The following is a 72,089-nucleotide window of genomic DNA, read 5'->3' as shown; positions in this document are numbered from 1 at the left end:
TATTGAAACACTTTATATTTCTAGCATTTAAAATTTAGTGATTACATAGAGTTTAATTGTTTTTAATGATGGCAAAACAATTTTGTATCAATAAAATTGTTGACAAAATTAAGAATTCATTCAATAAAATTTTTTTAATTGTGACGGAATACTTTTTTCTATATTCATATTTTCTGTTTCCAGTAAAGTTAAAATATCTCTAACGTCCTTTAAACTCTGAAATAGTGATAATAGCATTGCTATAACAAAAATACTGTAGTAAGTAGAGTTAAATTATAACACGAATATTAACTTTGTTATATATGTAAAATATTGGAGTATTTTAAATACAATTTTACACAAAAAAATTGCTTATGTACCAAAAAATAAAATAGGGAAATTTATGTATCCATATGTTTGTATAAGGTGTATTCCTTTTAAACATTATAAGATAACTTGAAGTGTTTTGTGATTGTGAATCTATCTATGGGAATTATAATAAAACTTGCAACTTTGTTAGTTTTTTCCCCTTATCAAAGTGACACACACACACACTTGACGTTTGACAGTAAAACTATATTTCGTAAACAATAAATTAAAATGATTCTCTTTTTTACAGCAGACATTGACTATACCACTGCGGAATTTCTAGCTGAATCCATGAATGAATTCATCAATCGTTGCTATGCTGTAAAGATTAACCAAAATACAAATTTGTAAGGCTCTTACATAAAAAAAAGCAACCAGATGACACAATGTTGTTTACGATATAGGAATATTAAATTATATACTTATCATTAATTGGTTTTTGCGTTATGTGTAAAATGTGTTTAACTTATTTTGACGATGACTCAAGAAGTGATCCTATTGCTATTTTGCCAATGGCGGACCCGTGGGGTTGTAAAAATGCACCGAAACATAGTATGTAGCAAGTTTCAAACTATTATACTCATTGAGGATTCCCTGACGAGGTAGGGTATACTTAGCCATTATTTGTTACAAGAATATTAAGTATAAAATTTGTTTATGTATAAATAAGCATTCCCGTATGTTTTTTTCTTACTATAACGATAACACCATTTTGTACAAGTAATTTCTTTCAGATTGCATTAACATGGATTCAATAATGCCTTCAATAAAATTTGCCTTGTCGTAGAATATAATGTATAGAAGATTGTTAAGAGTTCATAATTGTATTATATTAGCCAAACTGGACGAATTAAGCAACAAAGTAATCATGCGAATTATTATTCTGAACAATTTTTTTAAAGTTCGATACTGTCCCTTGTTTTATTGTTTGTTGGACATAATGGCGGGCTTGGTTACAGAAACAGTTTACCCTAGTCATCTCACTACTTGCTGTGTCACCTTTCAGTTGTATCTCGCACTAATTACAATTCTCTCACACATTATAAAGGGACAAAAATATTTAGATAATGACATGTCTCAAAGCTTGAGAGAAATTAGACACAGTTCACCTGATTAGAAATACGTTAATTCAACACACATGGGCTTAAGACAAATGACACACTTATTAACAGGAACAGGAAGTAAGGGTTTACCTTTGTAATGTCTCAATCATCATTTGCGTTCTGCAATTTGGAAAGGATTAATAAAAATGTCTTAGAACCATGTGGTGGGTTCCTTAACGAAGTTCTCGCTTGGCACATGTTGTCTCGGGACCTATACTCGCCTTCATCGGAAGGTGCATAACCCGTTATAGTTTAATAGATATGTTTTACATTCAAATTTACAGCTGGGCTAAGACTCGTAACTTATTGTTGTGCACATTACAATCATTATACATCATAAGTTACACAACATTTTTGTGAGACATCTGACTTTATGTTCAGGGCTGAAAATATGAAGGTTAGAACACTCATTTTAGAAGAACACTCATAATAGAAATAAAAATGGCAAACACATTAATCGACACTTTTTACAAACCCACAATTCTAACTTAGTACTCTGAGCATCCGATCTATGCTTTACTTTTTCATGGGAAATGTTCAAAATAATCTTGGAATCTGCGTCATTTAAGGCCATGCATTAATTGCGCCAAAGAGTTCCTGAATTGCACCAAGCCCTCAAATTGCTCCAAAAAATGTTCTTTGGTTGCACCAAGCCCAAGCCAGGTAGGGGTGAGTGGCCTGCAGAGGGAATGTTCTTGTTTACGTGTCATCCTAATCTATCCTAACCAAACGTAACCAATTCTAACCTAACCTAACCTAACCTAACCTAACCAAACGTAACCAATTCTAACCTAACCTACTCAATTATATAGTCAAAGACGTCCGCCAGCCGATAACGAACGTATCGGGTGGTTCCCTGAAGTAGTTGGCGCAATTCAGGAATACCCGACTACAGGTCAGCTGGTGCAATTAATGCACAACCTTATTGAACATTACCAATAATGAACTTAATTATTACTGATAACAAAAATATATTAATTTTAAAGTTAAGTTGAGTTCATTCTCGGTAACCAGTCTGTTCTTAGTCTGACTCTACGCTTAATTAGCTAGGTAGATTGGTGGATATAGGGAGTTTGAAGGTTTTATGGATCGATTCTGAGAAGTCAGTAGCTTAAAATGAGGTGGTTTAAAACTGTACGCGAGTACTGAAAAAAATTGTCTTCGGTCAAAAATATAAGTTTACCTTAGTCAGTGACAAAGCTAAATATAAGATCAACCATTTAACCACCACCACTCATAAATACCGTATAAAATGTGCAAACTATAGGATAGGTTGTTAATTCATAATAAACCAACATCTAGGAGTACTACAAATCAACCAGCTTGCTTGACATCCACACTCCACAGTGTTCCTAATTTTTGCAGCACTCATAACATGATAGCATTTTGTTTGTTCTTACATGATTATAATGAAGGAAATACCCTATCTAGAGCAATGTTTTTATTTTTCCATAAGAAATTCAATTAACCAGGATTCAACTACACCTTGTCTCCTATAGAAGTTAGGGTGAAGTGTCAAGCCAAGACAGTTGCAGCGGACCGGAAAATGACCGCTGACCCATAAACAGTCTGAGACACGACGGAAATGAGCACAGTTTTATTTACTTCCGGTGACCACCTCCAGCTGACCTATCAGGCAACTGTTGAAGCGGTCGGGCATTGGGTCTATTAGGTGTTCCCAAGCCCAGCCTGTCTGGGCGCACGTGATGGGAAAATTAGCTAGAGAATTACACTATGATTAATTTAATTTAGTGTGGATGTAGGTGGAGGGACGACTATGCCACATATCTTGAGTAGGAGCTACGTTATCTTGTCTTGTGTAAACGGTGGACATAATGTGATGGCAAGTACAGTGTATCTCCACTGTTATCCTAACACCAGTACAGTAAAATATGTATTATACATGTAAATCACTACTACGATGTATCTTACAGACAATTATCTGAATATCCGAGAGGTGACAGTGCTATCCTTTAAGAAGGATGCTCGTTCGATCTTGAGAGATATAAATTCAAACCCCAAATGTAATTCCTCGTTAGTTCATCAATGATACAATTATACAATGTAACAATTTGATACAATGTACCAAACGTTTATTTTAGGACGTCTAATGAAAATTAGGTTAGAGTTAAACACAACTCCCTTACGAAAATATTTAGAAAAATTATAGAATTGAAATTTACAAACAAAACAACTTTTAGCAAAAACCTATGAAATCATTATGACCAACCGTTTAATCCACATTGCAAACCATAAATGCCTTTTGGTAGAAGGAGATATCTGATATAGAAACCGTTTTCATTGCAAGTACCAGCTGATATACTCTTCGGTTTTAGTAAACCAATATTTTACTGGCTCTGGTGGTGACTAGAATTCAAACCTCCAGGTGTAATACCACTACTAACATAGGATAACTTGATGGGGAAAAGTAATTTAAATCATTGTTGATGCAAACCTTTGGGCTACGCGACATAATCGCATAGCTAAATTCCATTTGAGATTGTTTCACGGTGGTTACCGTAGAGGCCATCAGCGTAGTGGCCCGAAACCCCAAACATACAGACATATCCAGCCCTTCTTCATCAATGTTGTGAACCAACTCATTATTCAAATTAGTTTAATAGCTATTTTAAAGAGATGTAACTTGAATATATAATATACACGTCTCTTCTCGTATATACGATTACCTATGCCATCATTCTCACAAGATTGTAAGACATTTTATGACACTAATAACCCCCAGCAACTCTCTCACCTCAACTCAAAGTCGAGAGTCAGTTTCTACTTGATCGATGTGAGTTAAAAAGTGCGGTTAGTAACAAAATGGCGGGAGTGGCGTGGCGGCGACCGGAAGCCACTCCCGAGAGCGTGCAGGTAATTGTTGTAATCGACGCGGTTGACGCGAGCGCCATATTGGTGAGTGAAAGTCCACTTCCGGCGTTTTCCACAAGATTTCCCTCGGCTGCGAAACAATGGACAATCAAACAGGGTGTGAACCAGAAGACAATCGAGGTCGTCCTGCTGTGAAATCCTTCCGCAACTACGACTGTTCAGAGTGACGTGACTGAGATCTGTGCGGAGTTCAGGATTGGCAAATGACGGAAATGTTTAAATTGTTTGGCGTGGTCTGAGACACCTCAGATCAGACTGAAGAGGACAAAAGCCCCGAAACATAAACTTTTCTCATCCAATGAAACTTCACAAGAAGAAGGGAGAGTTTGATCTTTCTTGAGTAACATCCAAAGCTAGTTCACGAGAAAATGGAAACATAAAAACGTGTTTTCCTCCTGCAACCCAACCAAGCTAGGACTAATACTGTAGTATTAGTATAAATCGATGCATTATTTAAATAAAGCCAAACTGTAATTTACTTTTCAATTTAAGATGCCCATGTCGTCTCTTAAATTAAGCTGCCATAGAGATTGCCTATCTTGAATATAAATTTTATATTCAGACACCTTAACCTAAAGCTACCCATGAATATAGCCTGTTAGATGTTCTAACTTGACGGTGAAATACAAACTAGAATCGTTCTGTCTATCTTCTACTCCAGTAAAATGTGCAGAATTAGAAAAAAACATTGAAAAAGGCTTATGTTAATATAGGCTTAGCATTAGTTTTTAGAAGAGTTTTTAAGAAACGCATCTGGCTATTCTCCTTCAAAGTCGAAGGGTCAAATACCTTGTAATAAGAGAGTTTCCGATTTTTTAAGTGGGTAATAATTTTGAACGGGTTAAAACTACTATATGAGATATTTAAATAAATAAAAATTGGGGTTCACAGTTGTTAAAAACTATAGTTAATCATAGGGGTTTAATCAGAAATACAATAAATGTTAATGATCAATTTAAATAGAGAGGGTTTAGCAAAAACGTAATTCGAATTTTAGTTTTCGCTTTGTTGTGTTCTGAGTTAATCACATGAAGAGGTTCCAACATAGAAACACACGCAAATGAAATAGTTAAACTATTTAAAAGTGGTTGGCAAATTACATCAGCTTCCCCTGTTCAGTTGTTTAATCATAATGAGCTCATATCGAAACACTATCAAATCCTTACCTACAGCTGCGGTCTTTATTAAATTGCGTACTCAATAGTAATAGAGAAATTATGAACCATGCGATAAACATACTCGTATAAGCGGCTTATATAGTTTTCAGAAATACACTACAAATTCCTATTTATTCTTTGTGATTAGCATAAGTCTTTTTGTATGACTGTACATTAGATAATAGTGCTCGAAAGATATTAAATCGAACAGTAAAAAAATATACCACTGAAAGATTCAAAACGTAACAAGGAGGTACATCTAACAAGGAGTGTATATCTAACACTCTTGATAGTTTTGCATCTTACATTCAACGATAATTGGAAGTGTACATTTTCTTCTATTTATATAAACTAATTGAAGATAAAGTACATATAACATATACATAAAACACGACTGTTGGCTGATGACACATTCTATTCACATATAAACGTTGTGACAGTCAACTGGCTACAATAACTAACTACCCTCACCGTACAAACAACTAGAGAATGCAGCGCTCACTGCTACAATGTTATATCAACCAGTTACACTGACGTCATACAACACGACTGTTGGCTGATGACACAGTCTATTCACATATAAACGTTGTGACAGTCAACTGGCTACAATAACTAACTACCCACACTGTACAATCAACCAGAGAATGCAACTGTCCCTGCTACATTGTTATATGACACAATAAGAGTTACACTGACGTCATACAACACGACTGTTGGCTGATGACACAGTCTATTCACATATAAACGTTGTGACAGTCAACTGGCTACAATAAATAACTACCCTCACTGTACAATCAACCAGAGAATGCGGCGCTCTCCGCTACAATGTTATATGACACAATAAAAGTTACACTGACGTCATACAACACGACTGTTGGCTGATGACACAGTCTATTCACATATAAACGTTGTGACAGTCAACTGGCTACAATAACTAACTACCCTCGCTGTACAATCAACCAGAGAATGCAGCGCTCACTGCTACAATGTTATATGACACAATAAGAGTTACACTGACGTCATACAACACGACTGTTGGCTGATGACACAGTCTATTCACATATAAACGTTGTGACAGTCAACTGTTTTCAATAACTAACTACCCTCACTGTACAAACAACAACTGAATGCAGCGCTCTTCGCTACAATGTTTAATGACACATTAAGAGTTACACTGACATCATACAACACTACTGTTGGCTGATAACACATTCTATTCACATATAAACGTTGTGACAGTCAACTGGCTACAATAACTAACTATCCTCACTGTACAATCAACAACTGAATGCAACTGTCACTGCTACATTGTTATAAGACACAATAAGAGTTACACTGGTGTCATACAACACGACTGTTGGCTGATGACACAGTCTATTTACAGATAAACGTGGTGACAGTCAACTGGCTACAATAACTAACTACCCTCACTGTACAATCAACAACTGAATGCAACTGTCAATGCTACATTGTTATATGACACAGTAAGAGTTACACTGACGTCATACAACACGACTGTTGGCTGATGACACAGTCTATTCACATATAAACGTTGTAACAGTCAACTGGCTACAATAACTAACTACCCTCACTGTACAATCAACAACGGAATGCAACTGTCACTGCTACATTGTTATATGACACAGTAAGAGTTACACTGGGGTCATACAACACGACTGTTGGCTGATGACACAGTCTATTCACATATAAACGTTGTGACAGTCAACTGGCTACAATAACTAACTACCCTCACTGTACAATCAACAACGGAATGCAACTGTCACTGCTACATTGTTATATGACACAGTAAGAGTTACACTGGGGTCATACAACACGACTGTTGGCTGATAACACAGTCTATTCACATATAAACGTTGTGACAGTCAACTGGCTACAATAACTAACTACCCTCACTGTACAATCAACAACGGAATGCAACTGTCACTGCTACATTGTTATATGACACAGTAAGAGTTACACTGGGGTCATACAACACGACTGTTGGCTGATGACACAGTCTATTCACATATAAACGTTGTAACAGTCAACTGGCTACAATAACTAACTACCCTCACTGTACAATCAACAACGGAATGCAACTGTCACTGCTACATTGTTATATGACACAGTAAGAGTTACACTGGGGTCATACAACACGACTGTTGGCTGATGACACAGTCTATTCACATATAAACGTTGTAACAGTCAACTGGCTACAATAACTAACTACCCTCACTGTACAATCAACAACGGAATGCAACTGTCACTGCTACATTGTTATATGACACAGTAAGAGTTACACTGGGGTCATACAACACGACTGTTGGCTGATGACACAGTCTATTCACATATAAACGTTGTGACAGTCAACTGGCTACAATAACTAACTACCCTCACCGTACAATCAACAACGGAATGCAACTGTCACTGCTACATTGTTATATGACAAAAAGTGAAGATTTATTTTTAAATTTTCAAATTTGAAATTTAAAAATGATGATAGATTTTATGACTTTGCAAAAATGCATAGTCATAAAAATGACTTTTGGTCTAAAACATTTTAATTTTTGTTTTACGATATGTCTGTTTAACCTCAAAAGAAAAAAAAATGCTTTTATGTGTTTTGGATTAAGATGCTGCTAGTATCATATTTTAATGATAACATTCTGGGTAAAAATTTCTATGATATTAAAATTTTATCATTACACCGTATAAGAAGGTTCCCGCATTTATTCTGTTATTGTTGAACAATGGTGGAACGGCTTGCCTCTAATTTACGGGTGGAAACATTGTCCAGTGGGGTGTGGGCTGGGCTGTCGATGTCCTTACAACGCAACATTACTTTTGTACGACCCCGGCTATATTTACTGTCTGCCTTTTTAACGAGTTTAATTCAATTTATCACACCTTTTTGTTATTTTTAACTTAGCTTTTACATATCCAATTAATTACAAATTACGTTAGTTGTAATTTACAGTATTCATACGCTGGGTACAAGCCAGCGAACGCAGATATGTTTGTTTCTTTGTTCTTAAGTGTAACATGTAATGTTTTTAGAGGACGAGGAAAATTTAAAAAGATTTTTTTATCATACCTGTACCTAAAACTGCAGAAATCCTTAAAAAAATTCTCTCTGACATACTACTCATGGTAATATTGACCTGTTTAAAGGTTTATACAGGGTGTGGAGGCTGGGGCAGATTCCCCCATTGATAAAGCCCCAACGACCGCCAGGGATTTCCGTGGATTGCCATCGATAAGCGATCTGCGTTTCCCTTGCGAATGGATTGAAATATTCCTATCTCTTTTAACAGTGGTCGTTTTACAGAATATTGTGCATTTTGTATTTAATTGTAAATACTTTAAAAGATAAAATAAAAACAACTAGCTATTACCCACGGGCTTCAACCCGTTTGACTTCATAAGTATAAAACTATTGATTGGTTGAGTTAAGCTGAAATAAACAAAACAGAATACAGTAATACAAAAAAATAATTACACCTGATTTTAATAAGGTAATATATGAAAAGAATAACATGCAAATAAGTATAGCTGAGGTATTTTTAACATTAGGTATATGGAAAGTTACCTCTAGAAAGGAATTACGACGTTTAAGGGCAATTTATGAAATAATGGATAGTTTTGTGCTAGGTTTCTCGTCTTGACGAACATTTTAAGTATATGGTTTATGGGGTGTGACTTGTAGTTTTCTCAAAAAGTGCATGGGTACTTTGGGATTTATATATGGATTTCACAAAGATTTAGTTTGAAATCCAATTGCTGGAACTTAATAGGTTTAAATCATAAACATATTACTTAAATGACTACATTTAAGTCAACATCAGTTATGACCTTTTACCTGACCGAACTTAATATACAAAAAATATCAAAATTTGAACATTTTAGTAAAACGTTTGAAAATGATAATGCTAATCACTTAATTTTATATATTTAAACTCAAATTTTCCCTTTGTAATCTTCACAACTAAGTACGGCGAGATGGACTGAGAGGATTACTGAGGTGAAGCTCACAACGTCGGCTCCTAGATTGGCCAACATTATTTTCTCTGACCCAATCGTTCTTTTTCTCTTACCAAACAATTAATAAGTGTTTTACAAAATAGTGTCTTATAGGAGATCGATTTTTTAAGAGAATTTCTATTAGGACATAGGGTTATGAGCTAGATTAAATTTAAAAAATGTTAATAGTAGGTATAAAAGTTTCAATATTTTTCTAACACGTTTCAGAAACAAAACTTATAATTTATGATCCCACAAAAATTAAAGCGTACGTGTAATTTCTCTTATAATATGAGAAACATCCTGGTTTATGATAAAAAAGCTTCGTACATTTGACAACGGTTTCCTTGCAGAGTTATGCATGGTATAACAAGTTTGATTTCAGTATATCACTTCTGGAGGCTTGGGGAACACAGAATACATCAATATACAGTATATCGATATAAATTATTTAAGATAGAAACTCAACTATGTGCGTATAACCCAAATATGAGTGAACGATGAGTGTAGGCACAGATAATAGAACCCTACTAGGTACTGTAGTAGGGTTCTATTATCTGTGGTGTGGGATGAGTGGCACGATCTTGTAGTCTTTTTAGTGTCTAAGGCCGACATTTTCCTTAGACACAGCTATTAATTAATAGCCCAAACAGCTAAAGGCAACTAAGGGACCTACAGTTTATAGTGGAATTCGAACCACATTCTTGCCTTGGTATTAACATATTGGTCTAATTATTAGTGTGTCACTAGGTATTTTTTTAATTAATGACAAATCAAATGACACTTAGTTATTACATTTTTAAACAATTAAAATTGGTTGTTTTGTATTCAATATTGGTTTTCCTGCAATAACATATCATTGTTAATTATTTAAAAATTTAATTACTCAACTGTTTGTTGTTTGATCTTTAAACACTAGGTGTCATTTAAATTGTCATTAAATTTACTACATTTTGTTATCCTTTTGTTTATGTTGTAACTCTGATGGTTGTCATATAATTTGAGGTCAAAAAGTCAAAAATTGGCCGATATTTTGAAACTGCTTTAGTCAACGAAATTAAATTTTACACAAATGTATAAAATTTAAAGTTTGTACCTCAATTCAAACCCATGTTTATAATGTAAAACATCCTTGTATTGACCCAAGTAACAATCCTGTGAAGTTTTTCAAGAGAGTTCACAAACAACCTGCATATTTGAGGTTGATATTAAAAGGAGGGTGTGTATTAAACACATCACCACGTCAGTCTTCCTGCACTAAGGAGGCGAACTAAGTTTGAAACATTATGCAACTTTAATACGAGTAGAGCAGAAGTTAGCATCGATCGGGCCAAGACAGCCGCGAATTATAATTAGATTATCGCCTAGACAACAAGAGTCGACGGGACCTCTCGACGTTGTACGGGATTGGATACTGTTGCTTCGCTAACTCGTGTACTCTAAAATTCACCACTTGGACTCGTCAGGCACACATTCAGTATTTTGTTGAAATTACGTAAAATCTGATGTTAGAGATATTGGTGGCGACAAAGAGTTGAATGTGTTACCTTAAAATTTTGTTTAGGAAACAAACAGCGCTGGTATTAACATTGTTATCTTAAGAGGGTTCCACACGCCCGGCTGGTTACCACATAAACATGGTCATGCAAAAAAGAACCTCGTGGCATTATTGAAGTGTTTATCGAGTTGAAATGAACTGTATAATATTCAATAAGATCCAACCAAACTATGTTCTGGATGAACTGGAACTTCGTAATTGTTTCTTTAAGTATTTACAAATATTTTTTTTTAATCCGTAAATTAGTATTTTTCACATACAATTTTAAATTCTAAATAATAGTTAAAAATTATTTTTGCTCCAACCACTGCAAGCTCTGATTTGTCGAGAGCACAACAAGCACAGAATCATTGGAAACAAATTAGTTTTAGAGTGTTTGAGAGCTAGTACCGTAGAGACATGTTTAGCCGCTATCTTGAATTGACCGGATAGGGAAACGTATGCTTAAGTTTGGCTAAATTATATGGTAAATAACTATTGTATTACTGTACTAACCATTAAATTTCATACAACCAGTAGTTGATTAGGTACCGGAATCTCACCTGTTAATTAAATTGCATACCTTTTTTCGCATAAAACGAATGATTTACTTTTAATGTATCCCTTACTGGTCTTATGAAAGCACCATGTTGAGTTTTGGTTTTATTCACAATAACACTAAGTAGTGTAGACAACAATGCCACAACAATCAGCTGATCAATAATAATATATGGGAAGCAGAGCTGCAAACTCATACTTATGGTGACTGTGTTCCTCAAAAACCCTGTAGTCTACACTACTACTTATACAAACCCCCATAACGCCACTGATAGAGCTGTAAGAAACGTGAGGGTAGCCTAAGTGGCCGGGGGGGTTGTGAAGGGTCCAGGTGCGCCTCTGAAGCCCGTAACGCGGGGTATTTACGCGGGGGATGAAAGCTGCCCATTGTCCCGTAATGGAATCAATTTCATGGGGCGGTCAAAACATCTCAGTAGCTGGCCGAGATGGTCGGACAATGGCCATCAGGGTGATTTGTGTGCGGGGGATGACGGGGCTGGAGTAGGGATACTGGGTGTCACAGGAACATGGAAACGCAGGAAAAGTGTTCCTTGACTACGAGTTCAAGAGTTGGTTGTTGACATAATTGTGATAAGTGCTTTAACCCTATAAGCATTTGATAATTCGTATACATAAAGTATAGATTTATCTAAACAGGGTTCTCGTAAGGTGACTCAAATTGATTTCAGACAAACCGTTGGTGCTACAATGATGGAAATAAAATTATTTCCTACTAAATCGAACTCAAGGAATAACTTAAAAATAGTTTTAATATTTTTTTTTATAAGTTACAGGGTATTAAATGTAGTGGAATTTTATTTATAGTGTCTTATTTCTTTGTGGTTGCAATTAAATTGATTAAAATATTATTAGAAATTTAGTTATATACACATTTGCAACATTAAAGCGTTGAATTTCTATGCTACACAAAAAAATCTCCCCACTTTCACACCCAAACCCGAATAAAACCCGAATACGACGGAAACCACTCATTACATGGTAATGTCCATTAAAAAACAGCTTAGCGTGCTTTTTAGCGGACCGATCGACAAAAACCGAACAATCCACTAATTAGGCAAAGTGTGCGTGTTTGAATAAAATATGTCGTTGCAGTGCAGTGTTATGTAGGCCGTGGTGGGGGGAGGGGGTGTTCGTCATTTCAATCACACAGTCGTGTGTCATTTGGTAATGGTGAGCTATGTACAGCGATTGTTGCGGGCTACCGGACCGGAAGCGCGCTCTATTGTGTGATGTTCTGGCGCGGAGAGATATTTTGCATCCAGCTAAAAACGCCATTGTCGCATTGTCGTTGCCGACAATGCCTGTGATTGCACGGGATACGCCCGACAGAGACCTCATCATAAAATGGACTGCTCTTAAATTATGGCATTGTCCGCCTGTCGATGAACTTTCACAGCGTGTTTACATTTTCCACTTTGTCGCCGTGTTTCCCTTTTTTCGGTTCGCCGTTGTTTTCTGTTTGACAGAAGCTCCTCGGGGTAATACCTGTAATGTGTTTCTTTGACGTTTCATGCTCGGCTTAAGTGGTGATGCGGTTAATTACTTTGTAAATAACTTCTTGATCAGCATTGTACGTGTTATTAAATTTACAGAATGTAAATGAAAGAAACGTATTGTAACACTTCAAATATTTTTTTAAGTGTTATAAGACGTTTCTTTTATTTACATTCCGTAATTATTTTGTTGGGAGAAAATTTATTAAATAAAATTGGGTTAATTCTAAATATGTGAGTCAAATAATGTTTAGATTCCTTTAAAAAATTTTAAATTGTATGACCAATTTATTTAAAGACCATTTAAATAAATTGAATAATATAAGATCGATCTCAAAATAAGATTTTGTTTACGCTACGAAACAAACACATAAAAAACAGTTCCTTAATATCTAACCACATACAACTCTTGAGCACTTAGCTTGGCTGCTGAATCGTTATATTAGTCGCATTGTAGCTAATGGTTGATTTGCACCTAATGAGTCAATTGCTTTAAAAGAAAAACTGGCTAAACTGCCCTTGATGATTCGGTTTAATATGAATGTTTTAGCCAAAAGAAGCATCTGATCTTAATCATTAACAATGGTACGTCAGCGTCTTATGCCATTCTCCACTCATAGTACATTCTTAACTAGATTGGTACGCACTTTCGCGTCCCAAAACATAATTTGTACCATATTGTTAAGTTGCAATTACGGGTTGACTGTTATTTGCCAAGAAATCACTTAAAAGTGATCACCTTACCAGAAAAAATATAATGGACACCAACCCATTACAATGCGTGGTCTTTTAACAAGCTTTTAAACGTCCCGAAGGCTGAGAACCAAACAGTAGCCGTGATACAAAGAACGTTTGTGGCCCATTAGGTCCCGAAAACCTCCAGAATGACTCAAAGCATTCTCAAAGGTTCCGCCAAGATACTTTGTACCCCTCTAGATCCGGTTACTTTGATACTTAACCCTGAGGTGTATTGTGGAGCCCTTGGTCTTCTTTTGTGTTTCTTAATCGTTTAATGTAATCGGATATACATGAGACTCTAGAGGTGTGTTGCTCGGTTTGTCGGGTTTGTAATGTCTATCGCGGAATCTTCGATGTAAAAAGTGTTCTAGCTGGTATTTATAAAACAATGCCAAAAATAACAAATTCAGGCATAAACGAGGTAAATTATTCAGGTTAAAAATATCAATTCCATGACGGTTTATTTTATCAAGAGTAGGTGTGCAATTTACTTAGCAAAAATTAGTTTTTTAAATGTTCACATTCGAAATGCTATAGTGAAGTAATATAAAGAGGAGTTGGGTTCTATAATAGTCGATTATTTGAATGGACTGGAACTTGATACAAGTAAATGTATTTGGTTAAATAAACCACGGATAAAAAATTTCAGATTTATTTAATTCAACTATTTATTTATAGGCTGTTAGCTAATTTTGAAATCAGCAATCACAAACCGTCATTGGAATGTGTTTATGTCGTCTTTAAATATTTCCATTCCCCTTGGATTATAAGGTTTTGTTATTTTGCAATGAGAGTTATTTTCAAATATATAATGTTTATCTAAAATGGTCCGTTAAGGGAGGTCTAGTAAGAATTATGTGTAAAGGTAGGGCACCTTGATTATATTTAAAATTGAGCTTGCTTCTTAGAATAATAATTTATACATATGTAGTGTACCTAAAAATATTCAAATAGTCTATTCTTGATGCAAGAGAAATCCCAAAAACACTTAAGCTCCAATAGACGTGAAAAATATTGTTAATAGTAGCCTACCAATTGGTCAGTAGCTGCAGTGTAAAAAAATTAATAGAGTTTCAGAATTTAACATTCATAAATCTACTCATAACCTTTAATGTTAAAATACGCACTAAAAGACATATGTGTTTGCATCGAAAATCTCTAGCTTTTGTCAAAATGTATTAGGGGTAATAGACTTATTCAAATTTTAGAATACCTTTTTTTCACGTTCAATGCAAAGAAATGTTGGTCAAATATCGCAAATATTAGTTTTAAAATAAATAACTATGAAAGACTATCTTAAATAGAACCCATAGATATATAGTAAAGGTTTTATATCTAGCGTTTTAACCCCTTTATTTCACACCTTTAAATCGTTTTTACAATTGACTACAGCAATTAATATCCATACCCCATTTATAACATTTAAACTGGTCGATTGGATATTATAAAAACACCTTATACTATATGTGGTTTGATTCTAACAAAGTAATTTGAAAGAATTTGTATCCAGGCTAGTTAATCAAATAAAACGTTAACATATTGGTCAATAAGGTTTTGTTGTCAGTCAATAAATTGACACTCGCCGTACGCAGCCTGAAGTGATTTGCAGTTTTGCAGTGGACGTTTTAATTTAACGCAATCAAACAATTCCGTTTGATTGTGGGCGAACGCCGATGTTCGCAATTTAAAATAGTCCTGTTAATAAATCGCGAACATGACAAATAACAAAGTTTATTACTGTGCGTGATCATTGGCGCTTGTGTGTTGAAGTGTATGTTATTAGCGTGGTTACATGTTTGATTATTAACTTTAATCAGTTACAACGAAAAAATGTATTTGATTATTGAATGTAACTTCCAATTGCAAATTCACAGGTACGGTTGTTAAATTTGATCAGTAACTGCAAATTGAAGATTTTTAGGATAAGTTGAACGTTTCATTCAGGAAGAATTATCAATTATCAATTATCAATCATTGAGATGGGGACGCCACCTAGGTGCGTATTTTAACCCAAATATGAGTGAAGGATGAGTGTAGAATAGAGTGTGATGATCTGTGTAGCTTTTGTTACTGACTAAGATCAGCGGTTTCATTAGTCAGGATCATTTATTTAAAGCCCAATACTAGAATATTGTAGCTGTGGAGTATACAATGCGTCTAAAGATATTTATAACCATCCTGAGGGTGCTTGCTTGCTCAATATAAAACAATTATCTGAACGAATCATAGGAAAAATCAATGGGTTTGACTCATTAAGGAGTGGCTGTATGAAAGTTTAAGGATATGTAAGGCAATAAAAAATACTAGTTGAAACATTTCGTTAAATTTATATGAGAAGTAATACCAAATCAATCATAATATGAGTAATTCTAAACCGGATAAGTTGAGTAATATTGAAGTATGCTAAATGAACTTTTTCAAGTAAAGGACCATCAGAACTTAGAAAATCAATTACAAATCTAAGGTAGCATCAATGTTTAGCGGAAACCCTATAGAGTGGCTATGGTAAAGTACTCTAGCAGCGAGGGAGGCCGTGAGTAATGATATCATTGCCGGGGATCCACACACATTTGTACCCCGGTCCCAACAAATCGGCGGCCGCTGCCCTTCGCAGCATCATCTATATAGCACGACGATGTGGGGCGATTGTGAGAGCACCGAGCCACCTGGCTCACATACATTAGTTCAACTTTTACTAGAGCCTTGGATGGTTCAGGTATTTACAGTAGTTGTATGTTTACCAAGATTGTTTGTAGTGATGATTAAACATGAATTATTTCAAAACTGTAGTGAACACTTTAAACATCGACTCTAAGAACCAAAATCTTGAAATCCCATTATGGTTGTAAATTATAGTTTAGTTCCAGTATTACTCGTATAATTCTTGACAAATGTAACGAAATTTTCAATTTTTAAGTACTTTTAATTTAGCTTATGATCTATGCTAATTAATCTAAAAAGGTTCCACACGAAGTCTATAAAAAAGGGTTTTTGTTATTTCCTTGCACAATTTTAGCTTAGTGGATTTTAAGCATATTTATGAGAATGGGTTAGGAAATGAGTGATCTAAAATGCTACAAGTGCACTAGTGTAGACAAAATCGATGTCAGAAATAAAAGCTTGTAAAAGAAATTCACGCGCTTTCCTGCAATATGAACATGCATATGCATGTGGGCTGTGTAGACTCACAATATGAAAAACACGGGGGGTTTAAGTCACAACAGACATTCTATTTGAATTTTTGTTTTTCAAACTCAATCGAATCTCGAATCTGCATCGCCGTCTTCAAATAAGAAATGGTTAATTTAACATCCACGTCGTCGTATATATGACGAAATTATCAATTGAGTATCTTTATATTTTATAATATCTCTAGATTAATTTTTTTACAATTCCGTAGAATATTCAATCTGGAAAAAGTAAAGTAAGTCGAAGTAAAAGGCAATACGAATTGAAGAAAAGCAATACAAAAAATCCATGTCAAAATCATACCTTTAAAATTAAAACATTTCAAATTCGGAAGTTTTACACCAAATACAAGTAACATTGTACACCGACGCGCCGCTACCAGGTGTCGTACACAAGTAGGGAATTATCCGTTCATTGTCCCAATCAAAATATCGACCAGGGGCGGCAGTCCCACACACATTCACACCTACAATTACACACACACACACACACACAGACCCGCTCAGGGCCCATTTTCATTAGCCGCTGTGGCAAATAAGCACCGTAAAATCTACACCATGATTGTGTTAGCGCGTACAACCATTACGGTATTCCCTGACGGGTCGTTCTGTGACCGGAGCAAATTAAATGTTGCATAAAACAGTTTCGTTGCACTCTTCACAACAACCTGATCAGCTGATTGGAGTGTCTAAACAGTTTACTGCCGGTACAATGTGTCACGTGATTAACAGGGGGGGGGGAGAGGGGGGTGGTTCATTAGGGAAACGGACAGAGGAGCGCAAGTCGTAAAACTGTCAACCCCTCGGCCGAAGAATTCGTCGGGGGTAGGACCAAGGAGCGCAGATGTGCTTGCGCTCCTCGGTCCGACCCGGGCAAGAAACTAATCCCCTACTTACGAGGGTTGAACAAGACAATGCTTGCGAGTAAATCCCATTAGTCCCGCCTCACTGACTACACCATTGATTTGGGTGTACTTTTCTAGAGCAACTTATTACCAAACTAATGTGGTATCAACAAATTACCAAGCCGTACACTTTCACTTCCGAATTTAAATTGCAATATAAAAGCTGATCCTTCAGCTGAATGTTGAACCACATTTAGATTTTATTTATAAAACTGTTAATAAAAATGTATGTAAAATAGGCTACGTGTTGATAATTGCGATTTGGATAAGGTAGGCGACTTGTGTCTTCATGGTGTGGATCTAAAATCTGAATATTAGTAAGTTTATTCAGTTTTAATAGCTGCTTTAAACAACCGTAATCTTTGAAAAGAAAAGGGTATTGTATCGTTAGTAACTCAAACCTAACTGTAAACAATATCAATTAGACTCTAGTTATTTGAACTTAAATATTAATCCTACAAAACTGACCCGAGTGACCAGAAACACCAAAAACTGGAATGGGCTGCCGTGAAAGGGAAATCTAAGAAATTGCAAATGAAATCCATTCGGAGTAATGTAGGGGATTAACGGGACATCCATGTAAGATCTTCACTCATAATTCCTTTACATTTCCAAGTATTGACTGTTTATAATTTGTACCAAACAATAGGTCGAATAGTTTGTACCAGATGCCTACGACTACAATTTTCAACAGGTAGTACGTTCACCATTCCCAGTAATAAAATCATTATTTGTTCATCAATTAACAATGAGGCATATCGTGTTATTGTTCTAATACAAATGAGAAAAAATCACCAATTTTTACTGTCCAAACATTTTTAAAATCAACCCCTGCGTAATAGAGCAGGCAGGTTACTTGCCTCTAATGTATTTCAAGCTACAGTACAGAAAGAACGACAATAACTTAAGATTTATAAATCTCTTATTCGATTCTAGACTCAAAAGAATTATTATTATTATTTTCTTCATTAGTTATTTGTGCAACTAGTGAGAAAAGTGAGCAATTGACTCACTCGAGAGAAATCCTTACTCACGAGCCGTAGGCGAGTGAGGAATGGTTTCTCGAGTGAGGCAATTGTACTTTGAACTCGAGTTGCACATTATACTTTTCCTACAGTTACCATAAAACAAATAAATTGGTGAAGAAACATAACCTATTTTTACACAGAAGTGAACTTTTAACATAACATTTAATGCGAAGTGACAAATACAACAGTACAACAGCTGACCAGCTGATTTACAGCCAGTGCTGCCAACGTATTTCACGCGCATACGACGTTGACTGCATAGTCGGAGAAATATAGGATATGACCTTAAAAAAATTGCAAGAAAACGTTTTATGGTTTTATTTTGTAGAGTTGGGTTTGCAGAATGACATACTAAAAGTTGCCAAAAATCGGTGCACGAGAAAACCACTAAAATCAGAATTTAAAATTGCGGCTTTTTCCAACATTGGACAAACTAAAAAAAACATATTTCACATGCATTTGTTATGCACATTTTTGAGATATTGACTTGGGACCACCGCCTGTATTTATTGGGTGGTTAGTACTTCATTTTGATAGGGAACATGTTTTTGGCCGCCATCTTGGATCCGCCATATTGGACATAGATAATTTTCTTTCAATGTAATGATAGTGTTGTGACACATCATTACCAACTACATTTTTACACTGATTTCAATGCCGAAATCCGTTTTTAAATATCTTTATTCATCTAGAAGATATATTCAAACGAAAACTCTCCACCATACATTTCTTATGGACGTTTCGTAGTTTGATAATTTTTTTAAAACTATTTTTCTTATATCTCCAGTTCTTATTGACGCTTGTAGTTCGTTCTAGGCTTAAAATATTCAGTAATGTAAGGGCTTTCATTTGAGCTCTTGATTATTAAAATCAGACGAGTTAAAGACCAGCTACGAACCTCAGAACAATATTAAATTTAACTTTTTAGAAATATATTTTTATTAAAAGATTTATAACTCGGGTTGTTACTACGTCAAAAAGTTATTTATGGTCTCAAATTACTCAGTAAATGTTTCTCTTTAATTTTATTGGTCATTAAACAAAATCTGACAATTTTAAAATGAGTCATGGACCATAATTTAACATTAAAATTTATTTATATTGTAATTTGTCTTTAGTTAAAGACGTATATCCCCAATTCTAAATAACTCCCAAAACTCTTTATAGTCTTAAATAATTCGCCAAATTATTGAATCTTATTTTAGCTATGGATTACTTTCCGGGAGTTATTAGGGTTTGGGATATATGTCCTTAACTAAAGACAAATTTAAAAATAAATACATTTAAATGTTAAATTAAGAACCATGACTCATTTTAAAATTGTCAGATTTTGTTTAGTGATTAATAAAATCAAAGCTAAACATTCACTGAGTAATTTGAGAACAGAAAGAACTTGGTGACGTATTAACAACCCGAGTTATAAATCTTTTAATAAAAATATATTTCTAAAAAGTTAAATTTAATTTTGTTCTGAGGTTCGTAGCTGGTCTTTAACTCGTCTGATTTTAATGATCAAGAGCTCAAATGAAAGCCCTTACATTACTGAATATTTTAAGCCTAGAACGAACTACAAGCGTCAATAAGAAATCGAGATATAAGAAAAATAATTTTAAAACAATTATCAAACTACGAAACGTCCATAAGAAATATATGGTGGAGAGTTTTCGTTTGAATATATCTTCTAAATGAATAAAGATATTTAAAAACGAATTTCGGCATTGAAATCAGTGTAAAAATGTAGTTGGTAATGATGTGTCACAACACTATCATTACATTGAAAAACAATTATCTATGTCCAATATGGCGGATCCAAGATGGCGGCCAAAAACGTGTTCTCTATCAAAATGAAGTAATAATCACCCAATAAATACAGGCGGTGGTCCCAAGTCAATATCTCGAAAAAAGTGCATAACAAATGCATGTGAAATATGTTTTTTTAATTTGTCCAATGTTGGAAAAAGCCGCCATTTTAAATTGTGATTTTAGTGGTTTTCTCGTGCACCGATTTTTGGCAACTTTTAGTATGTCATTCTGCAAACCCAACTCTACAAAATAAAACCATAAAACGTTTTCTTGCAATTTTTTTAACGATCCCTATGTAAGTTTGCTTAGTTTGCTTGGACTAGCATGTTACGCGCTCACTATTTCGTGCCTTCTCTGGATGCGTGCCTGGACGATGCAAATCTGGAGTGAGACAAAGTAATTAGAGTGAGACAATGTTAACATTGTCTCACTGATGAGCGAATTGGCCACTTTGCTTTCTCAAATCAGTGAGAGAACATGTACATTGTTAGGTAACTGTAGGAAAAAATTATTCTATTATATTTTTATAAATAATTTACTTCGTAACTGGTAACACTACTTGAATTAAGACCTTGTTTTAATTTCTATTAGTTTATTTTTTTTTAGATATCCGTCCAGAGTACATGCTGGTTACTGTTATTTTAATTTATCATTAACATAGAGTAATTATGTTTATGTTTATTCGTAATCCGAAGGCTATAACATCTACCTATAACGACGCTTAAACCATACTTGGGAAATAGCCAAGTAAACTCTGATTAAACGAATTTGTGCTTGTCTAATTAGTTAGGAATAATTATTTATATGAACTTAAGGGTAAAGGTTTTCATTAGATAAAATTTTACGCCGGCAATAATACAGAAACGAAACGAATCGATTTACATTCAGATATTCCCAACAATATACTACTACGACAATATACTTCCAGAAAACCTAAGTAATTCTTATACAAAAAGTATTTTTAAATTTAGACAAAGCCTATGTGAACAACACTACTTTTGAAGTAAATTTAGCCTAGGTACATTGTAATTTGGCAAATATCACGTTCAGCAATAGGCTCACCCACCTAAGCCGGAAATGCACAACATAATATGTTGTTCTTAAGAATTACTTTCAAAAATGGTATGCGTTGCTTCTAAATAGTACGAATGTCCGGTAGTATATTGAGTCATTCAATATCCTAACTCAACCACGAGAGAAAATTCCAGGCGTTTCCGCAGGACAAAGGGTGAATCACGGGGAGAGAGAGGATCAAGACAAATTATGTACAATCATGCATGTTATAAGCAATAGTCGTCATGCCTTCAATTATACAAACTGTACCTGCAAAACAAAATACTGTACATTATTTAATAACTCTGAAACGCAGAGAGGATGTTTACCTGTCTCACATAATATAATATGATTTTAATCATAATAAAATAATGAAAATTTAGTTCCGTACTATTTAGTGATAAATATTTAATTTGTATTAATCTACACTTGGAAAAATATGCAGTTTGTCTGTATTTAAAATGGGCTGATTAACGTCGGACAAAAACAAATTGTTTTTAAGATAACTTTTTCGAATACTTAATACAGTATCTTGCATTGTCTCTGTTAAAAGTTAAAATATTTATAGTTTCAAAACCACTCCTTTCATTTTCACTTTTAAGTGGTGTATTCAGTGAGGAGTAATTTACTCACAGGGTCGACCTAGCCATTGTCTCTTTTAATCCGTATAAGTAGGGGATTAGTTCCTTGCACGGGTAGGACCGAGGAGCGCAAGGTACCTCTGCGCTCCTCGGTCCTACCCCTACGGTTTTTATTTATGACCTCCCATTAGAGGAGGTATTGTGCGCTCCTTGGTCCGCGAATCGGTTCATTAGTGACGGAAATAAGTTAAGTTTATGAGTAGTAACTATGTGCGGTGATTAGTTGATTTATGCGTGGATTTATTGGTCTCTGTACAGTTGATTTTAAGCACTTACATTGTAGTATTAATTGGTTGAATTTTTTTCGTCATACTGCTTTAAAAACAACTGTTTTTCATACGTTGAGATTTAAAAGTTCTTATTTTTAGTCTTTGGATAATACACATGTTTCAATGATAATTATCGTACTAGAGCCATAGAATAAATAACTTCACCCATGCTAGAACTAAAAAGATCATTGTTGATGATACTTTTGATTCGAGGTCGTCATAAATCGATTAAAATGCATTCGGTTATAAATAATGGAAACATTCATTGTTGTATTGTTATTATTTTTGCGTGTGTTCTTATTACACCACTGGTGAGTGACAACTGTGAGTGACACGATGGACAGAGCCTAACGAGTCGTATCGAAATATAATAGAAAAAGCGCAATAAAATAGTTTATAGTACTTGTGTACGTTTCTTTTGTTAAGTGCGTTTTGTATTTTAATAAAATTAGTCGTATAAATAAACGTTATAAGGAATTCAAGGTAAATTTATTTCCACTACAACCGTGCCCTAATCAAATGTTTGTTTTGAAGAACAACCGATTGATTCGAACCACAATGATTGGTTTGACGTTATCAACGTAACAACCGGTAGAATTAACCGAAATTATGAATGTGCAACAACTGATTGTTACAAAAGAAAAGCTGAAAGAAACATTTGAGGTTATGAGGACACAGCACGTAAATTGTAATTCTGTTTTTATTAAAACCTAAGTTTTTTGGAAGTATAACGAAAAGTATAGTTCGTCACTCGAAAAAAGTGTCTTTTTATACTCGCTCATTTCTCAGCAAATTCTTTAAACTAGAGCTCGTATTAAACAGATCCACTTTTGATCCTAGTGACAAAATATACTATTATAGAGGTGAAATGTGTAATAATTTCTACTGAGAGGCTATGTTTGAAGAAACAATTAAATATGTAATGGGGTATGTTTGGATACTTCACAATTTATTATGATCCTGGTTATAGTAATCGTGAGACAAAGAAACAAAGAGGGTAATCAGTGTTGGTCTTGTAATTGCCGTTTCGATAAACGAGAAGTCCAAGTTTTCATTGGCTCGAAACTGGATTATCAACAATTGTCCTTGACAATGTAGGGCTTTTGATAACTGAATGATCATTTATAAACAGCTGATCTTACTCATTGCTTCACCAATGCTGCATAGATCGTCATACTCCATTCTACACTAGTTCCACATCTTACACTAGTTCATTCATTCTCAGCTTAAAATACACATCTAGGATTCAGCCAATGCCGCACTATCAGCTGTCTTGTTTGTTATCACGACTGAAACAAATTATTCAAAAGATTTCAAATATCTTAGGTTCTGCTTTACTAAATAACTGCTTTAATTGTTGAGAGGGTGTATGTGTTTTGTAGGGTATATGCAATACCTTATTCACTACTGCTAGCAAAATAATTGTATGTACCACCTTCTTGTTTGTTAGCAATATTTACAAAACATTTCTTTGCAAAAATTTTGTTTCGTGTATCATTGTTTTATATTTTTCAATTATCTAAGGTCTAATAATTATTTTTTTACAAAAATGGCCAAAGTTAACAAAGTTTGACATGGTTATGTTAAGTAAAAAATATGGATACTTTTAAACAATCTCTACATTAACCTAATCTGACCAAACATTTACAGTTAATTCAACAATTAATTGTGTAGAAATTATTAAAAATTGCCCACTTTTTATTCCAACCAAAAATTAGTTCCGACAGTTTCACCAACAGCTGTGTCTGCCTCGTGGTGTTGGTTACAGTGTTACAGACTTGTTGATCGCCACACCTGGAGGTTCCCAGATATCAGAACTATTGATCAATCCACAAACCCCGCCAGTTTGACAGCCCTTGACTAAAACTGACGTCTCTATTATATCTCGCGGCCGACACGGTTTGGATGCAACCGAACTTTTGGGGAGAGTTTTAGAAAAAAACACACGAAGCTGGCACCTAGTACCTCACTTCGCCTTGCATTAAACTATTCTTGTCTGATTGTAAAATGTGTGCCAATAATAATAATAATAATAATAATATGTTATATATTGACCATTACACCTTATTATTGACGTAAAAAATTTGTATTTGGTGTTCACAATTTATGAAACATAAGAAACTACAAGTAATCCCAATGTGATGAATAATTTTTTAAATATAAATGTTCTGGTCATGATAATCATTGGATTGAGTACATTATCTATATAATTATTAGGCTACATGAAACTTTGTCGGTTGAACTCCTCCGCCATTTCTTAACCGATTTTATCCATTGACGTCTCATTGGAAAGAGCGTGTCACGTAGATTTGCAAACTGGCCCCTTTTTTAAAAGGTCCCTTGGGCTCTGCCCCAGTGGCTTTGAAAGTTCCCATGTTATCCTTTTGAAGAACATAATTGTTTACATTTTGATAAGCTGTTTAATTTAATTGCTGTTATTTATTATTTTTTTCAATTCAATGAAACGCATTGGGTACATTATTTACTGATTTTTTTAAATTAAATATTTACTACTTTATTTACTACTTTAATTTACAATGTAAAAAATGATATATTTTACCTCCTATTTAATGAAGAACAACTACAATATGAAGATTCCCACAAACAATGAAGAAGGATGTTAGCCAAATTATTACAATTTTGTAGGAAACACGGACTTAACTTTATGATGATTGGCAAATGAAAACACTCTAAAGCTGAATTAAACTGGTACGGGAAGGACATTAATTATATGTTTTCTTAAAAGTCAAGTGATATTAAAATACCCCCGCCGTAGCAAACCTGCAGACTAAGCGAATTTCCATTAACCTGATTGGATTTACACTAAAATGCCTCCATAAAAATAGCACATTTATTTCCTATTTAAATAGAATAAGTTTAACGAGTACTTAGGTTTGCTGCAACAGGGAGGATAAAAAAGATTTTTTTTTTTAATTGATAATATTATAGTAAGAAATAAAAGTATTTTCCAAAATCGATCAAAATATGTTCATAAACAAGCAAACTACAACAGTTGACTTATTCTCCATAAGAATAACATGGGAATTTCAAAATTACAATTTTTTTGAATTTTCTCCATAACAAATAGGCGCATAATAACGCTTCAATATACTAAATTGTTTGTTTTTTTAAGCTCTACGAAATGGTTTAAAAAGAAATTGTGAAATTTCGTGTTTTTAGGGTCAAAAATAGGAAAAACCTATTTTTACCCCATAAAACCCCCCATAAACCCCCGTTCCCATAGTCCGATCATGCTGGTTCGCGAACTCATTCAAGTTTATCCCTCCTTACACCTTCAAACCAAATTTTATCAAAATCGGACAAAAATTACTCAAGTTATCGTGCGGATGGACACACACACACACACATATATATATATATATATATATATATATATATATATATATAGATATATAAAAATTTTAACGAATGGTGTTTTTGGCCTCTGGGGACATCAAAATGAAAAAGTAAATCGGTCCCGGGCTTAGGTCTTACCATGAGACCTACGGTAATAGCTACTTCCCTATAGGGAAATTCGCTAATAAAATGACTAAATCCAAGAAACCTTAATAAAACGTCCATTGAAGGATTTGCATTATTCACATTTAATGGAAACAAAAAACCATCTGAACAACATTAGGCCTCTCAATTCTGCATTTTTTCAGTTTAATATAACCATTGAGTTGCCTACACGTATATAATTGAGTATATGTGTTTACTCAATGATATAACTTACGTTATAACAGTAACTAGCCAAATTATTGCCAAATGAAGCAAATACAATTGTGATAGAGAGGTTATTCAGAAAATCAGGCAGTTCTTACATTATCATTGACAACCTAATGCGGCTATAAGTGGGAAATATTTGTAGAATATACTAAAAAACCAGATCAGCTTTTGAAAAATGATAAAATATTTACAATAAATGTTGATTATATGGAACTGTTAGGTACCTACGTAATCTACGAGTTGAGCCTTTTAAACTCATCGGAAATTATGACTTTTATTGGTTTTTAAATAAGTTATTTGTTTTTAAATAACTACTTTACTTCTTTCCAATTGCTCGATTTCGAGCAACATGTACACTAGTATGTTATTATTGACGTAAAAATATATCATTCTAGAAATATATTGTATGTTTTACTTGTTCTTCTTGGATTATCCAAGCCATTTTGTGCATTCATGGAATTTAGACCCCTCTGTTAAAAAGATTTCAAACTTGATAAAGCGATTGAAAAATTGTCTGAATATGTAGCTTTGATATAATGAACTTAACAAATATACCTTTAAGTTGAATATTTAATCCTTGAGTAAACATATAAAAATATAAAATCTTATTAATGTAAAAACCTGTTCTTACCCTGTTTGAAACAAAGTTACAAAAATTGCTTTCTGTTCTCTTTACGTTTCATCTTCACCATCCAGTCCCAAATTTGACTAGACTATAAGCACTGAAATTATCTTAGTTACCCAAGGCTAGTTAGTTCATATTCTAAATCACCATAATTAATATTTACGTAACTGATTCACACAAATATCTCATAGCTCTGTTTAAAGTACGTAAATTTATGGCACGAACTTTAAATGCATTGTGTTTTATACTACTTTCATTTGTAATTTGTGTGTGTCGTTTACGTGATTGTTCTAGAATTTAAACCAATGTCATAACTGAGTTGTGTAGTTATTTCACACTAATTACTAAGTTTTTCTCCAACGTATTACACTTTTATGTGTTAAGAATTAAAATCATAGTTAAAATGAACGCTTCGCAAACATTAATACTTTTTAATGAAATGGCGATTATACAAAGAAGGTATTTTAAGCAATGAATGGAGATGAGTGTAGGATGAGTGGCGCGATATTGTAGTCTTGTTAGTGACTAAGGCCGACATATTCCTTAGACACATGTGTTAATTAATAGCCTATACAGCTAATGGCAACCAAGGGACCTACAGTTTATAGTGGAACTCGAACCACATTTTTGCCTCGGTATTAACGAATTGGTCTAATTACCAGGATAGTACTGCGGATAGTCGTAGTACTCACTAGTGGACGTTAATCCACACCAGGTAGTATCGTAACCACAGTGCATGCCTATAAATATCCACAATTCGTAAGGTCCTAGTAGTTGGATAACAGGACGTCGCCACCGTCCCAGTCATATAGGAATATCAAAGTCATTTTGATCCAATTTACTATATTGGGGTGCATTACCTTACTATGGTTACATCCTGTTAGCACACCTCCCCATACCTCATAAAGGCCATTCACCAGATTCCACAGCCATAGAAGAGCCTGTAGATGAAGACGCGGCCAAGTAGCCGTATCAAATATTTCACCCGTACATATATCACTCATTGTTGGTGTTGTCACGCCTGCAGCCAGTCTCAACAGCTTTGTCCGCTGTAGAGTGTAGACGCGGCACGGGGCGACGCGGTGATTGTCACTGATCACCGGCCTGGAATCACTCCAGCAGCTGGAGTCACCGGGCTGGAAGACGCAACATGGTCATGCCCATTATACCGGCGGCTTCCTTTAACCTGGTTCTGGTTTGCCGTTTTTTTCTGGTTTTTTTCTCGGATCGTTTTCATTCGGCTTAAAAGATTATGCAACGGACTGTGATGTTGTGGATTTTAGCTGGGCCACGTGAACCACGACGGGCTGAATCGGAAATGTGTTAAATATACCCGGTCCTTGAAGTCAATAAAAAAGCTACCTGCACAAAAAGTTTAAATGTATCATAATACTTGTTTTTAAGTTCTGTAGGACGATAGAGTGATTCTAATATGACTTAAAACTTAGAAAAGATAAAAAGTAATATTTTAATAATTTTTACTCATGATAGCAATCCATTATGTCTAAGAGCTACGTTTATTTACCAACAATAAATTGGTTGGTAATTACAAAAAATACATTTTTACGCATTCGATTTGTCAAATAAAACGTTCGGCAAAACTCTATCCTTTCCACTCCAGAGCTTGTTGAGTAATTTAACTATGCATATATTTTAATGATTTAACTCATTTTATGAACACAATAATAAATTATTTCCAGATAAGTTTCTGGTACATGCAAACACGTTAAGGATAAGCAAAAGTATCTAAATGCATAAAGGGGTAACTCATAAGAAATCCATTCGTCCCGTCAACCTTAATAAAATTTGTACACCATTCCTCTACTATTAACTAAACTTCATTAAAACCTACCTATTAACCAAAACTTATAGGTTAATGTATGTGACTAACCACATTCTTTTAGGTATTTCATTTTCGTGACATTTAAAGGTAGAGAACCCTTCTAACACATTTATGCATTTATGGGGTGAGGGTACGTCTTTATATTTTCTTTAAATGTTTTAACTCATTGGTAAGGGAAAATTATGGAACTTACTTTAATCTGCATCCTACATTTCTTGCCAAACTCACACATATCCAAGACACAAACAAGATCCAGAGCTATTAAATTCCCTCAATTAATTAATAAAAGCAATTATCGTTGTTGGCCACGATGCACCGCATTTGTGGATTGATTGGGCGGCACCGCAGCTAAATAAAGCCACATCCCATTATATTGCGGATGAATCCACAATCCACAATCCACTGTCCGCAATACGCCGCTCTCCGGGCGTCAAGCTTATCATCGGACGCACGCTTCTTATCAGCAACAGCCGCAACAATTACTCTATATCAGAGGTGTCAGGTGCAACTGGATGTAGAACTGACAGTAGAGAGGCTATCTGTGTTTGCGTAGTGAACTTCATTAACTGTATTGAATTGGTGATTGCAATCGTGTACGTAGAATAATAAGACAGGTCTACAATTTGGTAACGGAGTTTATGAAGATATTTATTAGTTCTGCAATGTGATTTCGAAATTGAGTGGTGTATATTTGAATTTTCGTAAATTAAGTATGCTGTAGCCTTGGATAGTAACTAAAAATACACAAGCAAAAAGAAAAGAAAACCATTCGGTAAATTAAAAAGTCCATGTAATGAATTTGCATTCCATACAAATTATTTAGTATGATTAACTAGCTATTGCCCATAGGCTTCGCCCGACATACTTTTCAGTTTTATTATGAACCAGCTGAAGTTGTGACTTCACTACGAGCTAACAAGACATTTAACATGTTATTTTTCTGTAGTATTAATTTTTCTGTGTGTATTCATATTTCTGTAGATAGGCGATGAACAATAATTATAACTACAATCTTCTTGTGTCACACTCCACCCTATACTTAATATGTACTATCCTTACCATGTTATAGTTTTCCAAAGAAAGTGTAAGATTTCAGATTCTTAACGTTATGCAAAGTCTCTAAAATTTAAGAATTAGTGGGCAAGACCTAATTAGCATGTATTATTAAAGATATCAATGAATCACAATTTATTCTTTTGCGTTTCATAAAAATATGCACACGTGACAACGTTTCTAATAAATCTGTCAAAAAATCTAATTAGATGCACCCGACGTATGAGTAATAAGGAAGACAATTTTTTTTATATATGAGGAACGTTCTTTATTTTTAGAATATAATAGAATAGAATAGAAACGTCTTTTATTTGAAGCGGTTTTCAGTACAAAAATACACTGTTTTTCAAAACAACTCAAGTCAGGTACAAAGTCTGCAATACAATAATAAAAGAGAACAAATAATTTAACTAAATCTAATTTTCATGACCTTTGCTCTAGATTCGTTTTAAAATCTGCTCCACTAACTGTTACTAGTAACTTAATAAAAACAAAACAAAACGCAATTTGACCGTAAGCCTGCTGACAGCTTGCAGTTTCAAGCTTAACTGGAATCACTCTGATATCGTGTCATAAAATAAAACAGCGCAGATTGGCAGATTGGACCGCGGACGGGTGAAGAGTTCAAATAAAACTAGCGGTTTATTATCCCGTCAATAGCGACGTTTTATTTACGGGCGGAAAAATGAAACTGCTGATTCGTGCGGGACTTGTCAATAAATCTATTCGTCACCGCCACCGGAAAAACCCGACAAAACTAATGGCCCCATCAATAATGGGCAGGGAATTGCCATTATTAATCTATATAATATAGGCGATCTGCCGCTTTTTCCAGTTTATCGCAATTTCGCCAATCCGGATCAAACGTTAGCCTCGGTGACGGATTCCTCTATTATTCGCACACAATAAAGTCGGTTTTTTGCAAGTATCAATTTTTGAGGGCGTCGACCGCGGGCATATTGCTCGGTGTCCACCCCTGTTTTAAATATCGCCGCGAGCCTTGTGTGCGGTTCGTGTCGCCTAAATATTGCATTTTTGCGTTCAAACTTTCAATATTGCATTGGAAGATGTGGAAAATTCCAGATTTGTAATTAATAAAAAATATTAACAGTCGGTTGCATTTTTTATCAGTTTTCTGTTGCGGTCGTGACTCTGCTGCTTGAATTAACCAGATGTTCAATTTGTAAAGGCCGCAGAGCATCGTCGTGCTGACTGCTGATGTAGGCGTTGTTGTTATTAGTTGGGAGTCCAATGGAATTGAGGCTTCGAAAACTCTATGAAGTACAAAGACATGTCCATAAAGACTTCTTTGTTGTAGTAATGAATTTCGTGTACACATTAAAATATCGGGACACGACATTACTATATAATTTATGGTCAACTAAGATGACTCCAAGCTAGTTTAATTCACGAACCAGATTTCATTTGTCATTTAAAAACGTTGTTGGCTATTTGACAGATTTGAACCAAGGACTCTAGATAAAAGTGCTGCGCTCTAGTGGCTTTACTATTCGTATCTTCTTTTATGTGAGGGATAGTTGTAGACAAGTCATTTTTCAATCATTGAAGTATAGGTTCCAAAGGACCCATCAGAATCAAGTCCAAAGTAAACAAGTAGATACAAAGTCTTCAAGTCTTTATTGGTCATAATTGAAAATCTTCCTATAAATACTACCTCAACTTATAATTTAAAATATATATTAAGTGATGATCATATAAAAGATAATTTAATCAAGGACCGTATACACTTCAAGTAATAAAACTTCACGAGCTTCTGTAGGAATAAGACCAAAGCACAACGTTATTAGGTTCACCTAAAATGCAGGACATTTCATCCACCCTCCTATTCATCTTTCACATGGGGTTAAAATACTTTCATATAGTTGCGCTTCATCCTAATTGTTGATGTGGTTATGTAATTTCCCAAACGTTTACGGACGAGATGTTGTTTGACTTCTTCCTTCAGTTATTGCAGGTATTATCGGAGACTGTGGCCACTGCTAGCGCTCCAGGTGGCTGACGAGGAACCTCCTGGAGTTGGTAACAGACAGACAGACAGACAGCCCCGTCATTACAGGATCACACGCCGAGGGAGAGCTAATACCATGGTTGTCACGTCTAGAAAGCCGGAGGAAACAGGTGATCGCGGAAGTTTGTCTTCGATTTGCAAATTACTGGCTGGAAATGCGGTAGTGTATTAATTGCGCCAAAGAGTTCCTTAATTTCACCAAGCCCTCAAAGGGTCCCAACAAATTTTCCTTAGTTTCACCAAGCCCAAGCGTAGGGGTGGTTTGCCGCTGAATGAATAAACTTGTTTACGTGTCTTTATCCTTACACATCAAAACCTAACCTAACCTAACCCAACCTTACCTAACCTACTCAATTATACAGTCAAAGATGGCTGCCACTTGCGGTCCAGTTAATAATGAACTTATTGGGTGGTTCCCTTGAATAGTTGGTGCAATTCAGGAATACCCGACTACCAGATTCAGGTCAGTTGGCGCAATTAATGCCCGCCCGTAAATACTACTGATGGGATAGGTAGGTACTTTTAGTGAGACCCTTTTCCGATGTTGCTTACTTTACCTAATTCAATGAATAGGATGTTTAGAACTACGTTACCACGTTTTCCTAAATTGAACTGGTCCTTTAATGAACAGTTCTGGTTTTGCTAACTATGGCAAGAGTTGGCATTAGCTAGGGAATTAAGGATTGGCTAATAATTCAGTTGAAATCAATCAAAATCATACTCGATTGATGAAATTATGGCATCTCCAAGTAGATTGGAGTTTTAAAAGAATGCTAATTTTCGTAGAATTTTCAATACTATTCCCTACGAAAAAGTACCAGGATATTTAAAACAAAAAAATTTTTTTAAACATTACGCTTCAATTTATTTGCTCTAATTAAAATACCACAATAAAAAAGTAACCTGTGTGTCAACATTATTAACTGCATCGTTCTTTTAGTAGCCTCTAGCTTAATTTTTTCACATTACTTCAGCCTAAACCTAGTGGTTTTGGCATTACTATTTAGATAAACCGCCTTGGTATTGGCAGAATTTGAACCCGATACAAAAGCTCCGCACTCCTAAGCCTCGTACAATTATATTGTACTAAAAGTGTTAACAATATTTTTAACGAAACCCATTCATGGCCAACGTTTCATAATGTAAAGGCAGCGTTTTGGGAAATGAAGTTTGGTCTCGTGTGTTGATGCATATTTGTTAAAGAAAAATGCTCCATTATGGTGTATTTCTTTTCTGTTGTCAGCAAATGTTTGTCCATACAGTCATTTTACAACAATATTATTCAATTAAGCGTCAGTTATTAGATGTTACAATGAGCCTTAATGATTTCCTAAAATTAAATCCATGTCATAACTGATGACAAAATAAAATCTTACCCTACCTTTTATAGGCCTATCTTAAATTTAAAATATTTCACAGAAATAAAAAATGGCACAAAATTGCATAAATATTTTTAAGATATCGCCAAAGTCTTCACTATACATACGTTTTAAAACGTAAAGTTTAAATTCGTTAATGGGTGAGGTTTTGTAGAAAAATATCCATAATATTAATTGGTCCATCCATCATAATAAAAATGACAGTTCAAACGTAGGAAGATAGTTAGTTAAATAGTTAACAAAATTAATTTCTATGGTTCAAACTAAATGTTTATTTTATTATAAAGTAATAAAAAAAATTTCTTCTAAAATATAAAAGAGTATAACGAATTAAATTTAGTTGATAGTTTGTTCAAAACGTGATTAAATAAATGTTGAAATTATTGCAACCCTTGTTTACAGGTAGAACAGTTACATTTACTTGAGTGTAAACGAAACAGTGGTGTAACATCTACAAACGTTGCTGCTATCGCTTGTAACAGGGCGGCGAGTGATTGCGTCCTTCTAGGTGAATGATCACGTGACCAACACAAACACAGACTTTGTATCACATGTGGCCGAACTGGACGAAATAAACACACAGTGATGTGATATGTGACTCATGTGATCCAAACAAGGTGAAACATGTGGTCTAAAGTGGGTGAAATTAACACACGATTTTGTTCTATGCACTACTGGTTGTCAGAAATAGGCGAAATAAACTCACGATTTCGTACTATGCTCTAATTGTTGTCAGAAATAGGCGAAATAAACACACGACTTTGTTCTATGATCTAATTGTTGTCAGAAATAGGCGAAATAAACACACAATTGTTTTCTATGTTCTACTTGTTGTCAGAACTAGGTGAAATAAACACACGATATTGTTCTATGCACTACTTATTGTCAAAACTAGGTTAAATCAACACACGGCATATTGCTATGTTCCACCAATAGTCACAACTGAAATAAACACACGATATCATGTGTCTCATGTGGTAACCATGGGTGAAAATACCACACTGTAATGCTTTGTAACCATTTTTTTTACTGAACGAAATAAACCCATGACATTGTGTAACAGATAAGATCACTCTGAGTAAAAAATAATAAAAAACACGTCTGTGCTTTGTACCACATTTGGTCAAAAGTAGGTGGAATAACCACTAAATATTGTGGTATGTGCCAAAATTGATAAAAGTTGTTCAAATTAAAAACTAAATCCTGAAATAACACAGTTGAACACTATTGTACTTCATACTACCTGTTGTCAAACTGATCGAAACAAACACACGATATTATACGTTATACATTTGAACACTTTTTGCTACTGATTTTAGACAAAATATTTTCAAAAAAAAACTCAATTTCGAACTTTTTATGGTAAAACTGAGGGTAACGAAATCTGAATATTGTGCTTGTTAAATAGGACACACAAAGGCCAATAGACGCCTACTGTTGTGCAATATGCAATATATGAGGACACGCATTCACTATTATGCTTTGTGTGACATGAGGTCAAAAATGGGTTGTAAAAATCCATATTTAATATTTGTCATATATTCCAAGAATTGAAATTAACAACACTAATAGGTCAGTTACATCTTAGTTTGGGCCTTGCGAAACTGCATCATTAAAAGCCTTTCTTTGGTATATTTATGAAAAATGGCCTAAAGTTTTTTTACTACTCAATGTTGTATTAAATCATACCACAAATATCATGCGGTATACTTTGTCTGTGGGGGACAATATCATTGTCACCCGAGTAGGTGACTAACTGTGGGTTTTTGAATTTGGAACTCGGTCTCTAAAATAATTAGCGATTGTAGTTTTGGTTTAAACTATCCTTCCCTAACTAAACATATAGGCTACTTCTAAAGCATGCCAACTAACCAGAAACATGGTTGGAAACGTAAAAGAATGCTATTCAAGCAAGGCATAATTCAGTGTGGTAATCACGAATTTAGTTGAGCAGAAAACAACCGTAATAACTTAAGTATAAACTATTTTTATCTTGTCAAGATTTATTGGGTTGACAACAAAAAAATAATGCAAATAACTACAATTAATTGTCAAATTTTTGTTGGTCTTGACAGGCAAGATAATCTTGTTCTTTGTCCTAAATGTTCTTGTTGTATGTAATATTACGTATATTAAAACAATACATTGTTATATATATGAAAACAGTAAAAAATTCAACTTACTGTGAAATCAAACGGTTGTTAGCCTTTATTGAAACGTTGTGTGGCAGCGCCTGCAGAATACACGTATGCAATCTAATAACTGCAGTCATATTGCATCATTGCCCCTTCCTTTCTATACTCAAGTTGTGCAGTGTTCTGAAAAACTCCTTAGCAAATAATAGTCAAGGTTATTTTTGGAAGTAGGCTAATTGTTATCACGTCAGGATATAAATTTTTTCTTGCTTGGAACTGGACTACGACATTTTTCTGAAACTAATGAGAATCTAAAGTGCTTCTCAAAAATCAAGTGATAGGTTGAGCGGAGAGGAGTGGTGAGTTGTGTATTAGTTAGTCATTGAAGGTGGTGTATCAGTGATAACCAATACAACAAGGTTTTGTAGCAAGCACTCAAGTCCTAAATTAGGTAAATAAATGCCTATTTGCTGTAAATGATTTTTTTAAGTAGGCTACGTTTACGGTAATGACGGCATATCCGTGTTTCACGTATAGAATCACTGTATAGACAGACACCTAGAATAAAAAAAATTAAAAAAGGTAACTATGAAAATAAAATAATAAAAATACATAATATTAGAACAGGCCACCAATTATACAGTGTTACTAAGAAGTAAACAACCCTTCAATAATTTGACATTTTAAATTTTTTATAGTTTTCAATAACTGATTGATTAGGGGTTTTACCCATGCATCTATTATTTTGATAAAAACAAATCAATTTAATTTATTACAATATCTTCCAAATTGTATTTGTCCTTCAAGGAATACCGTTGACTTGACACCGTTTACACATAAAAAATAGTGAAACAAAAAATTCAACATAGTTATAATTCATCCACCCACTCTTCCCTGTAGGCTTACTGCATTTTGTGTTAAATGTACCCATATTTTTTAATTTCATCAATACATAAAACGGTTCAGGGTCTATGTAATCTATGTAATATGTATGTAGTTGGCAGAGTTAGGAGATTTTTGTGTAAAAGGATTTAAAAGCCATTGCTTTCTGTGAGTTTAGTTTTTGCTTTAGTTAAATATTTATTTTTAAATCTTTACATTTGAAAACTGTTCGTAGACCTACTTACGTCAACTTTACCAAAATCTCTTCTGTTGGCCACACTGGCATCTACCTTAATCATTCAACTTTACATGGCTTTCTAACACTCTTTAACATCATGATAAGAGATTGTTTAACGTTATATGGGTAATATTGCAGTAGAAGCTTGATTTTTGGTAGTTCTGATTTCAACAAACATTTGCGATTTTTATAAGATGCCATTAAATGAGGATAGGGCTACTATAGTGGTAAAGAAACCTTTATAACAAAAGAAAAAAGCACACTATTAAGGTTGTATGACTGGGAATTCGTACAAATCTTTTCAGTTACTGAGTATTTTTATTTCTTCCAAGTTTGAGTTCCATATGTATCTTAGACATATTCAATTGCATTGGATTTTTCCGTTTTAAGGTCTACCATGAAGTAGAATGTGAACTAATCAAACTGAATTTTAGAGTTTGTCTAAGATTTATTAAAGTATATGCCTATATTAGCAATTGCATTGAAAATTTAAGTAAGTTCCTCAATCTATTTTAGTAAGTTCAATTTATTTAAGTAAGTTCTGCAAATATTTTACACCCATTGAAACAAGAAACCCCTAAAAATGAAACAAAAACCAGCGAGCCAATAACTGAGAGAGCACCAACATAAACAAATCAGGAAATAAACGCTCTCTATCGGCTAAACAAATAAAACCGGAGGTATACTAGCGCCCTGGGTAATCCCAGAACAATAACAAAGCTAGTTTATGCGACATGGGCCACAAACAAACAAGTTTACGCGTAAGGAACTTTGCACGGTGTGGTACAGCGGTGGTGGAGTGGGCTGAAGTGCAAAGTGTCAAGTAAAGTGAAGAAGACCAGGTCGGGGGACTGTCGCTGTCACAGTCGTCACCGCTAGGGGAGGGGAGCTAATGAGGGGAGGGGCTTCTCCCTCTTTGGCGCTTTCTTTTCACCGGATACGCGGCGTCGAGGGAGAGGGAAAAAGGTTTTAGTTCGCCGGTTGGCCGCAAAACGCGGGCGGGTGGTCACGGCACTAACCGCGGTACCCGGATTGGAGGGGAGAGTTTTCTGTCTCGCTCGCACTCGCGGGCGTGCGGAAAAAAATCGGTGGAGGGGGAGAAAGAATATTGACGAAAAAGGAACAGGGGTGGGGAAGCGGGGTGGGAAAAAAGTGGCGATTCTGAGCAGTTTTTGAGCGACACTCACAGTAGTGTGTGGAGTGGCGACACTGACGCATCGCACCCCCCGCGCTACCCTCGCTACCGTCTTGGACAAACTTGTGCGCAACTATAAACAATCGCAATAGTGCCAACATTGTTTACTATCCGGCTAAATTATCGTGTCCGCTACAGTGTTGAATAGGTTTATCGGTTGTTTTTTTTTTAAACGTCTTTATTACTTCTTAAGTTTGTCACCGGCAAATAATGCAAATATTTTCGTCGTGACGACTAACTACAGTTTCTAGTGAACTATTGTGTCTGTCGACATTTCCCTCCTCAGCTCGATGCATCTCCCTTGTTCGGATCTCGGCGGCAAAGGGATGACGACTGACCTGTTCGCCGGGGTGTACGAGACCCTGCAGGAGTACCATGGTGAGCTAGTGCAGACCGGGAGTCCTGCGATCCTGTGTACAGCACTGCCGACACACTGGAGGTCTAACAAGAGTCTCCCCATAGCCTTCAAAGTGGTGGCTCTGGACGACGTGACGGACGGCACCGTGGTCACCGTCAAGGCGGGCAACGACGAGAACTACTGCGCCGAGCTGAGGAACTGCACCGCCGTCATGAAGAACCAAGTGGCCAAGTTCAACGACCTCAGGTTCGTCGGCAGAAGTGGCAGAGGTAAGGAGTTTTATTTTGTGTTAACAATAGCAGATTTCAGTTTCAGTAACGTAAACTATTTTATACAATTCAATAACCGATCTTGAATGGATGGTATAGCAATGCCGTAGTGCAGAACTCGGGGGTAAATTTGGAGGTTAGCTTTGCATTTACCCCATTTCGTGGCACCAAATGCAATTAAAAAACTAAATGGTTATAAGTAGGGTAAGAATAGGCCACCAACAGAAATTTTAAGTCCGTTGATTGTTTCTGGGAGTAAACCTCAACCTTAAAACTGGACCAATATTCAAGAGTTAACATGTATACATTTTTGAAGTATGAAGGAATATCTACTTGTCAAGAATCAATCGAAATATTCATTTCATCTCATTTGATTTATTTATTTATTTAATTGAGTAATATGGTAACTTTTTTGTATTACTACATAGGCTAATAAGCCAAAGTTCTGGCCTTTAATTATACAGTGGGCATTTTCTATCGACTTTCAACTTTTCTTAGCACTAAAAGTAACTACTTATTGATGGACTCATACAGTTTAAAAAGTATGACTACGCACCCTTCAATAATAATAGGTCTAGAACTTCACTATTAATTTATTTTGCTATTGCAATCGGCCTACTCGTTTATCTGTAGGCTCATCGTCTAAGAAAGATACATTTCCCAGCATTGTCTTGCTGTTCATCACAGTTTGATTTTCTTTGTTATAATTAAAAGTCTTCTTCATAGTAACCGCAAAGCCCGCCAAATACCGAAGTTAAACACCAAAGTAAGGTTTGAAAGTTGGGTTAAACTCGGCAAGTTTGAGGTCCGCGCAGCCCGTCCGCGCATAGCCGCTTCCTATTGGTTGCATCGATTCGAGGTGATTTTTAGTGGTTCTTTATTTTACGTGGCAAAAAATAGGACATGAGAAAATAAAAAATAACTAAATCTCGACCAGAGAATGTAGGGGAAACCAATAGCTTCTTTCTGAGTAATTGGAAAATATTGAATACCTAGTCTTTGTTTTAAAGAATAATTCTTAAGATGGGCATCCATTACACTAGAATAGAGTCATTAAAGTCTTCGACGATATAAAAATAGAGAAATACTATTAATATACACTATTAATATAATATGTATAATATATTTGAAATTGTACTAACATTCATAAATAAATATAAGAATACTCCCGAAGAATATGTTTTGAAAGGGAAATTATATTGCATTGACATAATTTAATAGGTCCAATGTCTATACAAAATCTTTTATTTGAATTGAAATCCTCATTTGAATCTTTGGGCCTATACAATATTTGTATTCACCAATATTCAATGTCTGTTTTATGGTTTATAACTTTAGAAACTACTTCGTATACAACTTAGGAATTTATGCACATTTGAAATTAAAGTAAAACCAAATTAACTATAGGCCAGGTAAAAATCAAATCTAAGAATTTCAATAGAATGAATAATTTATTCCTTATACAATCATATTTGTAAAATAGGCTACAAAGGATCCTGTATTGTTCAATGATTACAATAATAAAATACTACATAATGAAAATATAATATTTCATAAGCAGGGATATGTCGTAGTCTTGCTTATAACCATTTGGTCTTATCTATATAGTAAATACTTATAATTGTTCAATATCACTTATTTCAAATTCGTTTATTCATTACAGTAACATTGGCAACTATAGGCTATTTATTGAAATGCTGCCACAGCACCTTGTAGGGAATGTACCACATTCAATCATTTAAACATTTTATTTACTTTTACTTAAATTGTTTAGTATCTGGCCACCTCCTGTTAACGTACTTAAATTAACGTATGATTAATTTTTCATTGGTGTCACAATGAATCAGAGTAAAAAAAATATAACATTCACAGTATATGTTATGGTGTATGGTGTAGTAGGCCTAAGCAACCAACGTCCATTTAACATCCCGGGGACGTGTATTGAATATTTCAATTCTTCTTCTTGTAGAGTAACTAAACACTAATTATTCAACGCTTTAAATTGTAAGAATATGTTTAAATGGCTTATGTAAAAGAGTCCTTTTTGAAAAACTAAAACGTACATTTAGTCTAATGCCAAAAAGTCTTTTAGCGAATTTCCCATATAGGGAATAAGCTATTACCGTAGTACTCATGGTAAGACCTGGACGCGGGACCGATTTTTTTTTCGTTTTGAGGTCCCTAGAGGCCAAAAACACCATCCGTTCAAATTCATATATATATATATATATTTATATATTTATATATTTATATATTTATATATATATATATATGTGTCCGTCAGCACGATAACTCGAGCAAAAATGATCCGATTTGGATGAAATTTGGTACAAATGTGTAAACGTACGTTTATTCGAACGAGTTCGCGATCCAGCATGATCGGACCATGGGAACGGGGGTTTACGGGGGGTTTTATGGGGTAAAAATAGGTTTTTCCTATTTTTGACCCAAAAAACATAAAATTTAGCAATTTCTTTCCAAACCATTTTGTAGAGCTTAAAAAAACAAATAATTTAGTATATTGAAGCATTATTATGTGCCTAATAGTTACGGAGAAAATTCCAAAAAATTGTAAATTTAAAATTCCCATGTTATTCTTATGGGGAATAAGTAAACTGTTGTAGTTTGCTTGTTTGTGAACATATTTTGATCAAATTTGGAAAATGTTTTTATTTCTCACTACCTATTCACATTTTACAAACAAAAAAAAGTTTTACCCTCCTTGATGCAGCAAACCTAAGTACTTGTTAAACTAATTCTATTTAAATCAAGAATAAATGTTATATTTTTAAGTAGACATTTCAGTGTAAATCCAATCAGTCAAATGGAAATTCGCTTAGTCTGCAGGTTTGCTGCGGCGGGGGTATTTACTCTAATCAGGTCTTAGTTTATCATTTTTGTTATTAGAGCTTTAGTGAGGTGGTTTATATTAAATATATTTAAAACTTTTAAATCGATAAAAATATATTTTAAAATATTTTCTATAAACATAATTTACTCGTGCACCACAAAACAACACGCTTACGGAGTGCTAACACCTACACATAGAGACTTCCATTTGGTAAATTAAAAGTCACCCTAACAATAAAAGCCGCCTCCAAGTGGGCGAAATAACAATGAAATTAGACAGAATTGAGTGTAAGTTTTGGAGTTTCGCCAAACTGGGGTTGGGTGCGCCACGGACCCGCAACTTGGTGGATCTGCCAACTAATGTGCAACCCAACTTGGCCAATTTAGTGCCACTAATAGTACAAAATTAGGATATTAGTACAAATTACAGTTGGCTAGTTTGCTTTTACATTTATTATTGTCCTTGCATTATTGTTTGGGTGCACATGCTTGTGTTACTTAATGGTGTATTTTTATTCAATGCCATGTGTGGTTAGTAAGGTTTCACCAAAACCAATACAGTATTATAGCAAACAGCTGATTGATTTATTACTTATCACAGAATATTCTCATTAGTTGTGACCATCTCAACAGATTGCACCGCGTTTTTTGGCTTTCAATTTTTACATTAAAATACTTGGGAAGTCTTAGTCAATAGTTTCACTAAAGAATAGCCGTTTGCTATGGGTAAAAATGATTTTCGCATTTCTATCAACTATAGTATCAACTACCTCTAAGTATCTAAAGGTATGCCTAAATAATAACTAGTCACTAAAATTGAGAAATTTATTTTTGCCTAGCCAATCCAACTTTCCTGTAGTTCAATCGTATACAAGGTCTACAATTATTTCGCATAGTTTGATTCTTCTTTGACACGAAACTACTCATAAGAAGTAGCCTTTTCGTGGTTAAGATCTTTAAGTTTTCTAGGATTTTAAATAGTTTTACCTCATAAATTATTTGTGTAGATAGTTCTAAGTCTTTATAACATTTACAGTTTCAATTTTAAACCTATTGTCCATGGTGAAGCACGAAAAATTGCAATAAACCAATTTAAACAGTACGTCGGATAAAACGAGCAAAATATTTTTGAAGGTGATGACGTAATGGGTTTCTGGTAAACAAAATATTTTACAACATATAGGCATTAATTAATGTTATTAATTTGTAATAGGTTATTCAGTTGATTCATTTATATTTGTTTAAGTTGAGTGAATAAGTTCCACCAACCACCAACCAAATATATAAAAAAACCTTATTAAATTTTATTTTTATTTTTACTAGCTGTTACCTACGGGCTTCATCCCGTTTGACTTCTTAAGTTTTAATAAAACTATTGATTGGTTAGGTTAAGCTAAAATAAACAAAACAGAATACAGTAATACAAACAAATAATCACACCTGATTTTAATAAGGTAGTAAATTGAAAGAATAACATACGAATAAGTACAGCTGAGGTATGTTTAACATTAGGTATATGGAAAGTTCCCTTTAGAAAGGAATTACGATCGTAAAGGGCAATTTATGAAATAATGGATAGTTTTGCGCAAGATTTCTCGTAATGTCGAACATTTTAAGTATATGGTTTATGGGGGTGTGTGACTTTTAGTTTTCTCAAAAGTTCATGGGTACTTTGGGATTTATATATGGATTTTATTTATTTTTTGGTTCAAGTAGAATTTTATTAAAACCCAATTTATTACATGAATTAAATTTTAGAAAATGGTTCTCTGTAACATCATTGTATTATTTCACATGTTAAAAACGTGCGTCTTTATATAAATAAGATGCTAAATTGTTCAACAAGCAAAAACAATTCTCCTTTTCGTCCACTTCTTTAGACTTTATGCACTTTTAGCTATAATGAGTTACATGAGGCCTGTTAAAGCTGTTCATGATTCAGACTTATTCAGTTTCCTTAATAGGCCTAAGTTATGTATATTTATTTTTCTTCTACAAACAAAAGTTATCGTCTCACAGACATAATAAACTTTCAATATGAAAATAAACTATATTCAAAACGTTATTGTTCGTTGTTATTAGTTTTGAATCAACGATTTTAACGCTAAGAACACTATTTCATGCCTGTATCATGTATTGATATTGTTTTAATGATGTATATGTTAACCAAGTATATAAATATTATGCAGTAGGTTATAACGTTGTGGTACAAGTATATATCGAACCAGGTGACCACAAAAGATGTGTTAGAGGTCTTAAAAATACAATAGGGTACAAAGAGGTTGCTTGAATTAAACCTATCCACTAGAAACACTTTTTGTTGGATGTCTTCATGGTGTTATTAAAACGATGGTCACTTTAATTGTTGCAGTAATGTTTTTGATGAAATATTTATAGTTTATTCTTTTACTAATTCACGCTATATTTGATTTACATGTAAATAAAAGATAACGTATAAACCAATTAAAAACTTAAGGTTTTGATTCACTAAAGCGTAAATTGAATCCTCAGTACCAGTAATCATCATATAATATAATTGACCACACTCGATTTTGTTAATCTACATTCTGATAAAATTCAAAATTATGTACATAAAAACAACACTTTTTTAAAGTAACAAATTAACAGATTACACAAAAAGCTGCTAAATAATACAAAATAAATTATAAGTTCCACTTTACAGTACCAAAACTTTTACTCAGAATCCTATATGAAACCCAATATGTACTTTCAGCATACAGTATTGATATTCTTCATTGTAAGATTTTCCGAATAAAATACGTATGTACTGAAGATATTCACGTCAAATATGTTCTGGAGGAAAATCTGAGAACATTTTAGTTTTACCATTGACTATTAATTACTTTCTGATATAATAATTATTAAGATATTTTCTGAATATAATAAACCAAACCAATTTAATTAACGTATACACATAATCATGTTTACATTATGTCTTAACGAAATACATTTCACCATACCAACAAGTTTACTTGAACCATTTTTCAATAACAACCTAAACTTGAACATCGTCACATTTGACTTAAGCATAAATAGACCGTAGCTAAAGCCATTATGTTTAAAAGGTTGCGCTGGATGTGACCACAGCGGCATTAGCTGCTGCGGACTAAAAGCCGAGGCGACGCTAGGGACTGTGTGTTGTGTCTGGGTCCGGGGCTACGGTTAGTCCGTGGCCTCACAGGGGCGGATTATACTTTTACTCAGCTCAGATGGAAATTCAGTTTTTAAAACGTGAAAAATTCCACCACTGTACCTTGTGTGTAAGGTGGAAAATTGTGGATTTGAAAAAAAACGTTTTTTGCCGATCATTCACTGATAAGGTCGAGGTTGGTGTGGATAAAGTGTGTTCTGTATCTAGGTTTAGGTTCAAATTACGCCAAATAATGACTTTTATCTTTGTGGCAATGCTATCAAATGTTGGTTCAGAACTATTAGTCCATCTAGAAAACAAAACAAAAGTATTAGAATGCATTTCTCAAAAAAGATATCCTTGTCAGGTAGGAAGAACTCATTTCTCCTTTAACATTATTATTATAAATACGTTGTAAATACCATAGAATGTAAATAAAATCATTTATTGAAAGTAAACCAGGTAATTTCTACATCCTAATTCCTTCAACATAAAAATTCTTAAGGATTTAACGTTAAGATTACAAATTCTTAATATTATACATTATAATTGTCAAGTTCCCTTTTTAATAGATTCCTGCAGCCTTCAATGATGAAGAATTTTGACTATCGGCGTTTAGATAATACTGAAGTAGATATTGTTTAGATTTTGTTGTTTTAAACAACGGGTGATTCAAAACATTGTCTAATTCGCATATACAATTATTTTTATTATACATATGTATCCTAATTCAATTAGGTCTAACAGCAATTATATCTACTCAGAATAATTTAGGTAGTTCAAGTGGGCCTATCACGAAATTTAACACTTGGTTTTAAGTTCTATCAGTCTAATTATGGACTCACCAAGTTAGTGTTTTAAGCATTATAAAAAAAAATTCATACTTAAAATCTTATGTGTTTACCTTAACATTTAACACTATTAATTTGACATATTGCAAGTAGACTTCTCACTACATTATAAAATATGAAACGGGTTTTAGAGTGCTTCGTGCCCGAAAAGACTAAATTTTACAGTGCGTACGTTACTCTTAGTTTGAAATGCCTGTTGACAAGAAGTTGTTTTTAAGAATATCCTTATACTTTCTTAAGTAGTGTAATAATTTCGAAAACAGGTATGATTCTGTCAAAGAGTAGACTACCTCACGCGGTAGCGGTCGAAAACATGCTTTCACATTGTATGTAATAATTAACTGTTATGATGAACCTGAAAACTAAATACATTAAAACTGTGAAAGCATATACTAACAATGTGTTTATTGTTGCAGGAAAGAGTTTCTCGCTGAGTATAGTGATCAACACCTCCCCCTACCAAGTGGCTTCCTACTGCAAGGCGATCAAGGTGACAGTGGATGGTCCTCGCGAACCACGGAGTAAGTCGAGTAAGTGCTTACCCAAGTACTTCTTACTCTCTAGTCTTAAGGTAGAAATAGATAAAGTCTGAAAACAGCTGCTTCTTATCACTATGACTTCAGAGAATAGCTTACTTTTCGTGTGTGCATCATGAACTTTGACACTTCACAATACAACACATTAGAGTACGGTGTTGCCATGCTCATCAAAATTGATTCCGCGGCAGGCCTACCTAACACTGAACTTAAAAATTTAATTTCTCCATAAATAAAAGTCAAGACTTCTGTGTTCTGCTTATCAGTATCACGATACACGATTAATTAATCGGTGTCGGTGTCGCACTGCTAAAAAATAAACACAATAAAACACAATACTTCTGTTTTATGAGTTAACAGTCACAGTATCAAATACTAATTGTAAATAATTTCACAACCTAGTGTTGACAGTACACTTGAAGAAACATTTGAAATCAGGGTTGACGTAAATTAAGCTAAATTCAGATTTCGGGTTCGCAGTACAAAAACACTGAGTTCACCGTTACAACAGACGAGGAACTTATTATTTAGATTCTTACAACACAAAACACTCATTTCCTCAACACCCATCAAGACACATAAGGATTTGGAGCCGTAAATAATGCAAAAACAAGACTCCGCTGCCGTAAAAAGCACGAAACACAAGAGTACGGTGTCGTACACAACACGATACACTGATTTTGTCGCTAACAATCTCATCGAGAAAGGAGCGAGTCGCTTCTGTTCTGGCCGTGTTTTATGCAAATCCCGGCGGTATCAAAGAGCGGCTGATTGCTGTGCTAATCAGCGTCGCTGGCCAATTACTCTATATTGCCGGTCCGGGAAAGAACCTCCGATATTGCCGTGTCCACCCTTTATTGCAGGACATGCTTCATAAAGGCATTGCTCTTGGTCCTTGTGACGCCTGTGCTCTTACACTCGTGTTTTCTGTTTATTAAACCACGTTCACGCTCACCGCCCTTGCTTGTGGGCTGCTTTTTACCCTGGCTTGCTTTGTGAGCTGGCTTTGATGTAAGGTGGTAAAAAGTGTGTTATCGAAGAAGTATTTTCTGAAGTAGGAAAAAACACGTTGTAAACCTTCCTGATAAGTTAATTCTGACGGTTTTTCGGTCACGTAAACTTTCCCACTTTATTTTGTGGTCGCGGACTTACCGCGAAATGAAAAATGTGTTTCCGAAAAAAAAAATCTCCTTCCACTTGAACTAAGTGCACTACCACTTCATCTTGGGGCCGTAGCTTTTTGCGCAAAAACATTCTTGGTGTGATTCATGATTAAGAATTTTAACGGAGTAACACCTGCGAATAATCTTTCCACTGTATAAACAGGCATCAATTTGATTGAGTTTGTTTCACACTGTAAGCCTGGTGGCTCAGTTTAGTGTCTGTGATGTCCCGATGTGAAGCAGCCAACAATGCTTGCTCGGTCGGCACTTTGAGCCTTGGCCAGATGCTCAAACCGTAAACCAAAACCGTAACCAGCGAGACGCCGCGGCTCCGGCACTAAATACGGTTTCCTCGGTAAATAAACATCCACTGGCTCTGTGTTACAGGTCTGACGCGTCTTTCAACTCTCACTGCGGCATGTGATTAAATACAGCGAGTAACAATGTTGGATTGTATACAACACCTAGTAATATAGAACAATGGTGTCTTAAACAATGCTAAAACTCAAAATTAAAAGTTAAAACAATCTTAATCGTATCTTAGTTATCATTGGAAATATTTCTTACCTCCAAAAATTTCGTGAGAGCATTGAATATTTTTATACAGTTACTACTGTAGTCCTAACAAGATTAAATTTGGGTTCATTATTAAATTGATGCATATACTCATTTTTATTTTATACAAAATTCAATAGGTACCAGTACATTACAAATCAAGTATTATATAAAAGGGAAGAATTAAATAACCGACGTTTATCCGTTTATGAAAAACCAACAGCGGAGAACGACAACTGAAAGTGCTTCCCCTCTCGGATAATTTTAACGGCGATGTAAAACACGAGGAAAGGAGGCAAATTACATCCGGACTTTATAAATCCCCCGATAAATCGCGCTCCAATTAGCCAAAGGGGTCTGGAAAATGGCGCTTTTTATCCGACCGCGGACCGGAGTCGCGTTCGGAAAAACAACCGCTGCGGGGTACACGGTTTATCGATAACAAAGGAATCGAAGAGCTAATATAAGGCTCAAATGGCGATAAAGCACAAGAGTGTAACGGGAGTGCATTCAGAGTTTATATCGGACAAATAAGCGAGCTTTATAAAACAGAAGTCTGCGATTCAAAGTACACACTCTCTGTTTGTTCCATTCCATTTCAAACAATCCGAATTAATTAAACGAGTTTTGTTTAAAGTCGAATCGCTCTATCGGGGAAATCCATAAAAGAGGCCGCGTTGGCCGAGCGCCTCTCGTGTACAAGTGGCGTAAGTCACTCAGAGAGATGGGCAAACGTTGGCAAATCCCCGGCCCGGTTGTCGAAATCGAATAAAAATGAATACAAACACTCGTTCGAGGACGCTTTTAAACGCTTCGGATTTTAAGTGACGTTTTAATCTGTAAAAAGTTATCTTCTCCAATTGGTCTTTGCATGTTTACCGTAAAAGCCGATGGGCGATTCATCTGAGCGTGGCCAGCGCGGATCCGCTCACAAAAATCTGTCAGTGACGATTACGGCGGTAGTGGCGATTACGGCGGTAGTGGCGATTACGGCGGTAGTGGTGGACTTTGAATTACTGTGTGACGATATCTCTTACCTTGTTATTTTCTTACTCAATACTCTGTTTTGTTAGTTATTATCTTTATATACTATTTATGATAATCGGACATCGTCACTCGAACCCTATAACCATTGCTACTGATGATTTATTCCAGTTTTATTTTAATTCTAAAATAGGAATGGAATGTTAAATTATCAAAAACTTTTATTACTTTGTCATAGAAAAATTGGGAAACACTCTTTTAAGCAGTTTTAACTTGAGAATGAAAACTCGAGTGCCTTTTAATACGTAATCGATCATTTCGAATAAATACTTCACCTGGTGCAATGTTGTCTTACACCAAAGTACTTTAATTGTCAGTATAAGTAGTTATATAGCTATAACATTTTTATTTTCGACAATTATTGTTCTTTTTTTGTCGAAATTACGCCAAGTTACTCGTAATGTTTCAATAAGCTATTTGCTGATGATTAATTTCCTTATAAACCAACCTTTTCCTTAAAGTAAACCAACGAAAGACAGTGTTTGCTCTTTTAAATATAAAGTACAATGTTTCCGGGTTTCTTGAAAAACCTCACTGAAAACAATCTTATAACAGTTATAATAGACCAACCGATTTGGCAGATGAGAACATTTTACGAGTTTTACCTTATGTGATTTTTAGGAGAAGAATACCTATATAGTTTTGTAAATCAGTAACTCTGTAGTTTACAATTGTTATCACTAAACAGTTTTTTAATCGTACAACCCTCGGAATTGACAGTTGTAAATCATACATCTTGCATTTCAAGAAACCTTGAATTTCTAAAGTAATTCTATACTTCCATTTTCGACTGTAAAATTATTTTGTAAGAACACACAATGAAGATTTGATTTCAAATCGCAGTCACAAAAAAAACTAGACAACACACAGCCCACGTCGCTCTGGAGTAAATCATTTCACCACTTTAATCCATTTCCCGAACGTTTTAAGTGTCAACACAATCCGACAGGACGGAACCTGGCGTTTTGTAACCAACACTGAAAGAAACCCTCCTTTGAAAGTCTGAGAAAGGAGCGGATGAAAGGGCTTATAAAGAGTTGCATGCGGTAGCCAGAGGTAAACCAGCGGCTTAAACACGGGCTATAAAGGGTGAAGGGCTCATTCAAGAAAGGCCCCGCCCCGTGGTGCAACCTTTTTAAGCTTCGTAGGGTCTTTGGCCCTTTATGCTCAACGGTTCCAGGTCCGATTAACTTCATTAATTCTGTGCGGTCTTCGTCGTCGTCGTCTCTCCAATGGGGTAATTGGTCTCAAATTATCACCTGCCAAACCTCCACAGTTGCTGGTTTTGGAGGTTCTCAGGCTGTCCAGTGCGGGGGTTCAGTTGCTGTTCTTAAAACTCGATCAGTGTGGAAGAGTGAATTCATCGATATACATTTCTGTAATTATCGTAAAGTAAATTATAATTTTATCCGCCATTTGTGTAAAATATTAAGATTTCCATTATTTAACATTTTCTGTCTCTTTTGTATTTTTTACTAATTTTCTTAGTTAGTTTTACACTCATATGTTGGGAAAAAATTAAACCTTCACAAATTTGTAAATTTGAATTTGTTAGCAAATATTTTAATGATTTAACAAAAAAGTTACGTTTATTTTGTATTGCGATGGAGAGTAAAATTACTACATAGAACACTGGAAAGGTTAAAAAATATTGTACCTGTAACCTATCTCCATAGCCTTCACATGTATGTGAAATATCTGCCTTATTCCCCTTATTTTGCCTTATTTTGTACTTCAACAAATAAAATATTTGTTCTAAGTTATCGATAGTAATTTCAAAAATATTTAAGTAGGATATTCATCTACACCCTCTTTACAAGTATAAATCACGATATAGAAAATTTATACATGATATCTTTTGTAGATATAAACTGCATTTAGAAAAACTAACCATAGAAAAAATTAATCTTTGAACTCTCGAGACTTTTACAGCATTACTCTATAACATGTCGAATGTCACACTTATTCACCATGTCTGGATTCCATCATCATGATAATACCTCGTAACTGTTCACAAGAAATTACATCTTTACGATCACTTTTACTTAGTTCCCTTCTTCAAGAGATCTTACAAGTTCTGTATTTTCCAGATTTCCACTACCAGCACCCTGGAGGCTTTGGGCCGTTTTCCCTGATACCTCCCCAGTGGCTTGATGCCACATACATGAGCTACGCCTGGCCAGAGTACTTCAGGAGACCCCAGGACCTCTGTAAACTACCACCTCCACCCATCTGCCACCTGCCCAAAGGTAGGAATTGGATCTTATACTTCAGCTATATTGTCTAAGAGTTAAATTTATTGCAGATAAAAGTGAAGAAGAAGATGGTTTTGTTTCAGTCTAAGAAGTGATCATGTAGATGTTCACCTAGTGGTAAACGGAATTTAATTTTGGATGAGTCGAAGTTATTTTGCTAAATCCTAATTCGTTTTCTATCGGAAACGCGTTCTCAAAATGCCTAATTGTTACCAGTAGATTTTGGTTAATGTAGAGGAATAATTGGGAGTACAAGAAAAAGCACATATTCTCCTAAAACCATAAGGTATTACCAAAAACATATAAGACGCAGTATATAGGCTAAATTTATATGGATAGTATTTGATTTGACTTGACAGTATTTCCAATATTTCGTCACGTTTAAAAACATATTTCAAAGTCAAAAGTTGAGCATATGCAAAAAGTTGAGCATACAGTATAAAACTGCTGTCAATCCCAAATCTACTTTCAAAATATTTAAGATTTTTAATTTAAGTGCATCGAGTTATGACTTGCTATAGTTTCTAACCCAAGAGGATCAAGTCGAAAATAAAATAACCACGTTTATAGAGTACAATATTATGTAATAATTTCTTCCCGCATCATCAACTCTAAAACTCTACAGCACAATTCCCTTAACCGAGTGGGCTCATTACTCTCAAGTATCCAGTCAAGCTCTCAATCATGGCCACATCCCTGTTTGACAGAGGCCACGATGTGCCCAGAGGCCAGATATGTTAATGCCACTAGGGAGATGACGACGCCATCTTGCCCCGGTGGCCATAGTGGTATGAGTCATGGTGAAGTGGGAGACAATGGGAAAGGGGAACCACAATCGATATGGAAAACAACCACTATTGATCCTCGACCTCGCGAGGGTGCTGATAGGGTGTCCAAGGGACGGAGGGTGCGCGACGTAGGGTGCAGCAGGAGTTCACCCTAGCATGTGACCTAATTATAGAGGGCTACTTGTGTCTTCAGGTAAAACTGGTGAGCCAATTTCGCCACATGTTGTTTGGGTATGCTAATAAGGACTATTTAGATACAACTGGGTGCGCAATAATAAATTTTAGTATTGTAAGATTGTGCATATGGAACTATTATTTTTTTCTTTATGCCACTAAATAATATTTCAATTTGGGCATAATTAGTCAAAACCCTGTTGCGGTCGGGACTTTTCGTTTTTTAAAACAAATACGAGCCTTGAGATGAACGTTTACTAAATGTTCAGTCCCACCTGAAGGTTTTTAAATTTCTATATACTCAGAAAGTGTACCTTTTAAACATCATGAGAAAATGCAACTACAATTCACTACGACGTGATGGGATAAACTAAAATATGCATTATAGGGTGATAAATAATTTGAGTTTTCTTTATAAAGACTACGTTAACATTAGGACTACATACTGTCAGAAAATCTTATGGAAATCTAAAATAGACTATTAGAATTAGGCCAATCAAGGGGGCCTGTTTTCAAATATTGCTTACTTATCTCTGCTGTCTCTAAACAAAAATGTGCTTATATTCCTCTTTTTTACTCAGAGATCTAAATCATAACACAGTCAAAATCCACTATATCATGAAGGCATGAAGGTACACACAGAGCCTTAACAATATAAATCAACACTATTTCATCAACAACGAAGAATTTTATCCTTTTAGCGATCCTGGGGCAATCACCGTGCATTGAAAATCAGAGGGAAATCCTGTTAAATCAAACACTGGTCGGGTAGCCGAGGTGCCCCAGGCCAAGGGCCAGGGGCCGTGTTGAATTAGCCTTCATCGTTTGAGAATCATCCCTCGCGTAATCCGATTTCACTGGAGCTTACACCCCCGTTGGGGAGAAGGTCCTGTGGGACGGGGGTGTGGGGAGAGGGTGTACAATTGAATCCGCCTTCATCGTCTTTGCTTATATACATACGTTAGATACCTTTAAGTGTCACCAGTGTAGAAGCCTCCTGAGACGTCATCAGTCTTGCTACAATGCCGCTCCCACTCGTATATTGTTGGGGTTGATTCCACCCATCATCGCGTAAATCATCAGCAGCAATCAACGCGGCTGTTGCTGCGATAAACGCAATGCGAGGGGTTGTTGCCTTGTGATTACTTTTTGATGTTTTATTTTTCCAATGGTTTTTATTTTTTGCTTTTTTATTGTTTGAGAGTGTTTTGGTACTTTTTGTAACGTATTGGTTTATTGTTTTGGATAGTTTTACATAGACGTAGTAGACATTAGTCCCTTTTGAAATGGAGGACAAATCTCATAATAGTGACGATAGATATGCGTATACTAGGAATATGAACTTTGACTGTAATCTATTTTCAAGACAGTTATGTACTAAATATGCTACTACTGGTTACTCAAACTGAAATGAATCATCACACCACCAGCATAGAAACGCAGTAAGAGCATGGATAAATTTGCGCTGTATCCTAAAACATTTCACGTCTACAGTTTTATGTTTGGTTCCGAGGAATTTTTGACATCAACATTAGGCTAATAGAGACTTTAAGTGTTTCAATGTGTTTCAAGGATGCAGATGTTTCCTCGACAAAGCACACAATATGCTGACAATGATTTATTGCTCCCACTAAACACAGTTAAATTCCTTTCTCCTGGTTCTGACCTTCGTCTTTTCCGCAGGTTCCGCCACCAGCCCCACGACCGCGATGCCTCCAGAGTTCTTCCTGCCCCCGCCCACGCTAGGTCTGTCCCCCGCCGCCTACACTCACCTGCTGCACTACCCAGGGATGGACCTGCTGACTCCAGGGTCACCTCTGAGGAAGCCGTCCCCTCCACCGTCCACCGACACATCCGAGGCCGAAGATAGAGGTCAGTATACCTGAGATACTCAAACAGTTCAATACTATCAAAATTCAATTTTCTCAAATTGTTTAACATTGTTCTTTCAGTTTGATAAGTCTGTAAACATATTGAAATGAGAATGGGAGTCTTAGTCTTAGGTCCACGGTCAAAGCTAATGATGCCTAATTGACCGCAGTGTGTCCACAGTCTAAAGTAAATTAAATAGTCAACAATTAAAAACATTGTAGATATTAGTGTTAACAAATCTTTGTTTTTCTGCAGGTCCTAGTCCCGGCAGCTTGTCGGTGCGCTCTGCCTTCCAGCAAGTACGGCCCGCCAGGTCTTCGCCCGACACCACCACAGGCACGACGTCCCCCGACATCGTCGTCACCGCGTCACCTCCCCCTCCCACCACGGACACTCCCGTCATCTCACCCCCTGGCAAGGTCCTACCGAAGACGACGTCTCAGACGAAAGCCAGTGTGTGGAGGCCGTACTAAGACTGAAAATCTCGTTTCGTTGTTAAGTGAAGTGGATGTTTGATATAAAGTGTACTTTGCTGTATAAATTCCTTAATTTTCAAAAATAAAGAGTATTGAATTTGGGATTTTACTGTGACGTGAAAAAATGTTATATTCGGTTTTGAGTGCTTAGCTTTTAATTGCTTGTTAAGTTTATCCATTGGCAACTTTCGAATGCAAATCGAGTCACTTGAATTATATCTAAAAACATGTATTTAAAATTCAAAAGTCCACAAGTACACATTGTGCAGAACATCCATTTCTGCAATTTCATCATGATCTCATAAAACTCCCCTAAAAGACAATCAGTGCCGTGTACAGATATCCTCTAAGTCGTTGTTCATATTGTTTACATAGTGAAAGGTTTAAAATATTGTATATAAAGAGATATTATGTTAGATTGATATATTGTACATGACTTAGACAAGAAAATACCATTGGTCCCAAAGTTTATTTATTTTTGTTTGTATTTAACGTGTATATAAGAATGACTTTATGTTGGGTACCTATATGTTTCAGCATTAATATGTTTTTCCTGAAATAAACACCAATGCATATTTATTTTCGAACAAAATAGATACCATGAGAAAACAATGATAAATTTTGTGCTATGTTGTGATAATTATTTATAGCACAAGTTTGTTGAAAATTTGTACTTCTCTCACTATTAGTTTGTATACAGTTTTTGTAATATCCAAAAATTTAATTTATTCACTTCAACTAATTAATCGGTTGTAATTCCCTATGAATTGTGATTAGCCCTGTTTAACGTTTTGTGGTTTTGACTTTAGCTACCTGTATAATAGTGTAATGTGATGTATATATGTACTATTTGAGTAGAAAATAAATCAGTTTCTACATATATTTCTCTGTGTTTTTCATCCCGAAATGTAAAGTTTCAAATTTGGTACATTTATTAATATCTAACAATTAAAGAATATTCTAGAAACTATTGATGAAATGGTTTACAGGTTGGAGGAATCTTTTACAGCTTTATGTCCTTGTATCGAACCAAAGAAAGAGTCTTGTAGTAAAAGGAAGAAATATAAATCGGATACATCCCTGCCTTGGTGTGTTAGTCAGACTATCTACGTTAGAAATATTATTTCTGATATACCTGATAACAAATTCTGCTTTACAATTCTCTTAATATAATTAATTGTACCAAATCAAGTCTCAAGAGTTAGATTGTGAAACTAAGAGGTTCTTAACTCTGCATTTGGAGGAGGAGGGTTCCTTGTCAAAAATACAGTAGAGCCATACTGTTCAAAAGTCAAAGCTTCATATTGTCTTGGAGAGAGGGGTTTTCCACAAAATAAAATCGTTTTTTATCCTACAAACATTGAATAGTGTTGCAATGATGCTGATAACAAGCCGGGCTGTTATGTTTTAGAAAAAAGCTACAACACCAGAACATATGCACTTTGGCTAAGGTAGATAATATTTTTATTCTTCATCCCTATCATAAACGAACATTTTTGTTGCATCCAAATACCACAACATTGTACAGACAATCACCAAATGCCTCACAAACATTCGAATGCTGTCACCAAACGTATGCTGTTAGAAGTGTTTCGTCAAAAAACAATGGACAACCGAGAAAAAACAGTCCATTAATTCACACCCCAACAATGGCCTGGGTAATCGCTTTTCACGCAAGATAAAAGAAAACACGACGTTACAAACGTCGATGTTGTCAAAACAGTCAAAAACGGATGTAAAATATTGCCTGTGGAAAAACACGACGGGAGAGGAAGTCGGTAATTACAAGGGTGACACCAGCGCTGTGAACCTCCAGTGGTGGATAATGGAACTGATATGACAAGCTCACAAAGGAGTCAATGTGTAATCCACTGGGTTCACCTGAGTGGCGATCAGCTGATCAGGGTAAAACCGAAACAACGCGAATAAAGTTGAACTGATCGTGAGAACGGACATCTGATCTGTATCGAGCTCCCCACTCCACTCCCATGGGTCATTTTACTATCGGTTCCATTTAAAGTATTTCAACTCGATTCGTCCAAAGCGTTACTTTTATTTAGAGTGGTCGACGGTCGAAACCCCGCTTTAATTTTTTAACCTTCCACCGAGCGGACTAAGTGGGATTCTGCTGAGTGATTGTGTTCGTTTTAATGCTTGGTACAAAGTAAACAGAGTAAGTTGCCTGGGTTGTTTGATCGGTTAAAACCGCTTAAATGAATTACGTTGTGTATTTTGTTGTATTTCTCAGTTAATGAGTTTGTAATTATGCATATCCATGTGAAATTATTGGATATGTCTACAAGAAGGGAGCTAGGCGCTATTTTCTAAATGGTGATTTATGATTGGCGTTCAGTTACTCATGATCCAAAAGAAGCTTATAAAGCACCTTTCAGTTGTTCTCTTACACGACCTTTATAATACTGTAATCACTACTACAAAATAAATTTATACAAACCGTTGGATTTTCTTTTGAAATAATGATTTTTTTAGTGAAAGAAATAAAGATACGTTATAATCTGCTTCTTACGTATACTAAATTTAAATATTTATACAGTTAGGGAATGCTAAATCGTCTGTAAATATTCTAATTGTAATTGTAAATTAAGGATTACAATTATCTACAAAATTTACAAATAATATAATAGTCACCATGACAACAGAGGTATTTTTCAACTCCTTTCTACCTGAATTAATATACAGCTTTATTAGGTACAAAATGTAAGTCGTTCAAATGAAGCGATTTATAATTGAAATACAGTATCAAGTTTCCGAGATGAGAGAGTAGATATACAGGGTGTCCCGTAAGAAAACAACCATACTCCGGGAAATGGTTCTATGGGTCAAAATAAAGAGAATTCAAGTATAACATTTTTTACAAAATCACTTCGTTAACCAGATATCCGCCAGTTTGTTTTCCACATACGAAATTTTATCTTTATCTTTTATCTTTATCTGAATTATTCATCCGATCATTATGAATCTTGGTCCGATTAAACATTTCAAAATGGTAGCCATTTTAATTTTATTAATTGAAATTGCAAAAAATGGCAAATTTTATGCAAAAATGTCTGGAACACTTTTATTTAGCACTGAAAATTTCTATCAAACGACACCCAAGAACAAACTGTTTGAATACAAAATTATGAAATATCACGATATTTGGTTGTAAAACGAGGCAAACCAGACTAGCTTAGTTTTGATCAACATAATTTTACTACTAAAAATCTTAATATTTCAGTTATTTGTAATTCAATCTGTTTGAACTTGGTGTCGTTTTATAGTAAAATTTAAATGCAATAAAATATTGTAGGACACCATTTTCAAACTTTTAATTTGATTAAGATAAACTAATAAATGATGGTTCAGATATACATCTAATTTGGCCTATTTTTAACCTAACAATTTACACACTGACATTTAATTGTTCAAAATTGTAACAATATTTAAATAAAAAGAGATAACCTAAATTGTATCCACAAAATCATTATTTTAATAAAACCATTAAAATATTATCATTTAGGTAATTAGTCTCACTAGTATAATTAGTCACTCATGAAAGAAACTAACTACCAAAAAAGCAATCACAATGAGACACCAGAATAAAAAAAAATCTTAAAACACAAAACAGGTCCGGTATTGAGCTAGGGTGTCTCAATGCGCGGCAAACAGTCAGCTGTAGCCAATCAAGTGGGGATCGTTTGCCGGCAAATTCCCTGCCGCCCGGCCGAACTCGGTTACTATTCTTCTTTTTCCGCTCTGTCCCTTCCTGATAAGCCTGATCTCTCTTTTTGCTAATTAAATTCACCGAGAATTTTCACGTGTGGCTGAGCGTCAGACACGGGACACGGCTAACGAGGGAAGGTCCGTCCCTAGGGTCGTAATTAAGATTTAGGTGATTTTTTACGAACCAAATCAATATTTATTTCTCTTATGTAGTTGTAAAAATGTAATTTTATATTTATAACCTATGATGAAGAGTAATTACTGGCTATATTTGTATTGGTAGTGCTAAATTTGTACTTAATAGTAGGTGGTGATTTAAAATGTATTCATACACATACTTGAAATCTAGTCAATAGCTTATAAAATAAACAAGGTTTGACTACCACACTGTATGTTATTTTCGAAACTAAAAGTATATTATTTTCTATTATTTGTTAATTAGAAAAGACAATTTTAACATTATACATTTTGTATGAAAATCAAGTAAAAAAAAAAAACAAAAAATATTTTGACTAAGACAATGCCATGAAAAAAGCTACTTGAATAAACATTGGAGGTTCACTGTGAGTAAAAAAGATTAGGTACATGGCAAGGAATCAGAGATGTCGAATTTGATCACATATTGTGGTTTGATAAGTTTAAAGGTGAGTTGATGATCAGTCAGTGACAGTGACAGTGTCGTTGTAAACACCACACTCAGTGTACAAATACACTGACCTGTACATCAGCAATACTGTAGGGTTTGTTAGCTACAGATTATTTCTACAGTGATATAGATGTGCTGCAGCAGCTGTGTAGATGATCAGTCAGTGACAGTGACCGTGTCGTTGTAAACACCACACTCAGTGTACAATACACAGACCTGTACATCAACAATAGTGTAGGGTTTGTTAGCTACAGATTATTTCTACAGTGAGATAGATGTGCTGCAGCAGCTATGTAGATGATCAGTCAGTGACAGTGACCGTGTCGTTGTAAACACCACACTTAGTGTACATAACAATACACACTGATCTGTACATCAGCAATAGTGTAGGGTTTGCTAGCTACAGATTATTTCTGCAGTGAGATAGATGTGCTGCAGCAGCTGTGTAGATGATCAGTCAGTGACAGTGACCGTGTCGTTGTAAACACCACACTTAGTGTACATAACAATACACACTGACCTGTACATCAGCAATAGTGTAGGGTTTGCTAGCTACAGATTATTTCTGCAGTGAGATAGATGTGCTGCAGCAGCTATGTAGATGATCAGTCAGTGACAGTGACCGTGTCGTTGTAAACACCACACTTAGTGTACATAACAATACACACTGACCTGTACATCAGCAATAGTGTAGGGTTTGTTAGCTACAGATTATTTCTACAGTGAGATAGATGTGCTGCAGCAGCTGTGTAGATGATCAGTCAGTGACAGTGACCGTGTCGTTGTAAACACCACACTTAGTGTACATAACAATACACACTGACCTGTACATCAGCAATAGTGTAGGGTTTGCTAGCTACAGATTATTTCTGCAGTGAGATAGATGTGCTGCAGCAGCTGTGTAGATGAACAGTCAGTGACAGTGACCGTGTCGTTGTAAACACCACACTCATTGTACAATACACTGACCTGTACATCAACAATAGTGTAGGGTTTGTTAGCTACAGATTATTTCTACAGTGAGATAGATGTGCTGCAGCAGCTGTGTAGATGATCAGTCAGTGACAGTGACCGTGTCGTTGTAAACACCACACTCATTGTACAATACACTGACCTGTACATCAGCAATAGTGTAGGGTTTGTTAGCTACAGATTATTTCTACAGTGAGATAGATGTGCTGCAGCAGCTGTGTAGATGATCAGTCAGTGACAGTGACCGTGTCGTTGTAAACACCACACTCAGTGTACAATACACAGACCTGTACATCAGTAGTAGTGGAGGGTTTGTTAGCTACAGATTATTTCTACAGTGAGATAGATGTGCTGCAGCAGCTATATAGATGATCAGTCAGTGACAGTGACCGTGTCGTTGTAAACACCACACTCATTGTACAATACACAGACCTGTACATCAACAATAGTGTAGGGTTTGTTAGCTACAGATTATTTCTACAGTGAGATAGATGTGCTGCAGCAGCTGTGTAGATGATCAGTCAGTGACAGTGACCGTGTCGTTGTAAACACCACACTCATTGTACAATACACTGACCTGTACATCAGCAATAGTGTAGGGTTTGTTAGCTACAGATTATTTCTACAGTGAGATAGATGTGCTGCAGCAGCTGTGTAGATGATCAGTCAGTGACAGTGACCGTGTCGTTGTAAACACCACACTCATTGTACAATACACTGACCTGTACATCAGCAATAGTGTAGGGTTTGTTAGCTACAGATTATTTCTACAGTGAGATAGATGTGCTGCAGCAGCTGTGTAGATGATCCGTCAGTGACAGTGACCGTGTCGTTGTAAACACCACACTCAGTGTACAATACACAGACCTGTACATCAGCAATAGTGTTGGGTTTGATAGCTACAGATTATTTCTACAGTGAGATAGATGTGCTGCAGCAGCTGTGTAGATGATCATACAGTGACAGTGACCGTGTCGTTGTAAACACCACACTCATTGTACAATACACAGACCTGTACATCAACAATAGTGTAGGGTTTGTTAGCTACAGATTATTTCTACAGTGAGATAGATGTGCTGCAGCAGCTGTGTAGATGATCAGTCAGTGACAGTGACCGTGTCGTTGTAAACACCACACTCATTGTACAATACACTGACCTGTACATCAGCAATAGTGTAGGGTTTGTTAGCTACAGATTATTTCTACAGTGAGATAGATGTGCTGCAGCAGCTGTGTAGATGATCAGTCAGTGACAGTGACCGTGTCGTTGTAAACACCACACTCATTGTACAATACACTGACCTGTACATCAGCAATAGTGTAGGGTTTGTTAGCTACAGATTATTTCTACAGTGAGATAGATGTGCTGCAGCAGCTGTGTAGATGATCCGTCAGTGACAGTGACCGTGTCGTTGTAAACACCACACTCAGTGTACAATACACAGACCTGTACATCAGCAATAGTGTTGGGTTTGATAGCTACAGATTATTTCTACAGTGAGATAGATGTGCTGCAGCAGCTGTGTAGATGATCATACAGTGACAGTGACCGTGTCGTTGTAAACACCACACTCATTGTACAATACACAGACCTGTACATCAACAATAGTGTAGGGTTTGTTAGCTACAGATTATTTCTACAGTGAGATAGATGTGCTGCAGCAGCTGTGTAGATGATCAGTCAGTGACAGTGACCGTGTCGTTCTAAACACCACACTCATTGTACAATACACTGACCTGTACATCAGCAATAGTGTAGGGTTTGTTAGCTACAGATTATTTCTACAGTGAGATAGATGTGCTGCAGCAGCTGTGTAGATGATCAGTCAGTGACAGTGACCGTGTCGTTGTAAACACCACACTCAGTGTACAATACACAGACCTGTACATCAGTAGTAGTGGAGGGTTTGTTAGCTACAGATTATTTCTACAGTGAGATAGATGTGCTGCAGCAGCTATATAGATGATCAGTCAGTGACAGTGACCGTGTCGTTGTAAACACCACACTCATTGTACAATACACAGACCTGTACATCAACAATAGTGTAGGGTTTGTTAGCTACAGATTATTTCTACAGTGAGATAGATGTGCTGCAGCAGCTGTGTAGATGATCAGTCAGTGACAGTGACCGTGTCGTTGTAAACACCACACTCATTGTACAATACACTGACCTGTACATCAGCAATAGTGTAGGGTTTGTTAGCTACAGATTATTTCTACAGTGAGATAGATGTGCTGCAGCAGCTGTGTAGATGATCAGTCAGTGACAGTGACCGTGTCGTTGTAAACACCACACTCATTGTACAATACACTGACCTGTACATCAGCAATAGTGTAGGGTTTGTTAGCTACAGATTATTTCTACAGTGAGATAGATGTGCTGCAGCAGCTGTGTAGATGATCCGTCAGTGACAGTGACCGTGTCGTTGTAAACACCACACTCAGTGTACAATACACAGACCTGTACATCAGCAATAGTGTAGGGTTTGTTAGCTACAGATTATTTCTACAGTGAGATAGATGTGCTGCAGCAGCTGTGTAGATGATCAGTCAGTGACAGTGACCGTGTCGTTGTAAACACCACACTCATTGTACAATACACTGACCTGTACATCAGCAATAGTGTAGGGTTTGTTAGCTACAGATTATTTCTACAGTGAGATAGATGTGCTGCAGCAGCTGTGTAGATGATCCGTCAGTGACAGTGACCGTGTCGTTGTAAACACCACACTCAGTGTACAATACACAGACCTGTACATCAGCAATAGTGTTGGGTTTGATAGCTACAGATTATTTCTACAGTGAGATAGATGTGCTGCAGCAGCTGTGTAGATGATCATACAGTGACAGTGACCGTGTCGTTGTAAACACCACACTCATTGTACAATACACTGACCTGTACATCAGCAATAGTGTAGGGTTTGTTAGCTACAGATTATTTCTACAGTGAGATAGATGTGCTGCAGCAGCTGTGTAGATGATCCGTCAGTGACAGTGACCGTGTCGTTGTAAACACCACACTCAGTGTACAATACACAGACCTGTACATCAGCAATAGTGTTGGGTTTGATAGCTACAGATTATTTCTACAGTGAGATAGATGTGCTGCAGCAGCTGTGTAGATGATCATACAGTGACAGTGACCGTGTCGTTGTAAACACCACACTCATTGTACAATACACAGACCTGTACATCAACAATAGTGTAGGGTTTGTTAGCTACAGATTATTTCTACAGTGAGATAGATGTGCTGCAGCAGCTGTGTAGATGATCAGTCAGTGACAGTGACCGTGTCGTTCTAAACACCACACTCATTGTACAATACACTGACCTGTACATCAGCAATAGTGTAGGGTTTGTTAGCTACAGATTATTTCTACAGTGAGATAGATGTGCTGCAGCAGCTGTGTAGATGATCAGTCAGTGACAGTGACCGTGTCGTTGTAAACACCACACTCATTGTACAATACACAGACCTGTACATCAACAATAGTGTAGGGTTTGTTAGCTACAGATTATTTCTACAGTGAGATAGATGTGCTGCAGCAGCTGTGTAGATGATCATACAGTGACAGTGACCGTGTCGTTGTAAACACCACACTCATTGTACAATACACAGACCTGTACATCAACAATAGTGTAGGGTTTGTTAGCTACAGATTATTTCTACAGTGAGATAGATGTGCTGCAGCAGCTGTGTAGATGATCAGTCAGTGACAGTGACCGTGTCGTTGTAAACACCACACTCATTGTACAATACACTGACCTGTACATCAGCAATAGTGTAGGGTTTGTTAGCTACAGATTATTTCTACAGTGAGATAGATGTGCTGCAGCAGCTGTGTAGATGATCAGTCAGTGACAGTGACCGTGTCGTTGTAAACACCACACTCATTGTACAATACACTGACCTGTACATCAGCAATAGTGTAGGGTTTGTTAGCTACAGATTATTTCTACAGTGAGATAGATGTGCTGCAGCAGCTGTGTAGATGATCCGTCAGTGACAGTGACCGTGTCGTTGTAAACACCACACTCAGTGTACAATACACAGACCTGTACATCAGCAATAGTGTTGGGTTTGATAGCTACAGATTATTTCTACAGTGAGATAGATGTGCTGCAGCAGCTGTGTAGATGATCATACAGTGACAGTGACCGTGTCGTTGTAAACACCACACTCATTGTACAATACACAGACCTGTACATCAACAATAGTGTAGGGTTTGTTAGCTACAGATTATTTCTACAGTGAGATAGATGTGCTGCAGCAGCTGTGTAGATGATCAGTCAGTGACAGTGACCGTGTCGTTCTAAACACCACACTCATTGTACAATACACTGACCTGTACATCAGCAATAGTGTAGGGTTTGTTAGCTACAGATTATTTCTACAGTGAGATAGATGTGCTGCAGCAGCTGTGTAGATGATCAGTCAGTGACAGTGACCGTGTCGTTGTAAACACCACACTCATTGTACAATACACTGACCTGTACATCAGCAATAGTGTAGGGTTTGTTAGTTACAGATTATTTCTACAGTGAGATAGATGTGCTGCAGCAGCTGTGTAGATGATCAGTCAGTGACAGTGACCGTGTCGTTGTAAACACCACACTCAGTGTAAAATACGCTGACCTGTACACAGTTCACAGTTCACAGTTCAAAAATCTTCATTTTCTGCATAAGATGTAAATACAAATACTCCCATGAACCACGCATGGTTCGTGCGGGAAAAAATACATTATGTTTAGTACAGAATAGCTGTCTGGCAGCCTAAATCTTCATGCAGTAATGTCTATTGTTCCTTTCTTCAAGTCACATCACTTTTTTTGTACATCAGCTATAGTGTAGGGTTTGTTAGTTACAGATTATTTCTACAGTGAGATAGATGTGCTGCAGCAGCTGTGTAGATGATCATACAGTGACAGTGACCGTGTCGTTGTAAACACCAAACTCAGTGTACAATACACAGATCTGTACATAAGCAATAGTGTAGGGTTTGTTTACTACGGATTATTTCTTAAGTGAGATAGATGTGCTGCAGCAGCTGTGTAGATGATCAGTCAGTGACAGTGACAGTGTCGTTGTAAACACCACACTCAGTGTACAATACACAGACCTGTACATCAGTAGTAGTGGAGGGTTTGTTAGTTACAGATTATTTCTACAGTGAGATAGATGTGCTGCAGCAGCTATGTAGATGATCAGTCAGTGACAGTGACCGTCTCGTTGTAAACACCACACTCATTGTACAATACACAGACCTGTACATCAGTAGTAGTGGAGGGTTTGTTAGTTACAGATTATTTCTACAGTGAGATAGATGTGCTGCGGCAGCTGTGTAGATGATCAGCCAGTGACAGTGTCCGTGTCGTTGTAAACACCACACTCAGTGTACAATACACAGACCTGTACATCAGTAGTAGTGGAGGGTTTGTTAGCTACAGATTATTTCTACAGTGAGATAGATGTGCTGCGGCAGCTATGTAGATGATCAGCCAGTGACAGTGTCCGTGTCGTTGTAAACACCACACTTAGTGTACAATACACAGACCTGTACATCAGTAGTAGTGGAGGGTTTGTTAGCTACAGATTATTTCTACAGTGAGATAGATGTGCTGCGGCAGCTATGTAGATGATCAGCCAGTGACAGTGTCCGTGTCGTTGTAAACACCACACTCAGTGTACAATACACAGACCTGTACATCAGCAATAGTGCAGGGTTTGTTAGCTACAGATTATTTCTACAGTGAGATAGATGTGCTGCGGCAGCTATGTAGATGATCAGCCAGTGACAGTGTCCGTGTCGTTGTAAACACCACACTCAGTGTACAATACACAGACCTGTACATCAGTAGTAGTGGAGGGTTTGTTAGCTACAGATTATTTCTACAGTGAGATAGATGTGCTGCGGCAGCTATGTAGATGATCAGCCAGTGACAGTGTCCGTGTCGTTGTAAACACCACACTCAGTGTACAATACACAGACCTGTACATCAGTAGTAGTGGAGGGTTTGTTAGCTACAGATTATTTCTACAGTGAGATAGATGTGCTGCGGCAGCTATGTAGATGATCAGCCAGTGACAGTGTCCGTGTCGTTGTAAACACCACACTCAGTGTACAATACACAGACCTGTACATCAGTAGTAGTGGAGGGTTTGTTAGCTACAGATTATTTCTACAGTGAGATAGATGTGCTGCGGCAGCTATGTAGATGATCAGTCAGTGACAGTGACCGTGTCGTTGTAAACACCACACTCATTGTACAATACACAGACCTGTACATCAGTAGTAGTGGAGGGTTTGTTAGTTACAGATTATTTCTACAGTGAGATAGATGTGCTGCGGCAGCTGTGTAGATGATCAGCCAGTGACAGTGACCGTGTCGTTGTAAACACCACACTCATTGTACAATACACAGACCTGTACATCAGTAGTAGTGGAGGGTTTGTTAGCTACAGATTATTTCTACAGTGAGATAGATGTGCTGCGGCAGCTATGTAGATGATCAGCCAGTGACAGTGTCCGTGTCGTTGTAAACACCACACTCAGTGTACAATACACAGACCTGTACATCAGCAATAGTGCAGGGTTTGTTAACTACAGATTATTTCTACAGTGAGATCTTAATTGAACCTAGCCTTACAATCTCAAATAAAGGAGCCATCAGTTCAGGTTTACAGAATTTTTTTTTAAGTTTTATATACTTATATTTTATATTGTACTAAGTCTATTTAGAACTTATCTTGCCTGATTTCATAACACGCATTTCTTATTTTTATCATAGGAAGGGTTTCTTATAACTTTTATTAACAAATGTTAAATTTTCTTACTTAGATTTTTGTTGGAACTATTCCTGGAGTTTTATTATACTACTTTGCAGTAAAATCATGTATTTCTATCGCTTAGATTTTGCTTTTATGTCGGCTCTCGTGATTACGTTATAAACTTTATTTTACTTTTCAATAAAACATGGGTCTTGCAATTTGCCAAATCGGTATTAATGTCATCCTTTATGTTTTGATTGTTGGACGTTTAAATGCATATATATATATATATGTTCTATTATTCAATTTGAATTATATATTGAATATTCGTTACTTTTATATTATCTCATGCAGTTCGTGCATGTCAACACAATTATATTAGATTTTTTAATTACTAATATCTAAAAATATCAACATTGTTTATAACATTTAATCAATCAAAACTACAAACCCTAGTTTACCATTCCACATACTTTTCTCTCCATTCATGTTATCTTCTCTTCCTAGACTTATCGTTAGCATGTAATTACTTTATAAAATGCTGATTAGAACGTCCGCCAATCAGCTGTTAGGCGTCACACAAAGGGTCTTCACGCTAATCACTTCATCCCAGGTCACCCAATTACGTCACTGGTTACCGACGTTCTTTCGCCCTTCAAGCCGTTCTCTTTTTGCTAATTAAATTCTGGGAATCCACACGTGCGGCGTCGCTGTGGGTCTGAACCTCTTTGCTACCCTTTTACACTCGGGGGAGCGAGTGACCTATCTTGTTACTGGTAAAACGCCTTTCGTTGGTAAAAAGCTTTGGAAATTGGGGATTACTAATTATAAGTGCTTACCTTCTTTTGTTCTCTAAGCTGATCTGTTCGAGGTTTAGAGGGAAATTTAATTGATGTATTTCATGTAGGAATTATTAAGGCTGCTTACGGTTGGGAAATAATATATTCGAAAGATAATAAAAATAATTTATGTTCAAATTATTACTTACTTGATAAAATTTTTTATTGATGTTATTTTCAATTATATTTTTTAACAACTTGCCAAAGCAACGCACTAAAAACAAAAGGTTAATTCTTTTTAATTTGATAACATTCCACTGACATGATTTAACATCAAATTAAATTAGTCCTTACATGCTCAAGTTTACTTAAATGAAATAAGTTAACCTTCTTCTCTCCACATAGCATTTGGAACTATCCATTGAATATTGTGGAAAGATTAAGATAAAACAAAAATAAAAAGATGATGAATCTTTATTTTCAATGATAAACCATTAACACTGATATGTCAAAAATATTATGAAAGAACATAAAATAATATTTAAATTGTTTTCTAACAAATGTATGTATAATTATTGCTGATATTTAAAGTATCAAAATTAAATTAATACTTAAAAACAGTATTTCAGCAGTGATTTTTTTAACGTAAATATTTTTAACGGATAAATAGTATTATTATACACTTGATCATGCAAATAATTCATAACTAAACGAACTTACTTTGATATTATTACCAAACAAACCTTTTAAAAGAGGAGTGCTTTGAAGATAAAACATAATAGATCAAATGAAAACCTAATCTAGATTAATACTTAAAACTGTATACCATATTATATTATTTGGTATTGATGACACAAGTTTACTTTATTTAGTTAAAACATTTAGTTACAGCGAGACTAAGCGAACACAGTTCATCAGCAAGTCCCTGGATAGATGACCGCTGCACTGCTGATGCCGGCGCTGATGCAACTTATTTGTCTTCAGCACCTAATAGACACTGTGCAGAGTGCAGTGCTGGGCAATAAACATAATACAATTTTGTCGAACTGGTTACTGATCAATTGAGATTGTTTTATAATATTCTGTAACGCAATTTGTATTTAAATTTTGTTGTTCATTTCATAGCTTAAACATCTTCATGATTTAAAAGTGTTGGTAATATCAGTTTTTGTTATATAAATTTTATATAAAAGCAGGTTAACTGCAAGAGTTGTAACTGGTGGGTGTTAGATGTAGGACAGAAAAGTGCATGTACCATATTTTGAGCTTAATGAGAAGAAAGATGATTTTTTGTTGCAATTTGTAGCCCGACCAATTGAATATTTTTTTGTTACATTCCAAATAAATCAAACCTCCTTTTTATTTTAAAATCTTAGTAATTCACTTTTTTCTCCTATCAACAAAGCAGAACAGCCTATAGTAGAATGTTATGTACTTGTGCATTTGTAGTTTCATGTAAGTAGGGAATAGCAATGGACATCATTTTATGGGCATATATACAAGTATGGTTTTGTTTAAATAATCTCTTTAGTTGAAATAAATAAGAACATTTTGTAAAAACACATATACGAACCAAACGAAAGAAAATCAACATTGAATAGATCAGGGATGAGTGTGCAATGTGTGTTACGTTACATTTTACAACTCCTATAAAATTGGACATATTTTATATTGTGCTTACAATCAGTAGGATACCAACTGAACAACATGAAATAGCATTTAAATTATTAAATGTAGTTTAATACAACATCCATTGCGTGAATTTTACTTAAAAGCTAAAGAGCACAAGTTAATGACATTTTGCACTATTGTACATAGTGTTTTATTTTTAAAGCGGGGTTTTATAGAGTCCTTGTAGATATTTACAAAATAACTTCTTGATCAAAATAACTTCTTGATCAGCATTGTACGTGTTATTAAATTTACGGAAAGTAAATAAAAGAAACGTCTTATAACACTTAAAACATATATTTACGATTATACTGTTACTCACAAGACGGTAAATATACAAAAAAGATGGTAAGTGGTGATCGATTTCGATTGGACACTCCAATCGAAATCGATCACCACTTACCATCTTTTTTGTATATTTACCGTCTTGTGAGTAACAGTATAATCGTAAATATATGTTTTAAGTGTTATAAGACGTTTCTTTTATTTACTTTCCGTAGATATTTACAATAAATTACAGAAAAGCTATAGACTGCAAAGTTCAATTAGAATAGTAAACTGTTAACATATTTTTTTTTTTTATATTTATAACATTTAACTATTATTAATAGTAAGATATCGTCAATTAGAGTTCCCACCCTCACTCATCTCACCAGTTGTACAGGATTCAAAACGGGAAGAGTCTTAGTTAATAAAGGTATTTTCATAAAAATAACTTCTTTTTCAGCATCGTACGTGTTATTAAATTACCTAAAAGCACAAAAATACGTCAAATAACACTTGTAAATGTTATTGACAAGTGTTATCTCAATGTTATTTTTACAAGTGTTACAAGTGTTATTTAACGTATTTTGTGCTTTCTGGTATTTTCATGTGAAAAGGAATGTCCATAAATTCCTAAAAGAAACTTACAAGTAACTATTACAAAAGATTAAGGAAGTAGACCTGTCTCGTCTCAAGTTTAATCCGTGCTATTACTGGGCTGATTGCTGAATTTGCACGTGAGACTGTGTGGGCTTTAATTCTTAATTCATAATCAAATCTTTTTTAAAGTGTGGCATTTAGAATAGGGGGCAAGTTTTATAACAAGTTAAGGTGTCTGTGGATTTTTAAAAGAGGCATCAGTAAAATAATAAGTAGGCCCACATATCTTTTGCGATTAGTAGATGGAAAAGATTTATAATAACTCAGATTTTCAAAGAACATTTAACCTTGTACCTTGGCAACATCTGACGTCACCGAGCCGCTAACCATCCGGTCGATGACGTAATAATTACATCCGGAAGTCTTCCGTCCGTCGCCATGTCCGTATGTGATTTCGCGAAATGGAAAAAACGCTCATAATGAATTTCAACGCGTGCTGAATCCAATTAATTTTTAATTAATTCCGCATACGAGCGGAGTTGTTGGTCGAGCGCTGTGGGCTGTTTGAGCGCAGTTTCGATAAAAATTAATGCGATATTTGCTTTCTTTAATTAGCCCGATTATTGTGAGTCGGTCGGGAAAAATGGCGCGGTTCAGTTGCGGCCCGTGATTGATATCTTTCACCGAATTAAATTAATAATCGCCGCGAACAGTCTGCCGAATCATTATTGTCCACGTTTTGATCGTTGGACCGATTTATTATATTTTATGATCCAAAGTGTTTTGTGTAACCGTTTTCAATTGCATTCAAATTCAACTCAGTGCTTCTGATTTGTTGATATTACAATGAGGGTGTAAACTATGTACAAAATATTCAACATAAGTTTTGTTATCTGGACGTATTTAATTTCTCTAGATCTATATGCTACAAAAAGAAATAAAAAGTATGATAAAAATATAACATTGAACGTATATAGCCAAATGAGGAAAATATTTATTACAATTGCAAAATATTAACTTCACTTACAGAGGGGAAAATTCCGTTCTATTCAGATTAAAATTTTTTATTTATGTTCAACCTTGTATTAAAACCATGCGTTTTCTATTAAAAGTACATTCTTGAGGTGTCACTTAAATTGAAATCTACGAGTTTTCAATTTGAAAACATTTATTTGAGTTTGTACTTGGGTTGTAAAAGAAGTCATGTTTGTAATGGTACCATGAGCTCGGCTTTCCAACCAAATAAAATCAATGGTGCCTGTGTACTACGGACTCGCTAACTCCTTTTGAAGGATAGGATGTAACTGTCCTCCAGTCATGAATTCAAAACCACTTTGGTTTAAGGTTTAAATATAATCACCTGTTATATTTCTTTCTTTTCTTTTGTTGATGTTTACGGGTTTCGTTGTTATTTCGTTACCAAAGTAGTAACCTATAAGGCTTACTGTTGAACATTTTTTACTTTCATTCTCATTGTTGACATAATTAGATTTTTTGGCAGTTTTAACTCCGTGAAAACGTGTTGTTAGGCCAGAAATAAATCCCCTTCTTACAACATTTTAAGGGAATCACCAAAACTGTTTTCGAGATCTTTTTGCAAGCAAACATACATACATACAATCATACAAGAAAAAATTTCTCATATAAGAGTATAGATATTCTTAGTAATTTTTAGTCATGGAGGTTACGTTTCTTTGTATAATTTGCTATATGATGTAATGTGCTATTATGGTGCGATAAAGAACTGTACTACGTTTTTCACTTACTAAAACTCTTTGTTCCGTCATAAGAAAAATCTAATCGTAATTTTGAGTATCTACACCTCATTTTACTCACCCCTTACATATTCAGATACTTTATAACCCACCTCCAGAAAAAACGTGCACAACACATATTAGCGTACCCCTTCCATTTACCGTCCTATATCAATATCACCTATCCCTAATAACCTTTCATAATCCAGAAACCGACACCGGGCCCAAACACCGCGCCGCGGACGTGATGGGGTTTTTGATGGTGACTCCCCTGACCATGAGGGGGGGAGGGGGGTATGCAAATATGACTCCTGATCTCTCAATCCCGACGGTGACAATGCCTGGTCGTGTCCTGGGTAACCGGCAGTTAGGGACGCCCCTGTGGGCTTTATACGCACATCTGTCCCAGTACCCCTCCGTCTGTCACAGCGCCCCTAGGACATCAGCGCCTGCGTGTGGATTTATAGTGGGACCGGTGAAAATTAGGTGGTAATAGGACATTTAACACCTGATTTTACATAGGTTGCGGAATTCATAAGTTTCAGGAGGGTATAAGGATAAGCAGACAGTTAGAACTTGAGAAAAGTCGTTAGCTTTATTATAGTTCGTAACACGACTAAACTGTTCTTGATAATTTTGGGGTGTGCATACTAATTTTACAATGACATTTGCTACGGAAGAGTTGTGGTTGGATGGATGGATAGGT

General features: G+C 35.5%; 1 protein-coding gene across 1 annotated transcript; it reads left to right on the top strand.

Annotated features, from left to right (window-relative positions):
- Nucleotides 1-38,152: 38,152 nt before the first annotated feature.
- Nucleotides 38,153-54,201, top strand: LOC128989537 (segmentation protein Runt-like). The gene is made up of 5 exons (XM_054411435.1): nucleotides 38,153-38,489; nucleotides 45,758-45,871; nucleotides 50,730-50,888; nucleotides 53,540-53,728; nucleotides 53,984-54,201. The coding sequence occupies exons 1-5, from the start codon at nucleotides 38,153-38,155 to the stop codon at nucleotides 54,199-54,201; spliced, it is 1,017 nt and encodes a 338-aa protein (XP_054267410.1).
- The last annotated feature ends 17,888 nt before the right edge of the window (nucleotides 54,202-72,089 follow it).

Source organism: Macrosteles quadrilineatus, unplaced genomic scaffold (assembly GCF_028750875.1).
Source record: "Macrosteles quadrilineatus isolate MER2022 unplaced genomic scaffold, UCM_ALF_1.0 Scaffold_3__2_contigs__length_128488019, whole genome shotgun sequence".
Classification (NCBI taxonomy): domain Eukaryota; kingdom Metazoa; phylum Arthropoda; class Insecta; order Hemiptera; family Cicadellidae; genus Macrosteles; species Macrosteles quadrilineatus.
This window is presented reverse-complemented; position numbering and strand designations above follow the sequence as displayed.

Coding starts and splice junctions, on each gene's coding strand:
- LOC128989537 (XM_054411435.1), top strand. CDS start 38,153: ATGCATCTCCCTTGTTCGGATCTCGGCGGCAAAGGGATGACGACTGAC. Junction 45,872..50,729: donor CGAACCACGGAGTAAGTCGA/GTAAGTGCTTAC, acceptor TGTATTTTCCAG/ATTTCCACTACCAGCACCCT. Junction 50,889..53,539: donor CATCTGCCACCTGCCCAAAG/GTAGGAATTGGA, acceptor TCTTTTCCGCAG/GTTCCGCCACCAGCCCCACG.